The sequence below is a fragment of the Leptosomus discolor genome, chromosome 6, assembly GCF_034619465.1.
Source record: "Leptosomus discolor isolate bLepDis1 chromosome 6, bLepDis1.hap2, whole genome shotgun sequence".
Classification (NCBI taxonomy): domain Eukaryota; kingdom Metazoa; phylum Chordata; class Aves; order Leptosomiformes; family Leptosomidae; genus Leptosomus; species Leptosomus discolor.
Window position 1 is genome coordinate 50,361,858 of NC_141396.1, and position 71,239 is coordinate 50,433,096.

The 71,239-nt window shown below is 44.0% G+C and overlaps 2 protein-coding genes across 2 annotated transcripts; one reads left to right on the forward strand and one right to left on the reverse strand.

Moving 5' to 3' along the window:
- Positions 1-14,907: 14,907 nt before the first annotated feature.
- On the reverse strand, positions 14,908-30,361 carry MAP3K8 (mitogen-activated protein kinase kinase kinase 8). Its single transcript, XM_086466918.1, has 8 exons — positions 30,327-30,361; positions 29,058-29,418; positions 26,142-26,306; positions 24,375-24,636; positions 21,787-21,893; positions 17,579-17,731; positions 16,594-16,840; positions 14,908-15,085 (listed from the first exon to the last, which is right to left on the reverse strand). Exons 1-8 carry the CDS (start codon positions 30,359-30,361, stop codon positions 14,952-14,954), a joined length of 1,464 nt encoding a protein of 487 aa, XP_086323044.1. The 3' UTR covers positions 14,908-14,951.
- Positions 30,362-35,893: 5,532 nt separating this feature from the next.
- On the forward strand, positions 35,894-51,733 carry MTPAP (mitochondrial poly(A) polymerase). The gene is made up of 9 exons (XM_086466835.1): positions 35,894-36,050; positions 38,427-38,599; positions 39,143-39,376; positions 39,702-39,926; positions 45,304-45,515; positions 47,375-47,601; positions 48,805-48,897; positions 49,001-49,074; positions 50,844-51,733. Exons 1-9 carry the CDS (start codon positions 35,894-35,896, stop codon positions 51,180-51,182), a joined length of 1,734 nt encoding a protein of 577 aa, XP_086322961.1. The 3' UTR covers positions 51,183-51,733.
- The last annotated feature ends 19,506 nt before the right edge of the window (positions 51,734-71,239 follow it).

Consider the following 71,239-nt stretch of genomic DNA (forward strand, 5'->3'; position numbering starts at 1 on the left):
CCAGTGTCCTGGGAGCCTGCAGCAGAGAAGGGAGTTGCACCAGGGCTGCAGCCCCACCCCAGCTGCTGAGTCACCCTTTCAGTCACAGTTGGGTCATTTTTGAGAAGAGGAGTCTCTCGGTGTAGCTGAGAGCAGAGGAGATTCATTGCCAGAGAAGATTAATTGCCCCCTGCAAACACTGCTCAACCACTGCAAGGCTCAGTAGGCAGGATGCCCTGCAGCACCCTGGGGAAATGCATCGGTGAGCATCTGCCGTGCTGGGCAGACAACCTGGCATGTGCTGTTATTGCCAGGTTGGTAGCAGCATGGCTTTGGGTAAGGCTGGTGCTCACAGGTGACAGCCCTAATAGTTGCTCTGGTTTTCCCCAGGAGTAGAAACCCAAACCACATACCCCTTCTACCCTCCTTCACTATTCATAAGCCAGGTGTCTTTCAGAAAACATGCTGTTGGACTGTTTGAGAGAATTTTATGGGGTTTTCTGGTACTGTTTCTCAGTTTTCTTGATAATCCAAGTGTGTTAGCACCCAGCAAGCGTCTAACTGTGATGTGGTTAAGTGTTGGAAGTCCTGGAACATCACAGAAGCCTTTTAGAGCGCGTGTCTATGTTTCTAAGGTAGTGTTACGGAAAGAGGGTGAAACTACATTGTGTCCTTCCCAACACACTAAATAAATTGGTAGCAGCAGCCAAAAGGCAGGAGCAACCTGGGAGGGGAGCTGGAAGAGGCACAGCCCCGTGGCATGAGGGCGGGGTGCGGGAGAGAGCCATTGGTGGAGGGAGCATTGAGGAGACAGAGGGCAAAGCCCTTGGGCCACATCTGGTGTGGCTGCAAGGGCAGAGGGCTACCTAAAAAGGCAGGGGCTGGTGCACCAAAACTTCAACCACCAGCTGGGATGGATTCCTGCCAGAGCCAAGGATGCAGCTGGGCACTCCCTATCATTCTAGAGGGTTGTCTGAGGGAAGGTTGGAATTGCACCACCTGCTTCTACCAGTGCAAACCACTCACAAACCCCTTCTTACCCTGACAGGCCTCAGGCTGAGCTAGCAAGCGGTTTTCTGCCAAAACAAGGTGCTTGGGATCAAATGCTCCCCTGTCTGCAGCCAAGGCAAGGTCCTGATGGGGGGATTTCCCTGGGAATTCCTCCCTGAAGGACATGTACCTGGGAAAAAGGGAACAGGAAATTCCCACAGGCTCCTAAGCTGTGTTTTAGTGATTCGTAGTCAATGTCAACAACTTATATTTAATCTCTGCATATGGATGGACAGCCCCCAGCCAGACTGGGAGCAGATAACCTGTCCCTCACCCCGTGCCCTGGCAGAAGTAACTACAGTCGCATCAGCCTCCTCCCTTCAGGCTCCTCCGAAAGCTTCGACCGCTCTGGGAAGTTTTAACTTTTTTTTCTATGGGTAGTTCAAAGGAGTAAATGTAATTCTCTTTCTCCCGGCACCACCATTTTCGTGTGTGCTAGAGCTTCTGGTTTCCAGTTACCATCGAAAGCAGAAGCAAAAAGCAGCAAGAAAAGCTGTTCTCAGGGTATTTTAGGTTCAAGCAAAGTCAGGAGGTTTTGGAAAAAAAGCAGGGGCATTATGAGATAATTTAGTTTGTGCTTAGCTAAAGGAAAACCAAACTTTGACACCTGCCTATCCCTGTGAACCAGCCACATGCTTTCTCCTCCCTCTGAAATACCCACTTGGTATCAGCATCCACAGCTTAGTTCCAGTTTTGCCTAGCAGAAGATGTTTATGAGTAATAATGTTTTGCTATTCAGTCAGGATTCCTCTCTGAAGGTCTCAACTGCAAAATTTTAATTTTACCAAAGAAAGAGCTGAGAAACAACAGGTTTTCTGAACACGAGGCCTTACCTTATTTGCCCAAGCTTTCGCTCTGTTTCTGGGATAGAGCCCAACTATCTTGTTTCTTTAAGTAGGTAATATTTCTTTGCATTTTCCTTCAGCAAGTAGCCATATTTTGATATAGTTAATAATTGTCTCTTTTTTGTAGTCATTCTTTTGTACGGACTTGGTGTTAGCCACCCAGGGAGGCAGCAACAGAGCTGAGAATGGTGCTGGAGTCCTTTAACCCGAGGCGTGGCCCTGCTTTAGCAGTTCACACGCCTTTCCCAGCTGTCCTCCTGCTATGGACCAATGATGCGTGGGAAAGACTGGCTATGGCCACTGATTTCTTCAGTCACTCAGATATCTTCAGTCACTCAGAGAAGTGTTGGAATAAAAGCCAAGAGAAAGGCTCTGACTTTTGCTGTTGCTTTTAATCAGCACTGTGTACAATGCTACCGTGTAATGAAGACAGCCTGGACTCGGAAACCAAAGAAGAACGAAGAGGTCTCAGAAAAAAATATCTGGTCAGGATGGAGAGATGAGATCCAGAACTGTTTATCTATCTGTACACTTCTTACGAGGGAGGATGACAAGTTTCTCTACAGAGGAAACATATTTCCCAAGAGCAATGACACCAGGTGAAGATTTGAAACTGCAGAGACCATGAGAGCAGTGAAAGCCTGTGGGGGGTTTCTTTGTTAGACCAAATGACAGTGAGCAATTCATACTGGAACAGGTCAGCACAGCTACAGCCCACAATGGAAAATGCTTAAAGTGAAGAAGTTTTAGGTGATGTTCAGTGGAGTTTTGTGGCCACAGAAAAGGAGTGCAAAGTCCTGACTGCACACACAAAACAAAGAGAAGTTTTGTGCTATAAGGACAATTTGGGAATGTGAGACGTTAGGGAGATATTCACAGCATGAATGTACGTAGCTGAAGGACTAACCTTTGGGGGCTGGATATGGCCCAGCTGGTCCGAGTCAATACTGCAAGATTTTAAAAAAAAAAAAAAAAAAGAAATCTTTGAAACTTTGAAACTTAGATCTGGGCAGGGAACTGTTCTTGCAGCTTACAACTTATCATTGGAGCAACTTCCCATTCAGATCCAAGTTTCAACTGTTGAAAAACTTTGTTTGCTGTGCATAATCTTTCTAGACAGGAAGAGAAAAGTAAGATGGAGTAGGAGATTCAAGAAGTCTAGAGGGCAGGAGACTGCATCAAGGAGAAAGGAAGTAGTCATGCTGATAAGGATCGTTATTAAGGAAACATTACAGTAAATGAGAGAACTGTGCCTGTTTCCACTAAGAAGTATGGTGATGTCAGACAGAAAGAAAGAACAAAAAACCTCAGGAAATCGAGAGTATTGTACGTAAATGCAGCAGCCCAGGTGATAAAATGGAGGAGTATCTTGATGTTCCAGTGAAAGACATGAAATCAGCTAGTACAGAGATAACAGCAGCAGGAATGCCACCAGGGGTTGTAAGGTCGATAGCAAGCAGGAAAGAGAATAGTACCAGGGGAGGGGATGGAAACTTTCCTTGCTTTGGGAATGGGAAAGAAAACAATTTTGATCTGTGTGAAAATCAGTTTGTTGAACCTGTCATAAAGAAATGCTAGCAGATTGGTGTTAGGAATCTGTTACAAATTCCTTAAGCTCAAATGTGCATTGTGATAGCACTTTCCAGAGAGAGGGTAACTATGACAGTTCTGGAGGCCAGCAGGTTTCTTCCTTGTGGACTTGATGCACCATGGTGCAGGGCCAGTGTGTGATGTCCCTCCCCGCTGCAGAACCATGCCAAGCAATTGTGGCACACTTGTCCTCATCTTCCAGGTGTATGGATGGGCAGCTGTTGTATGCCCAAGAGGTCTCTATTTGGTTGTGTGACGTGCACACAGGTCACATAGGACAGAAAAACACAGAGCCCTTTGTGGCCAGAACAGCAGGGCATAGGCCATGGGCTGGCAGAGCAATTCCCTGTCCATGTGTGAGTGTTGATAAGCTACATTATCCGAACCTCCACCAAGCAGAAGATGCAGAAGCTGCTTGGAGAAACTCCCTCAAGAGAAAGAAGAGGGTGTGGAAAGGCTCCATCTCTAACAGGATGAGCTAGTAGTTGAGTAAAGGTTTCAAGTGTAAGCAGGATCCTACAGAGGCTGGAAAAAGGGACTGAGCAGCCGTGGTTATGCCTTTGACGTCTCAGAGTGCAAGGGGAAAGTGAGAGCTGTCATGAGGCAAGCCGAATCAGTCAAAGGACATCAAAACAGACAGCAAAGTATGGGTTAAATGAAGTGGAGAAAGAACTCACCTCAGGAACTCTTCTTCCTCTGTGCAAGGTCTGCTGCATGATGCAGCAGTGCCCGGGAGTGTTGCGAAAACCAGCACGATTGTACAGACATTTTCTCTGACGGTACTTTTACTACACCCTCCTAGTTTCTCCTTAGTTCTAGTTTTCCTCCAGTTTCTAGGGAAGTCTGGGCATAAAGAAAAAATAAATAGAGAGCCTTCAGACATGATCAAGAGCTGGCATCAGCTGATCAGGTGCTGGACTTCAGTTCCTATGTCCTTTTTAGGATCTCGCTCCAGATACCTTCCTCCTTTAAGCTCTCGGGAAATCCCCAAGATAGAAGGGCTGAAAATAAAACTAGCCTAGACTTACCAGAGTACAGGAAGGCACCTGAAAATGTAACAAAAAAAGAGCTTTTCTCTGTATTGACGTAAAGTCTGAAAGCGATTTTAAAATAAACTTTCCCTGCTGCCAGCTTATTCCTACACTGATCTCGTGCGTAAGGAAATATCAGCCTGAGACAGACTTTTCCAAGAAAGTTGTCAAGGGAGTGCGAAATGGAAGCAGCCCCCGCTGGGGGGGTCACCTTCCTTTCCTTGCCTTCATGTGGGCTTGCAGTGCCCAAGGAGGGTCCAAGGCTGGGGCAGGTGAGTCATGGGGAAGGTGGGCGGGGGAATACCAACACCTTGGTGCTCACGGGTGCTCTGGAGGTGACTTAGCCAGCAGCGAGCACGTGCAGCACCCTCCGGCTGTCAGGAGGGCACCAAAAACCATCAGGGCACCAAGCAGCAGCCTGGGAGGGAAGGGGGCAAAGCCTGGGGCTCATTGATCTGTGCAGAACAAGGATGGGAGTGGAGTCGGTCTGGGAATCTAAAGGCATGAAGACACTGGATGAGGCAGATGAAGGCATAGGCAGGGATGTAGCTCCTAGGGTGGCTACCACCATGCTGGGGCATGGATGGACTAGAGACAGTAGCCAGCTTCTGTGTGCTTCCCACTGCCACCAGCAGAGACGGGAGAGGACCCTGTGCTGTGGGTACCTCAGCCCAGGGGTGCGCTGAGTGCCTACACTGCTCAGCGGTCCTGCTGTACTCCTCCACTTCCAGCAGAAATCCACATAGCTGACGTCCATAAGGCCGGTTTTCACAGCTGGTATCACTCAGCCGTGGCATTCGGGTCTTCTCATATTTCTGAACTACTTCACCCACTGGTCTCAATCCCTCCTGCTTCAGGGAGTAGGGCAGAGGAGCTGGGGGATTTTCTGTGAGGAAAATTTTCTGTGAGGAGTCCTTTAGCTTGTGTTATGCAAAAAGTGAGACAAGATGATAACTACCCCTTTCAGCTTTAAGGTTTCTGAACCATTTCCTCTCTCCGTCTCACGCATCAGGTCTGTTCCTTGTGGCCCACACTAGAGCTTTCCTCTCTGCCCGAGCCAGACTGCAGCAAGGTCTGATCCCCAGGCATCTCCACCGACCCCGCAGGGACCCCACAAAACCTCGCTGTGGAAAGCACCTCAAAGGCCGGGGAACCACAGCAGAGGAAGGCACAAGACAGAGAGCATGCCGTTGCTGAAATGCCCAGCCCGAACCGGGGGGAGCCGCATTCCCTCCCACGGTCCCCACAGCTTTCCTCTCTGGGGGTGAGGCAGGCTGCAAGCGCTGCCTCGCGTGGTGCGTGCAGACATGCTGCTCTCTGGGCACGAGCTGTTCCTTCCCACGCCCTGTGAAAGGTGAGACAAGCTTCAGGCACAAATATATAAACATTATACCACGCTTGGCTCTTAACAGCAAGGAAATAAGCTGAGGGCTCCAGCGCACATGGCTGAGAAACCATTTACCGACTGGGACAAATGCAGGAAGATATTCTGTCCCTGGCAGCACGCCCTTACAGTCAGCAGCGTGATGCTGGGAGTCAACTACGCACCAGGAGTGAGTCCGTGGGAGTTGTGGACGTTGTGAATAATCCTGCAAGAACCATCCTGGGATGGAAAGCTATGTGAAGCTCATTGCTAGCAGCAACATAGCTCCTTAAATATATGTGACTGCCTGTTGTCCCAGCAGATGCGGGACAGTCGTGCTCGATGTAGGGTTCCTGAAATGCATGCCTGTGACTACACTACCAGCTGCTGAGGAAGAGGTGGAGATAATTATAAGGACCCTGCCATAAATGAGTAGCTCAGAGCTCAAGTGTCTGAGTGACAGGAGGCAGCTCAGCTGCTGGGGCTGCAGCTGGGGCAGGAGCAGGCTTGCTGAATGCAGGCAGCTTTCCTGTTTTGCTGGCTAGATAGGTCCATATAGACTGCATAGGATTTGGGCAGATGCAAGGCAAGGGACTTGTAAGCATCAGCCCAGCAAAGCCAGCAGGGTGGCACAAACCAGACTGTTCCTTTACTTACAGGAAAAGAGGCATTTAAACACTCAGCAAGGTGCAGAGAGAGAGCTGCTAGCTAGTGTCCTGCAAAACAGGCAGGTGTGTTCTAGATAAAGGCCTGGAAGAGATTTATTTCAAAGAAAAGAGAAACCTGTGTGCATTTTAATGATAAATGCACTAAGCAAAATAGTAGGGTCAGACTACATTCCCTGTCTCTCGTCAGCTTCTGCATCCATAGTGCCCTTCTGGTGCATGCATTGCCCTATGGCTTTGACTCACAAATTGGCAGTGGAACAGCTTTGGCTTTACTGTCTCGTGTCCTGAGAGGCGACGAGGTGGAGGCACTGACATTGCTGGGAAAGTGGAAGTAACCTTTAATCTTTCCACTCTGTATTACAGCAATATGCCTGTGCTCCCACAGGAGACACACTGGCTGCTGTGCTCAGCACCAGCTGCTGGGTAGCACAGGACCGGCTTCCACAGCGGTTGGCTTCCCAAAGTGCCAGACATCGGAGCCAGCCCAGCACTACAGGTCACCTCTGCTCTTCAGCACGTTTTGGTGACAATGCAGCTATGCCAATATCGTCCTCTACTAAAGGCTTGTACCCTCCCAGGTTTTCTGCCTGGCTTCCCTCCCAGTAAAACCTTCCCTCGCAGGGGCTGGCAGGAAAGAGCAGAGTCACCCTCGTATCACAGTGCTAGTGCTTAGGTGGGCTTTTCTGCTCAGAAAGACACTGAGGTCTTTGTAGTCCCCCTCCCAGTGACCTTAGAGGAGAGGGGACAGAAGATGATGCAGGGGGGAAGCATGGGGGGACATGCAGCACGTAAAAAGTTGCCTGGATGGGGGCAACAAGACTTCCTTCTGTAGTTTCTCCAAGGCCCAAGGAATAACCTGGGAAAGCTGCAGGGACAGGGAGTAAAAGACACTGTGTCATGAGGAACTGGAAATTATAAAAGCCATTCCCAAGACCTTGCGAGACTGGGAAGGGAGGTGAGGTAAGCAAGCAGAGGAAGAGGAAGGGTCCCATTGCTCTGGGACACCACAGGGAGGTGAAGGTGCAGAAAGATGCTGAAGGGAGACAAGTTTTGCCTTTTCGGGACTGCCTTTTCATGTGCCAGCCTCTGCTCTCCCTTCAAAACATGGGTCAGTAGGTAACAGAGTACAGGGTGGCTCATCCTTCTCATGCTGCCTGCTGCCCCTCAAGGTTCAGGTCCACATAGAGCAGAAGGTAACTACTCCAACCCCTGCTCCACGCAGGTCAGACTGCAAAGTCACACTGGGTTATTTGGGTTTAAGCTTTGAAAATATGACCCTGTATCTGTAAAAACACCAATTTACAAACTTAAGGCAACTGACTTTATAAATTAAACTTGAAATTGCTCATGCAACCACATGCACCCGGTTGGTTGCTCGTATTTTCAAAACTCCGGTCTGAAACTGTTAAGTGGCTGCGAGTGCGTGACTTCAGCTGAATAATCACAGCCTCACGGGACTTGGGAGAGAAGAACCCAGCAGAGAGTGTAACAAAGATGAGTCATCCTCAACAGGCCAATATGTAATAGCTGGACGTGTTTCCCTGGTGTCTAACCTCTGCCCCATTTCATAATCTTTCAGGGGCAGAGGTGATGTTGCCTGAGACAACATTTGCAAATACAACACTGACAGTGTCATACTGGAGAAGATGCTCTGTCTTCATGGCTTCTGGTACTGAATGCTCCTGTGAGACGCTTGACTGTGCTGTGATGACTTTTCACATAGCAGCACTATCCAGTTCAATAAAACCACTTCATAAATATAAATAAGACCTTTTCTGATTAAAAAGGCACAGTGAAGTACTGTAATCATCACTATTGCAAAATTTAGAATAATAGTATGTACTGGAATATAAAGGCTGGGAATGCAAAATGTTGAAGTCCAAGAAAAGGCAAATTCCAGCTTGCAACAGCTGCAGTTAGCTGAAGTTTGCAAGGAGCACCACTTTTCCTCACCTAAATCCAGAATTTTCCTCCTTTCCACAGGCAACTGAGGGATGAAAGGTCTCTATTGCTGACCAACTCCAGCAGGCCTTCCTACTGTGCTGATTTCAACCACCATGTGCCCTAACAAGTGGTCTGCAGGCATGCATAAAAGGGGGGTTTACCCAAGACCTGCTTATGGAGGGGTTTGCTGGGTGGTCCTTCCTGTCCCTGTCCTCTGGCATGCCAAAAAATGAGGCATGCAGGGACGCTTGCTGACGGGCATGGACACTAATTCTGGCTTCAGGTGTCTGAATGTGCAATGCTGCCCAAGCAGCCACCTGATAAATTAGCGCTGAAAGTCACCCCTCCTTCATCATGGCAGAAGGAATGCTTCTGGCCCCGTTTACAAATTTCATGGGGTGCAAGAGGAAATACCACGCCTGTCTTGAAGATATGCATGCTCAGAGACACACCTTGAGGCCTCCTCCTTCCAGGTCATTTCTGACTTCTTATCAAATCTGCACTTATTCACATGCACTTCAGGGAAGGCTAAGAGAAGATGCCACAGTTAATACTGGAGTCTTGCTGCGAGGCTGGAAAATAAAACCTAAGTGGGGTAGTAGTTACGTAAAAGAGTGCAGAAAGGGAGCCAGACCTTCCTGAACGTTTTTAACATTATTTGGGTCATTTCCCTTCCCTGAAATGTTGCTCTTTTGGCAAGATGAGTTATTGATGTGTTGCAGCCAAAGACGTTTTTGTATTTCTGGAAGAGCCAACTTAACTTCAACAGAAAATGTTTCAGTTTTCCCTGAAAATAACACAGTGTGTTGATGGAAGCAGCGTTTGGCATCTCTGCCTGAGACAGTGAAGCCTGGTTTTCTGTTCTTTCAAAACCCACATGGATGCAGCATACGTGTCCCTCTGCAGCACGTCTGCAGGGCGAGCTGGGAGCCAGTTAGATCAGACACCAGTACATGGGCTTTTTGGACCATTTTCCAAACATATCCCTTAGTGGGATCCTTTGCTGGCATCCTTGGTGCCCTGGTGTTGCCATCTCTGTATGCCAGAGAGTGCAGCCATGGTCCTTGCAGTGCCTGGCCCCAGTGCCCTGTTAGGGGCTAACTGATGGATGCTCCCAGGGGCCCAGGTCATCCCTGGGCCACCAGCACCTGGGGGATGGGAGCGTAGTGCCACTGGACTGCTGTCATCGCTGGGGCACGGCCATGCTCCTGGCCCTGCTTAGGGCAGCAGTTGAAACCCACCACCTCCAGGCACTGCAGCAGGAGCTCAGTGGGCAAAGGAGACGGGGGTCCCCAAACAGCTCTACTTGTGCCACTACTGACTGTCAACTCACCTCCAAGCAGCTGGTGACCCAGCGCGGAGGCAGACGCATAGTGCCAGCCTCCCCCAGCATCCCTCTGTGCCTGTGCCAGAGGGCCACCCGGCTGGCTGGCACTGCGGGATGTACTGTGCAGACAGTGACTTGCAGGGACCAGAGGGAGAGCGAACGCTGTGGGGTGGGAGGGAAGCTGGGTCGGGTGATGGGAACACCAAGTTTGGCTTGGAAACTACTATCGTGTGCACAAAAAGAAGGCTCAGTGGTTGGAGGGGATCTTTATACCACTGGTGGATAAAGGCTCCTGCAGCAGCGTCCGCAGCAGCAGTGTGATACAGGCACAGGCTCTGCTCAGGGTGAGCTCTGCTGTAAGCTTATGTGTATCAGGACTATACACAGCAGCACCTGTTCGTTTGCAGCTTAGACAGGCGAGAGAGGAGCTGACAAAGGGAAAAGATCTCCTCTGGGAATTCACACACTGGTTTTGAAGACTTCCTCTTTGGGCAAACCGTGTTTTTCTTTTCTTTTTGTTTGGGGGCGGGGGGCAGGGGGGGCGCAGAGGAAGAAGGAAAGTTGACCTTGGCTTGCTGTAAGTGAGAGTTACAGGAGAAGGCAACCCTTTCCACCGCCAGCAGCCTCGACAAGCCCCCAGGCTGCTAGCTGGCTCCGTGGCATTTCAACTCGGGAGGTTTGATGGACGCCTTCCTGCCACCCCCTCCTCTTGGGCTCTGCATAGACCTTGCCAAGTCCCTCCCTGCCTGTCTCTCGTTTCCATCTCTGACCCTTCTTTGGCTGTGTGCCGCTTCAGCATGTGACTTGCTGTCAGCACCAGGAGGGATTTTAAACTTTTCAAACATCACCACTTATTTGGCTTTTTCATATTGGCAAAGCTATGCTTAGTGTCATAGCCTGCAAGTGGGGCATTGTCCCTCTGTGCATGGACACTATGGTAGCCTTCTTCCTCTGAAACAGGCTCATAATGGAACAAGGTTCACACTTGAGATCAGATTTATGGGTGAGTGTGAAGCTGCTATTGCATGTAGTAGCTTTGATGAGGGTCAGTTATGCACAGATGTTTTCTCTTGCACACCTCACTCTGGAGCATCCCTGGCTCTCCTCCCTCTGACAGTCTCTCTCCAGACAAACCCACCTTCTCCTGAACATGCTCAGACTGAACTCGTGGCCGTGCCATGCCGCCACTCAGGTGGCACGTGGTCCTGCGTGGGACACAGGTGAGCAAAGGCTCGTGAATGTCGTGGCAGCTTGCCTCCTCCCCAGTGAGTCACTGTGCCCCAGTATCAGTCGGCAGGGCTGTTTCTGGTGGCCAGCCTGAAGCAGCATGAGTGCACCCATGGGACTGAGCCACTCCCAAGGTCCGGCTGGATTTTTTTGGGCGTTCCTGAGTTTGGCCAGAACACACCATTTATAAAGGACTTGTTTTCCCTTTGCCCAAGTGATTAGCTTTGGATGGTGATCGTTTTAGAAATGGACCTTACTGGGCCTTTCCTGTAAGGAAAAGAAAAAGATGCTTGGGCTCCAGATAGTGCTTTGGTGCTCATATACTGGGAATTTGCAAAGTCCTTCCTCCCTGGGCATGGGATGCAAAGCAAAGCGTAGGAAGCAAAGTCCTCGTCCCCAGTGTCTGAGCCTGCCTTGGAAGCAGCTAGTAGAGCCACAGGGGAAGCTGTTTCCAGCCATACAAACCTTCCCAGTTTTGGCCACACACAGCACTGTGCAACTCCCTATGCCCCAACCCTGCCCAGCCCACCAGTTTGTCTCCCCAGTGCTGCAGGGGTCACTTCTCCAGTGTCCCGCCGTTTAGCCAGAAAAGCAACACACCGTTTTCCCCATGGTGCCAACAAAGGGACTAGCGCTTGGCCAAGGGCCTCCCTCCCCATCCCCACCACCACCACACATGGGGAGGGCCTGGCAAACTGTTCTGCCCTTCTACTGCAGCTTCTCTCAAACTCCCATTTGGGTTAACAGGGAAGCTCATTTAACCTCCAGGCTAGAAAACTCTTATTTCTACTTCTTCCAATTGCTCCTCCCAGTCTCTTCCATCTACTGACATTTTTTTCAGGATTAGAGAAATGAGGGACTGAAATTAGAAGGAGTTAAGAAACCTGCACAAACCAGACAGCAAGTGAAACCCTCTCACTTGCAGGAGGCGTGGGAGACAGGAGAAGGGGCAGGGGGTGCAAAGAAGCAGCAGCTACAAGAAAATGGGGAAAAAAGACTGATTTATCTCTCTCCTCCCATGTCATTTAAAAGGCACGACATAAACCCGATCTTCCTTCATGAACAGAGCGGGGAGCTCAGCACATCTTTAAATGACCTCCAAACCCACTGTAGGCTGCTCACACCAGGAAGCCCTGTGGAGAGCACAGTGGTGGGCTTAGCGTCAGGGTCACAGGCTAATCTGAGGACAAGAAACCTGCTAAGCCCAGGAGGAGAAAAGGCACCTCTGGCTCCCTATTTTCCTTTGCAGTTAGCATGAGTCTCAGTATTCCTCCAAGGGAAAACGAAACTACACACCAGAAATCAACACAAAGAGAGGCAAACCGTTTGCAAAATCCCACAGCTCAGTGCACACCAGCCATCCCCCTGGGGCTTGTTCTGGCAGGGTTTTCCCACCTTCCCTTTTCATTCCCTCCCCCTCTCCTCCAGCCTTGATTGCTCCAAGTACACAGCTGCTCAGGCAACCAGATTAGAGAAGCAATCTCCCCCTCCCAGGTTATTTCTAGCCTAGTTCATTTCCCTGACCTTGTTCCCCAGGCAGTGGCACAAACAGGTGAACCTACACAATGCAGGGATCAACCACTGAGATACGCCTGAGGGCTATGTGCTTGGGATATGATATATTGCTCCAGAGAGAAGTCCCTGCTTAGCTGAACTATTGGTTCTCTCAGCCAAACCTTATCACCTATGTCTGAAAATACATAAATTGTAATTACTTTGGATAACCTGATCACTTATTACTTGCATAGTGTGAAGATATGTAACAGCCATATACTAGGAAAGAATATTAAATAGTGAGACTGTGGCCATACACAGATTTCTATGCTAAATCGTTTAACTGGGTGGGGGAGAGGAGGATGACATTAAAGAAAAAAATAAAAGAAGAAAAATCATTGTAACATTTTTCAAACAATGGTAAAAGCCCCCCAGCAGCCTGTAATTCTGACATGGATGTCATTATTGAAGTATCTAGGCACTTGATAAGCAATTGCATAATATCTACCCACTATTTGGTGGGGCTAAACACCTTAATTTTATAGAAGGGAAACTGGGAAAGAGATTTTAAACATACCTCCAGTTCCCTGAAAAGCTGCTTACTACTAATTCTGTGAATCTCATTAAAGATCAAAAGCCACCAGCAAAAGATCAGAAAATTGAACCCAGGTCTCTGAAGGCAAAGGTGAGCACCCAAAACATTAGGTCATGTTTTCTTTAATTCAGCTACACTGAAAGTCTGATCCCCAAACATCCTGATCACTACAGCCAGGATAAATATGAAAAGGGCTTCCCTACACAGCTCTCCTCAAAGCAGCTAGTCATCTAGAGACTTTGCACAAAGTACTGGAGCAGGTGGGTTATTCCCAGCAGGATTTTTTGCAGCAATTAACACCAGGACTGAAAACCTGCATGTTGTACACAACCGCTGTGCAACATCCACACAGTCCAGGAGCGCTGACATCTGAGAACAAGATTTTGTCAGAAACACTTATTGTCTGTTACCAGAGTCCAAAATCTATCAAATGGAAATGACCTTCACCCAACTCCCCAATAAATGGAACAATGTGTACAGTGTACCCGGGCCACGGTAGGGGAGGTTGGCCCAAATATGGTCACAGCCCCATGCTGTTGTCAAAGGTGAAAGAACAGTGACCACATCTCAAGGCACTGAGCTGGATTTATTAATTTGACCATATCAGTATCAAACTAGAAATCATCTGTTTAAGATCATGTGTTAGATAGGAGCAGCATTAAATAATAGACATATGAAAAAGAGACTGTGCTTCAGAAAGGATTCAGTGTACAACATACATAGTATGCCATTTTAACACAAATGCTTATAAAGAGTCATCCTAAGCATCAAAGAGTTTTATAAAAGTTTACGTTCTCATCCCATGGGATGTACAGAACTATGCAGTTTACATAGTTTTACTATCATCCAAAACATCATGTTTCAAATATATGAGGCACAGCAAGAACAATATAATTCCATTTCCATAGGAACATAGACACAGCTTGTCACTAATGACACGCTTTCCGAACCATAGCACTCACGGCAATTATACACATGTACAGTTTTAAAGTATTAAAAAGCAAGAGTCTGGAGCCTGCCCACTGTTACCAATAGGGAGTTACATTTGATCTACCCTTGAAAACTACCCAGGATATCCTTGCAGTAGCTGTAACACAGGAAGCAGGTGAAGTCACTGTCATGCTTTGTCAGGGCCAGCTTGCTGGGCTATTCCCAAAGCTAACAGATATAGCCAGTGAAGGATTCCCTCCACCCACAGAGAAGGAGGACAGCGCCCTGCTTAGCTCCGACAGCTCAGTGAAGATGCAAAGTTAAAACACATCTGTAACCAAGCGATGCTTTGGCTCCAGAGACAGCTGATAGAAAGTAGCTCAGCTTAAGGGAGGCCCTGATCTCCGTCAAGAATGAGCAGAGACTGGCCAAGACAGAACAAGACTGAACCAGTCTTTGGATGGTTAAATCAAGGACTTTTTGTTTTGTTTTGTTTTGGTTTTTTTTTTGGAAGGTTTTCTCCAAGGACGGCTCAGAGACCATATCTTACAGCCCACATGCTCAATTATTATTTTTCTTTCATGGCAGTATTTGCAAGCATATATTATAAGCTTTATAAAAGTGCAAGGCCCCGCACAGGAAGATATCCTGGATGAAGACATTCCCAGCAGTGTTCTTTTTGCCATCTTCTTGTTGGTCAACCAGCAGATGCACAAATATCATTGCTTGGGATAAGCTTATCAGAACCCTTAAGGGTTTAGCTTAATTATCTGTGCAATTAAAACTATTCACATTTGATAGCCTACAATGGCAATATTTTTATGTACAAATTTGAAAATCAAGTCTTAAAATCAAGGTTTAAGAGGTAGAGGTCCACTTCTGACCTGCCAACATAAAATGTTATGGAGTCAGTCATATTCTAAAGCTGGTGGCCCCCTCACAATATTGAAGTAACCAGCTAGAGCTCCAAGGTCTATGTAGAGTGATCTTTGCCTCTTTAGCAGGTCTGACTCTTCCATGCTCCCAGTACACAATAAGGAATCTAAAAAGGAAAGAGACAAAGCATGTCACAATAGCACAAATAGCTACCTTAGTTCAGTTTCATGGTTGTAGACATTACTGGAATAATTGGCCTAATATTTGCCTTTATTTATCTGTGGTTTAGCAAGCTTCATTTTTAAGGACAATATAACATAAACTTCACATAAAATAAAAGATACCAAATCAACCTACAATTCTAGGGCAAAGAAAGGTAAGCAGTTTGCTACTGAAAACAGCCAAGTGTGTTCAACTATTTTAAAAAACCCAAAACCTCCATCAGCTGGGACAGCTAGGCAGAGCTTCCTCCTCTGAGCCATAGTGCTAAAGGAGAGTTTGGTGCAAGAAAAAAAACTGCAAACTTTCTGCCAGCTGAGAATTCCCCTTCATGACAGGGGAATTTTCATCTAAACAGATGACAGCCTCTTTGTGTCACTGGGTGTGACAATACAGAAAAAATATGGGACCATCAGTCTCAGATATTTTTTTTTTTCTTTTAAAACAAGGTCTGAAGAAACTAGACCTGGTTTGCAACAGCAGAACTCCCCTGAAGACTTGTGTAATGAGTGTCCTGGCATCTCAAGCACCTAAACTAAAGTTCCAGCTTACTGGTCAAATACTTTTTCATCTTCAAAAGATTGATTCAGATGGCCTGAGTCAGTCAAAGGATTATACATCCACAAGGCAAAATCCAGAAGGAGCAATGCCATTCTAGATGCAAATGCTGTGATTGACTTAAATGTTGGGTGGATTTGTTGCAACATTATATTATAGCACGCAAAACTTTGCATAGATATCTTTTAAAATACTTATAACTACTTGTCTGGGGTCAGTTTCCAAATGCCTTTTGTCAAGACCCTCCTAATGTATTTTATAAGAAAAGCATTTTGAAGCCTGTTAGCAGGTTGCTGGCACTAAATCTCCCTTGGGCTTGACAGTATCTGAGGCCACACTGAGTTTCCTAACTGGTTTGTGTATTATCCTGCATAAAGCACTTATTAATGCACAAGGGGAACTGTGTTCTATCCTACAGTAATTTCTGTTTTTAAAACAAAGGGCTTGTACTGCTGACACTCAGCAACATTACAGTTATCGTTTTGTGTGTCTTTCTTTAAGGAGGCAAAAAGTGTTGGATTTGGTGGTGGTGGTGGTTGTTGGACTTTGTTGTTGTTGTTAACAAATCACTAGTATCAACAAAGCATCTCTAGTACTGTGGCAATTTGGGACAGCAATATACTTCACAGAGTGCCCTGAATGACTGCCAGGGCTGTTTTCATGAGCCAGCCGTTCTGGAGCTGCAGAATCCAGGCTAAGTCCTTCCCCTGTTGAAGTCAATGGGCATTTTACAGAACAGTTAATGAGCTCTGGGTCTGATTTCATCTGATTGGGATTTTTACTGGTCTCTTTCCAGAAGTTTTTGGGTTTCATTTGTTTCTGAACACTCACTGAAATCAAGTTCTGACACAAAGTAAAATCTACAAAGTGCAAGGTAAGTAAGCCTGATATGATTACCTGTAATGTTTTCTGGCAACTGCAGCTCCTTCCTTGCGAGTAGTCTTTTCCTTTCAAACAATGCCGAGTCCAGACTCTGGCACCGCGGCTGCTCTTCTGGGGGTGGGTGTAAGGCTTCGTGTTTCAGTAAGTCTGCTGCAGACAGCCTATGATTAGGATTCCTTTCTAGAGCTGCTTCTAGCAACTCTCTCATGGAAGTGCTGCAGTCTTCAGCAATGTCCTCTAAGGGGGGAGCTTGCTTGTGTATCTGTTGGAATAAAAAAAAAAGACAGACCATTGAAACAGTTACTCCAAAAACAATGCAAGAGGAAGTCACAGATAACCACATGAGTGGTCTGGGAATTCCCCACTTACAACTCATCACCTCCCTAAGCTGGGCTGATCAGTTAGAACAGAACATGCAACTGCACAAAATCAACCTTTTAAAAATCAGATTTTATGATAAATTTAAAAGCTCAAAGCAACTCCAAGCAACCCTAAAATCCAGTGCAATGCAAATTCATCAGATTTCTGTACCACACTGGAAGAAACAGAGAATAAAATTTGCCAGGCTCCAGTTTTCAGCTGCAGCTTCTCAGCAAAACAGACAAGTAGAACACAGATGGGTTTGTTTCAATCAAGTTTCACGCTGTTCTAACCCTGTCCTTGCAGTAAACCCAAGGCCTGTAAATTGTAACACAAACCACAGAGATGACTCCAGCTCAGCCTCTGTCTTCCCCTAAATGATCAAAATCCACTTCTTACCTCCCTCCCCCGAAGCAAAAAGGCTATCACCTCTTTGACAAATATTCTGATAATTTTTATATGACTGGAGCTTTCCCAACAAGAGTACAGGAAACACTTCAACTGAATTCCTACGTGAGCTACTCTAGGTGGTCCTGCTCTGGCAGGGGGGTTGGACTAGACAATCTTTCGAGGTCCCTTCCGACCCCTAACATTCTGCGATTCTGTGAAACTGAGCTACGGCTTTGCTAAGGACACTTACAATATAGAGGTAGGATGGATATGCAGAACGAGGATATCTGTTCACCCAGGGTGGGATGCCAGTTTGCATATGAATAATAGTAGCTCCCATGCTGTAGATGTCCGCTTTTGTTGTGTGGCCTCTGCAGAGGATAACTTCAGGGCTCATGTAAATCTATGAAGAATAGTCAACAAAAGATTAATCAATAGAGGAAAATAACAAGCAAAGATGAATCATGACATTTTGTGATCTAGGAAACCCCCCTCTGAAGGGTTGTATCCCACTAGTAGCTGCAGCGTGAAGACGAAGCACCAGCTGGGGAATAACATTACGACAATCACAGAGATTTTCTGGTCTGGCACCCGGACAAACTCGTATTCCAGGTTTGCCCTCCCCAGACAGGCCATAGCTCAAAAGCTATGCAACTTTGCTGAGCTGTGAGAGGCTGAGGTTCAAGCCATGGCTCTGCTTCATTCAGCTGGGTACCAGGAACCTCATCTCTCCACAGCAAAGGGAGGTGCCTGAATCACCAGTTTGGTTTTTGGGGTACTGCTAGGACTGCTCCATTCTGTTTAAACAAGATAGGCATGCACTAGGCTAAAGAGAGAGGGTGACACCCACTGCTAGCCACCCAGCTAGGGGTAGGAGTCCACTCCTCAAATCCCTGTTACATTGGATACTACATAACTCTTCTGGGCAGAATTGACAGATATACACCTCCCTGTCTCCCTTACTCTTCTCCTCTCTCCCCCTAATCCAATAACCTGCATGTTAGGGCATTATCCTAAGAAATGGGATGGTGAAGAACAAGCCAGGCCTAAGGTAATGCATAAACTAAAAGCCAGGTCTCTTAAGTCCTGCTGTGTGCCCTTTCCACCAGGTTACACCCAACGCAGCTATTAAGGCAAGCATCCCTCTTCCATCCTTTTTTTTTAAGCCAATAATTCTAATCTTGTCTAAACCAAAATACAGTTTCCATCCAAACATTTCACTGAATGTCAAGACCCTGAAGCTGGGAAGCTCCTACCAGCTCCAGACAGCTTGAGGTGCAGCTGGAGGAGAACCAGATGGGCAGGATGCAGGAGGCACACCCCGCATAGCTCTGCCACTGCCACTGGTCCAGGGAGCAGGTTTCAACACAAGGCGGGCACAGCCCACAACACATTAGGTTAGCAAGCCACCCTATTTGCTTCTGGTTTCTACTTTTCCCTCACCCAATTTCCCTCTAAAGGAGCCAAACAGAACTTTAATTAGTTCAAGTCATACTGCCACAAAGAATCACATTAAAAGCCATTAACTGACACAAGAGCAGGAAGTTAAGTCATCGCCACATGGTTTGACTACTTCTTGCCACAGATTGAGAACAGCTGTAGGGCTCATGTAAATTCCAAGGAATATTTCTTAGTAAATCACATACTGTATCTGCAAACAGAACTTCAGATTGGAAAAGTGTGCAAAGGTTCAGCAGGCATCTACGGCTGCTACTTACTCCTATCCATTGTTTTCCCCAGGGCTAAGAGAGAATAAGTGCCGCTGCACTTGTCACCTTTAAGTCTCATAAGGAGCAAAGAACAAAATTTCTACTTTTGTAAAAAGGAGTCATTAGCAAATACAGTGCAACTTGAGTGAAATCTATATAAACAAAAAAGCAGCTGCCTTCTTGAAGAAGAAAGGATGCTGGAACAAGAACCTGTCTGCAGTTATAGTCAAAGTGTGAAAACGGTCAAGATGCACCTTGATTGCACAGGGACAAAAAGCAAAAATGAGACGTGCACCAAAGCTGTGATTTCATTCTGATTTAGATTGGCCTAAGACTCTGTTGTCACCAAAGTAGGCAGCCCAAGCCCCAGATACCTTCCTGTTCTCACTCCTTCCTATTGCTGGGCTGGCACTTGTCTGCCAGCCAGACCAGAGACACAACTCAGCTAAAAACCAGTCCTTTCCTTCATGCTGCGATAGTTATAGTTTAGCATTCCTGCAAATAAATCACACCTACCACATTCAAGAAACCTTAGCAGACAACTTTTTCCTCCCCTTAAATGGCTGTAACTGAAGCTTACATATTTTAACAAAGTGACAGAAGTGTACTAGAGTGTAGCAAATGCCTAGAAACAGTTATTTCCTGCAGGGCAGTTTCATCACGACCATAGTATATTGTGCAGCATGCCTTGTACACACACTGTTCAGAAAACGCAGGTTTTCCATGCTACACCAACTAATAAAAGTTTAACTATCTTTTAATCATTCTGCCCAGAATTGCAACTGTTCATTTTCATAAACATGAAGAAGATTTGCTACATTCAGACTTCCTGTGCTATAGAAGTGAATAAAAATCCTAAACCCCCAGAGGAGAACATGCACAGGAGAAAGATAACTCCAACTGCCGCTTCCTTTGTGGACACGTGTTTCTGCCAATACCAGACATAAGAGAAACCAGCCAGCTCACAGGCATGATGCTGCGTAGCAGTGATAGAGCCCTAACACTCTATCTGCACAACTATGTGCAGAAACAACACCCCTGGACAACTACACCACCTCTTAAGGCTGCACAATAGAGGGTGCAAAACTCAGGAGGACTTTGGAGAGTCAATATCTTACTTTGAAAAAATCAGGAAAGCCACTGTGAGCAGAAACACCTATAGACTAGCATTCACAATGTTCCTGTGGGTCTTTGTACCGGTATTTCCCAGCATACTCTGCAACCTTACTTCTGGCCTGCAATGCTGCAGCAGAATGGCAGATGCAGGTTGCTGGTTCCAAGGACTGGCTACTTTCCTCCTGAGACTCAAACACCAACCACTGCCATGTTTGAGGGTTGTGGGGATCACCCACTTTCTGAGGACACAGGTACAGGTGCTCAACAGTGTGGAATAATTTTCTTCCTACTAAACGAAAAAACTAAGTGTTTTTCACAGTTATTCTTACCAACATGAACTGGGCCTGTCCTCCAACAAACAGCCAGGAGTAGATCATCACCAGTCATGTCCACAAACCTGGAAATTTCCTGTTTACACACATCTCCATCCTTGGGAAATACCTGATCAGGGCCTCCAACTCATTCCCACCACTTTTCTTATTCTCATTAACAGCACACAAAACAAACAAACAAAAAAAACCCAAACCAAACCAAAATAAAACCCCCACAAAGCATGTATATTAAATGCCAGAATGCATGTTGTTTCCAGTACAGGTACGCATTTTATGCTCTTAACTCCCCTGACTAGAAAGACAGTGAAAACAAATGTTGAAGTTTTTCCAAAATACTTTGAAAAAAACCAACCAAGCAAGCCTGACGTTCTGTGAAATCTTGGTTTATCATTCCCTTCCAAGGAGTAAAATGCTCTTTGTCAGTTATAAAAGTATCTCCTCTAAACACGTGCCTATGCCGTGGAAGACTATCAAAACGTTAAGCGCCAACATTTCAGCTGAAGCATTTCCTGTAAACAACATCCTCCAGCAACAGAGAGCATGCAAAGCCACATTCGCAGCAGCTGTCCAAGCTAACTGTTGCTGCTTGGTTGTTTGCTAAAGCTCCAGCCCTGGAAACACCTACGTATGAGTGTAGCCCAAGTGGCACGCATGTTCAGAGTCAAAGTCACCAAGAAAATTTAAAAGGCCCCCGCCTCCATCACTGTAATGCCTAGGCAAGTTTACCAGATAATCATCAACCGTGCTGTACGTAACACCTAAAGGACAAGTCTGTTACATGTAAGATGGGGACCAGAGCTTAGAAATGCTAAGGGATGAATCCCAGAGGTCTGTAATTTCTGTGGTTTCAAAGGAGGAGTCAAATTACTGTGTTGAGCAGGTCACCCCAGTCCATAGCTGGTATCTCAGAAGAAATCTTTGCTAGAGATAAGAACAAATTCCTGTCTGAAGTATCTCTGATGAGCAGCTGATGCACTGCAAACACACTCCTCAGAGTACTGTTCCTTTGTCTAACTTCAGTGAACTCCTATTTCTCTTTGACTTCAGATTTAATAATCGCTAACAAATGGGACTGCAGAGAAGGTGCAGTGGCTTTCAAAGTGTAATGCCTGATTCTCCATTCAGTAAGTTGAAAACAAAAATATAATTGAGATTAAATTCCTGTTTTTTGGTAACTTTTTGGTAAGTTATTATAAATCTCTTTTGCCCAAGCTTCTACCCTCAAGTTCCAAATTTGAGCCTAAGCAGCACAACCATGGGAGTAACACAAAGTAAGGGCTTTTGTCCCTCTAGAGTCTTACCTCTGTTCCTCTAAGGTCTTTGGGATAGTAAATGTCTTCAGTCATTTGAACGCTTAGGCCAAAATCCACCAAAACAGCCTTAGTTGACATAAAGACAATGTTGCTTGCTAAAAGAAAAACAAAAATTACAACATTTAAGTTTCTAGCAAGTTGTACATTTATTTTACAACACTCCTGTTTCATTTGGATGTTAGCCTGAGGGGAGAGAGGTGGAAGAGTAGCAGGCATCTCAGCACAGCAAGGCTTGCTCTGAAGATGTTCAATGGTCTCCAAGGCGCAGAGCATGCTGTGCAGGTCTGGCTATAAAAAATATAACTGTTGGTCACCAAGAGGTTTCTCTACACTAACGACTTAAATGAAGACAGAAGTAGAGAGGAACCAAGACCCCTCCACAGCAGCCACACCAGTCTTGTGCACAGGTCAGCGAGAGCAGCTCAGCATGACAACAGAGGACAGACTAGGGCTGCAAAAGTAATAGAAGATGGACAGGTCCAAACTCCCACTGAACTGCAGCAGTATCTAGGAGCTTAATTCACTTTCCTTCATAAAACACTACCTAAGGCACAACTTTGCACTCAGAAGCTTTCTTTGCAGTTGTATTTCTGATTAAACATTTATGAAGCTAGTGCTCTGTGAAAGCCTTGATAAATTCTTATTTGCTGTTTGAGAAAACGTGGACAAATGAAGTCTCCAAGTTACACAAAAGAAACACATTTTCTCCCAGAGGAAACTGGGTCATTTTCCATCTTGACAGTGCCCACCATGACCATCTAGTGGGAAGACGCAGGCTTGATTTCAGTGGTACTGATTCCCGAAGCAATATTTCACATAGCTGTCTCCTTACCAGTGCTACAAATCTACATAAATAAATTTGTAATTTTTGGGACGCCTTTGAAGATACAGACTTTAAACACCACGTAAAGCATGATGCAGAGGGCCACGCTGCCACAGCGCAGCAGGCTCTGCTGCCTGTGTGGGACTGTACCCAGCCCCAGCTGTGGCTGGCTTTGGACTGAATTTCCCCCACCAAATAGCCTTATGATTTAATCACTTTCCCACCAAAAGTTAAAATCAGTGGCAGCACTGAACTGCTCCTAAGAGCCAACAGAAAGTCCTCCTCCCCTTCCTGGCTCAGAGCAGTCTTTCTGTCAGCAAAATCCACATCTCCTGCCTCAGCAGGACCAACACTCAACCGCAGCCGATGGAGCAAGGAAGAAGTCAGAGACGTTCAGGAAACAGCCTTTTCTATCAATTCTGTGAGGGAAAACACACACCTCAGCTACCTCACGTGGAGGCTGCCTCGCCAGGCAGCGGGCACGGCTGCCACGCAGGGCCCAGGTTATCCAGGTCAGCCCCTCGAACAAAACAGCTCCCTGCAGGCAGGAGCATGGCAGGGGTTTGCACCCCGGCGCCTCCAGGCCTGGCGGCCATCAGCCCCAGGCAGCCTCTGCCTCAGCTCCTGCCCTGCATCCAGTAACGCAGAAAAAGGCTGGAAAAAGCAAAACACACCCACATCCACCAAATTCACAAAGGGCCGGTTCTCCTGTCCACTATGTAGATGTAGCAGGTTGGTTTTTGCCTGGTTGGGTTTTTAAACCTTTTAATTAATGTCATTGTTACTGCCAATTCCAATAAACCCATAGGAAAGACTCTTACTACAAGCAAGAAAGAACAACTAAGGCAAAAATTAAGCAGTTTAACAGTTGTCAGAATCTCAAATGCTTGCATCTAAAGCACTGACCCACATTAATTACAAAATAAAAAAAAGCAAAATCAGGATAAAAAATTAGCAATTCCTGATAATTGTCTTCTGTCAACTATTTATTGTAACACTTCAGTTCCAATACTTCTATGTTAAACCCTCAAGTTCATAAAAAATTAAATTGCAGAAGAGATACATCTTTACTAGAAGCGCTGTTACTAGAAAGGCAGAATTTATCTATCTGTGGGCGGGATGTGGTGCTGCGAGAAACACTGTTTAATATTAAATGTAATGCATTAAAATTAAATCTTAAAGCAATTTAATATTAATGTATTTAATTTAGGTTTAATATAAATACATTTGGATTATTTATACATGTTAATACCCAGAGCTTTTTAGGAGCAAATATATACTAAAATTTGCAGTAATTGTTGAAAATAAAACCCAGTACAAATTATGTATTTAGTTCCAAAGTGTCTCGAACTGAAGAACAGTCAGGCAAAAACATAAGACCTAAAAGAAGGTGCAAGTGGAAGGTGAGCATGGAAGCACTCAGGATAAATTCACATGGAAAGTGGGAAACTTTTGGCTTAACACAGACTAATATTAAATTTCACTCATTTTCTTCAGGTTTCTACTTCAAATTGAGTTGCTCAAGAAAGGCAAAGGAACAATGACTTTCAAATCATCCTCTCCACTGAAGTGAATTAATAAACAGTGTAAATAACGATTATCTTCAGAACCTGACCTTGCCATTTGTTGAACATTATGCACTCCGCCCTCCCAGAGGTGCAAGGCTACATGCCCCAGCTCAGCCCCAGGCTCTCCACTGAAGCCTCAGCCCAGCTTGGATCAGAAAGCACCCCAAGGAATCACACACACATACGTTTGATATCATGGTGGATAATCCTCTTGGAGTGGAGAAAGTCAAGTCCTTTCAGAATATGTTTTGTCACCCAAATGATTTCAAATTCTCTCATAGGACCACAACTCTCCAACTTTTCCATGACAGATCCTCCCTCTCCGGCTTCCATAAAGAGATGGATCGTCTCATCCCACAAAATAGCACCATATAATTCAGCAATGTTTTCGTGACGGAAACACGCCTGTATTTCAACATCCGATGGTTTGAACTGTTCCACTGGGACCTGGGACATTGAAACAAAACCACAGAAAAGCATCTTAAAAAACAAGTACTGACAATAGTTATCCCATAGATTAAAACAGAAGAAGAAAGCAAAGCCCTCCTATCCACTTGTTAAAATACAGAGCTTTATTTTGATCCTGTGACTTGTTCTTCCTTTCCAGTTGAGACACATCCTGTCAAAAGTTGAGAGAGTTTTTGGAATCACGCCCAAATAAAAAGTGCAATCTTCCAGAAAAAGAAATGTAGCAAGAGCTATTCCCGTCAAAATCCGGTAGTTACGCAAAAGCTCTATGCAAACTTCCTGGTGAAGGAGATAAAAATCCCACTGCTTTTTCCACTAGCTTTGTACCATCTCAGCTGCTCTATCAGAACTATACACCCATCTGACACGTGGATCAGTGCTTGCAGCGCCCAGCACAGTATATAGGCTAACCACACTCAGGACCATTATTGCCCTTGACTCAATCCTTATCAGCACTGTTTTATGGCTTACAAGAAATGAAACCTGCTTTAAAGTCAGCACCTAGCAGCACTGTATTTCTTTAAGAAGTACGGATAGCAGATTGCTAAGACAATAAAAAGCAGTGTTGGCTTACACCCAGAAAAGCTACTACCACTCTTTTTATTCTCCTTCCCTCAAGACTTGTGGCTGTGAACCAAGTAAGAGGCTAGTATTTTTATTGCAATGAGAAATACTGTTTGTATTTTCAGAAACATTAGAATGCTTTAATTCTGGAGTGGGTTATGCAGTTCCAGCAAACAAAATCTGTCCCCATGTGGATACACTGACTGCAAGGGAAGGACATACAACTGCCTCCCCAACTCTTTCACACACAGAAATAATACAGATACTTATTCACGAGATGGGGGATATAGAGCAATGTCCCAGATGAGCTTTTACTGGCCCTAAATATTTACTGCCCAATTCAGAATAGTATGTTGAAAGAAAACATTTGCTTTCATAAAAATAGGGGGGTGTTTAGCAGTTTTCTTGAGACATCTCACAACCTTAAGCTCAGTCAGTGCCCAAAACAGAATGAGAGTTGCACATGAGCTGAGCTCTCAGGACACTAATGGCACTAGAGTAAAAAAAACTTAAGTCTGAAGACCCCAGCTAAAGGACAAGATCCTAAAACCAGCTGCAGCAACAGGGTTTTGCTATCACCTTCAGCAGAGATATGATCTCAGACCGATATTTTACCACTGTGAGCACAGCAGAACAAGTAGAAATTCTTTTACTGCTGCACCGCAGAAGGCCTGCCCACGTGGCAGCTACACATACTTCCAGATACTTTCAAAATGCTGAAACTTCTGCAGTCTCAGAGTCAAAAAATTAAAACAAGATAACAATTAAAAATGTGCATTTTTCCTACTTTGTGTAGGCAAACAAAACCAAGATGATCATTGGCCTAACAGTGGAATTTGATGCAGATGTATATGAAAATATACTGTAAATACTAAGTCACACAATTTTTGCTCAGAGATAAAACTACTGAACTAACATACCAGTTTGCATGCCATTCGTTTCTTGGTTTCTCTATCTTGGGCTAAATACACCTTCCCAAAAGCTCCCCGAGGAATAAAATCAGAGCCAATGTTCCTGTAAGTCAGCTTCCACGGAAACAGGAGCACATCCGAGTCGATCTGATAGCGCCCATTCTTGGGTGTGATCTGTGGAGTTAAATTAAAAAAAAAAACCAACCAAACAAAAATATCACAATGAAGTTAGAATGACTTCAAGCCTAATTAATTTTATACATATAGTGCGAAAAAAAAAAAATCACTTGTATACGTGCACAAAGCATGCGATCTGTTCAGCAGTCTTTATTTAGAAACACCAAATGGGAACAGCATGTGAGGTGTGGCATTCCTTCATAGCCCAGGCATCCACGTTTCTCTCCAGTGACTAACTTACAAAGTGTAAGTTGCAATTAATTGTCTTGAAACAACAACAACAGCAGCTGGGTTAATGAAATTACCCACCTCTTGTTATTAGATTTACCTGCACATGTTTGTCCTTCCTGTAATCTGCTAACTTGTTATGCCACATACCTGTTACTCACAGGCTATCTTACACGAAGTGAGCAAGAGTTTCAGCATTTCCTAATACCACATGTACTGCCAGAGGAACACATTTCAATTTTCCATCTTGTATGAGAGTTTCTGCTGCTTAGTAAAAGGTCGAAGAAGTCTGACATGATTTTACCAGCCACCTTCTTCTAGTTTTATATTGTAACCCAAAAAAAAGAGAGGGAGTCATACTGTCTGCTTTAGGCGGTTAATGCTGAGAGCTTTGGTTCTCTATACTGTCAACAAGGTGAGGAGAGTTCCTCCAGGAAGCGATTCAGAGCATCTAAGTTGGTATCTTGCTCTAAATCTTCCTCCGAAACAGCTCCCTCCCTCTGCACATGACAAGAGAGACCAAACTCTAACTACAGCCATATGAGTACTGCTTGAGGTTTGATGTTATTTCTCCAGTCTCTTAATATTCCCTCAGCTGAAGAATTAGTAATGTTTCCTGTGAATATGTGTCTAACTGATTCAGGGATTGTCAGTATTGTCAGTATCTGCAATATCATTAACCTGCTCGCTGCTACTTTATCGAGATTCTTGAAGATATGTAAAATCAGATCAAGGATATTTATCATTTCATGTCTGTCACTCAGTTCTTCAGCTACCCCTTTTAAGGTAACAGCATATTAGGAAGATTATTTGGTTTAGAATTCTTTTTAAGATGTAATGCACATAATCTTTCTCTGCTTTAAGTACCTTCATGTTTTTCAATTAAGAAAGTATCTTCTTGACTGCTAAAACTGTCATTTGTGACTAGTATCTACATGAAATAAGTTAATTCTTCGAAGTTCTTAATTTTGGGGATGGTAGTAAGTTCTTAACTGTTGGGGGGAGGTGTCTTTTAATAAAAAGTATTTTGCTTAGGATATGCAGAATGAGCCTTCCCTCTACTTACCAGAACCAAGGTAAAGACTCTAGCAACCCATATATCTCACCTGCTCACTTCTGCATTTCAAGTGGTTGAGACCAGCTAATCCACATGGGTTACACCTATCTTGGAAAGTAACACAGACCTAGCGGAATGGATTCGCAGAGCAAAAAGTCCACCACACTATTCACGTTATCACGAGACTTTCAGGACTAGTAGTTCCTAGCCTGGTCCTGTGGAGCAAATGCGCAGTTGTGGCTGTAACACATCCTCCAGTTTAGTTTCAACTGGAAGAAATACAGCTTGTGCTCCAAGATCATTTGTGACGTGAGCCGTGGTGCAGTCAGTGGGGGTCACCAGGCAATCAGAAACACTAAGCCAAAATGCTGTAGATATTTACAATGCAGATGCACCTGCCAAAATGCTTGTGCAGGTAATGCCCTGCCTCCAATTATCAGTTGCTTAATGGGATCACATGCACCTAATAGTACTTGGTTCATACCAACTGTATGCATCTGTAGAAACAATATGCAAGCAAAACAACCACGAGTATGTAGAACAGTGTCTATTCTAAGTACAGGAACATTTAATATTAGTAGGTGTCATTTCAATGTTAAGAGTTGAAAAGCAACTCTTTTGCAATACTCCCTCCAAATCAGAATAAAGCAATATCCTGTGCTATTTCACACCTCAAGCAACTAATGTTCACATATAAAACATACTATACGCAAGATATTTAAGACAACAGATGTAGATCTTAGGAAAACAGCACAAACATATATGAATAAACTTCCACTTTATAACTGATTATTTCCAGAGCAACTGATTTTAAACAGAAGTCCAATGACACTAGTATCTGCAGATGCTTGTAGAACACAAATCATTTAGGAAAAAAATTAACATATCTCAAAACAACACATCTATACTTGAATTTAGCAGCATGTGATATTACATAATACTGTAATTCGGAAAGTGACAGTTGATACTACATGCTTTTTCTCCTTGCATTGCATTACTACTTTTTACATTTTATGCAGATGGAGTGAATTCAGTAACGATACCAAATAGAACCTAGACCTTTATTTGGGAGTTTTGCATAATGAACTCCTTTTATTGCATGAACACAAAGCACTGGAAAACCCTTACTGCCTCCCAAACCTGTAAGCCATCATGGCTGTGGCTTTTGCTTTTTTACTGCATGTCTCAAGTTTGTATTGAATGTTGGGAAAAGTTTTCTAATCTTCAGGGGTACCAAGATGTAACATTGAGTGAATCTTTCTGAACAGCAGACCTTCTCCATAGCTGCCTGAGACAGCAGGGGCTAGGCTTAATGACCTCGGAGATCCCCTCCAGTTCCAGGTTTGCACAGGGAAAAACAGCCTGACTGTTACTCCTGGGACTGGGTGTGATCTCTATTGAGATTCATTAAAAACTTCCAACTAAGGTCTATTAATTTTTAGGTAAAAACAAGAGACACATACCATATTCAAGAGGATTCCAGATTCTTGCTGTCTGCATCCTTTAAATTGTTTTGCAGTGTTAGACACCTGATTTGCAAAAGCAAGCAGGTCTTCCACAGTCCCATATTTGACGGAGGACATCAAAGAAACCTCCCTTTCACAAAACAGCAAAGATTCCGCACGTTCCTCATTTTGATTTGCCTCTTCACACATTGTAATTAAGCTGTCTCCATAGACTGCAAGGTCTCCACCTGGATAAAGGTTTTCCATGATGTCTATCACCTCAGACATATTTAAATTAGTTAGCAACAAGTCAATCTCCTCTTTGCTATCACTACCCGTGCTCATATACTCCATTACTGTCCACTTTGCAAAACCACTCCTGGAAAAAAAGAAACAAACAAATCTGAAAACACTTTTCACCTGTATTTGTTTTAGCAAAGAGTGAAAAGAAGCGATCAGGGTGATAGATCATCGTTATACAGTTAGGTTTAGAATTATTAATTTTTATTATGAAGAAAATTGTAATTAGTAGACTGGGTGAAGAGGAAATGACGAAAAAGTCTTTGCTAGTAAAATTTTATTTAGAAGTTATTAGTGAACCTCCCCTGTCATTCATGCTTGGAATTTACTTTGATAAAGCTTTTCCTTAGAAGAACTGTCTCAGTAAGGAAGCACAAACTAGTCATATTTTGCTGGATATGAAAAATTGAAAAACCACCCTCAATACAAATTAAGGAATTCATTATTTGGAAAGTAATGACAGAGAGATATAAGTGTACTCAACTAGTTTATCCCCAAGTTTTCATGAGCAATTTACATGACGTGTCCAGACAGGGGAGAAGGTCATGGATCAAGATCATTCTACTAGTAATAAGCATCTGTTAGTATCATCGCATAAAGCACAAGTAAGTCACCACCTGAGATACACAATCCTTCTTTTTCACAAATAACTGATCAGAACTAGACTTGAGCTGAAATTTTCACCAGTTTCAGAAGAAAGTCAGAAATAGAGTCATCACAAAAACAATAAGCTTCTGAAGCAGTTTCCAGCAGTTTGTTCTGCCCTTACTAGTCCTAACAACAACTTTTTAAGATAGATCATGACCATTTTGCTGAAGTGGACTTTCACTACAAGAAACTGCTTTCAACATCCCAAAAAGTTCCTTCCCATCCCAGGTTCCGACTTCAAGCCAGAGTTACTCTATTGAAGTTAAAAACATATGCATGGTCAGTCATTAAAATACTTACACAAATAGTTTTCAACACATAAATGTTTAGAGCACTTACCTTGTATTTATGCTGGTTACATCACACAAAATCATCAAAAATGCCTGAATATAATCCCTAAAGTCGTCATGTCTCTTGAACCCGTATTTACCACCAATGATAATTTCACAGCGTTCTGTAGCAGTCTATTAAAAAAGCAAAACAAATAAAGCTATGGCATACCAGCTCAAGCAGAAGGACAGGTTTATACTCATATGATCATTTGCTTCACAGGCTTCATGGAAAGGAAAAACTAGTAATCACAAGGCTGAGATAACAGGGGATTTTTCTGCAGAAAAAGATAACAGCTCAAAACAGAATCAAGCTACTGTATGATCATCCAGATTTCCAAGTAGTAGTGAAAAACAGTTTTTCCATGGTTAGGTCCTGAGTTTTATTCTCCCTGTCTCACGCTTGCGAATAGCAAAGATGAAAAGGATCTCCTTTTCCTCTAGCAGAACTTGGTACAGCATGCCGTTTAGAGACCTCTCATTTCCCTTTTTCACAATCCACTGTGACCATCTATTTTGGGCAAAAGATAACGACCAGACAAAAAGATACTTAAAAAAAAAAAAAAAAAAAAAAAAAAGAAAAGAAAAGAAAAGCAGCAAGCACAATCTATTTATCTCAAGGACAAGCAGCAGACTCGGTCCCCTGAGGCCACAAAGCAACACAGTTTACCCAGGTACAGTTTCTGGTTATGATCATTATCTTTCTTACCCTCCCCACAAGGACCTGGAAGCTTTGTGGCACATATTTCTCATGGGTTAGAGTATTTACGTCAGATCTAACACTGAAGAAAACCGAGTAAAATGACGCATCTGACTTGGCAAAGAAACTCAAGACCATGTGCTGGGAGTTCGAAAGGCACGACAGGACAGCTCAGCAGATGCAGCACAGGAAAAGGCAAGGGGAGTGTCTGCAGTGCAACGTGCTCCTTTTCGAACCCCGGGGGTGAGAGTGGCAGAACAGCACTGTGCCCCCCTGTCCCCCCAAGCTGGACACAGCAACTTTCACCAGCAATCTACACCGGTTCACGCAGCTTCAAGTCAACCTGACAGCACCCCTAGCATTAGGGCAGCCAGGTAGAAAACCTTGTGGTCACTAGCAGTACTCAGGCAGGGAACACTGGGGCTTTGTATCTGGGGTGCTGAGAGAGGTCAGGTTTTTCCAACCTACACAAGAAATAAAAGATGCTAGGGGTGTTTTCTAACCCCCAGCATCCCACCTTCCTGCTCTACGCTCACGCTAAAGCCTGAAAGTGTTTACTCTTTATTCTGAAGGAGATCTCTGTTTTTCCCCACAGCAGGACTTTTATTCATTGCTTTTTTTGGTGCTGAACTAGTGGGGGTGGAGAGAAAAGAAACAGTCCAGTCATAAAAGGAACTGAGAGACTGCGTGTATAAAGTCAGGTAAAGTTAGAAACTAGTCCTGAGGGACTTTCTGAAGAAAAACATGAGCCCCTAGATGCTCTAGCCTTTTGTGGATACAGACAAGTACATATCACCATCAAAGTAGTTCACTCTCTGATCACATTTTCATGCATAAGGCATCTGTACCGTTTAGACCAAATGCAGCTTTCCCTAAGTGCCAGCTCTGCTGTTCCTCAAAACCTTCCCACACTACAGCACAATACTAGTAGCATCCTTAACAGTTTCACTACTACCCAAAAAGCTCTGAATAACAAGAAAAAGTGACTATAACCTGTGTATTCTCAGTTCTGTGCTTTCAGTGCTTGAGAAAATCTGCAGAGCCTTCATTTTTCCCTATATCTAGCAAATTCTAAATATTTACGTGACAGCAGTGTCTAGACTATGTAAAGCTGTTTTTTTTTTTTTTTTTTTAAAAATTATGTGGCAATTTACATATTATTTGTCCACCACTGACAAAAAAGGTGTCCATCTGCCAACAGAGAATTCATTCTTCCTTTTTTTTCCCCAAAATCCTGTATTAGTATCTGTGGTGGGCACTCAAGTAATGTTCTAAATCATTCTATACAATCCAGGTATATGAAGAAGTTACATCACTAAGTATGCTTTACTTAGGTTCTCAGTTAAAAAATTGTTTTTACCTACAGTGGAAAAATAAAACTAAAAGTAAGCACTTAAGTCAGTTGCTAAAGCACAAGACTCTTTCTCCAGTTCTGCCACTATTTCAACATCATCACATGAGTAATTTGCAAGCCAAGAGTTTATTTTCTTTATCACAAGCAGCTTTTCCTTAAACCCCTTTTTCTGAGAAGTGTGCTGCTTGAGAGCATCCTTATATCCACCATATTAATATAAGAATAACTGGATACCAGACCTCTGAGCTCCTGTGGGGTTTATTGTGTCAAGGATCAACAAAGCAAAAAAACAACCCAAACAAAACATACAATAAAAATTAAGAAAAAAAAAAAAACAACCAAAACCACTAACAAAAAACTCCACAGACTATCTCAACACAATCATATACCCATAATAAAGACTTTTTGTCTGCTTTTAGGGAATAATTTTCTGATCTAAGTGGCCACTGTCTACCACTGATGAAAAAAAGTCCTTATTTGCTTTTAAGAAAAGTTATCGACAGACCTTGAAAAACACGATCCCTTTGGGGAAAAAAAAGAAAAAAGAAAAAAAAAAAAAAAGTCGTGCTGTTCGGCGACAAGAAATATCAACAATTTCAATTTTATCTCATTTCAGATTTTCACTTGGGAAAAGGAAAAAAAAAAAAACCAACCCCGAACCTCGCGGCGCCGAGAGGGCGCAGCGCCCGTCCCGCGCAGGGCGGTGTTCAGCGCCCCCCGCCCCGCAGCCCCGGGGGCAGCGCAGGTGCTGCAGATCCGAGCGCTCCAGCGCCAGCACGACGCCGTGCCGGCGGCTGGGAGCCCGCCTGGCTGCGACCCCCGGCGGCCCCTGCCCTGCCGCCAGCCAGCCCAGCCGCGGGCAGACGGCCCGGCCGCCCCCGCAGCGCAGCGCAGCGCAGCGCAGCCCCGGCCCGGCCCGGCCCGGCCCGGCTCCCCTCCTCAGCGCTGCCCCGCTCCAGCCCCCTCCCAGCCCCGCTTGCCCCGCCGCCCAGCCCCGCTTACCCGCGGGGCGCCGGGAGAGGCCGCCCGCCCGCCTGTCTGTCCGTCCGTCCGTCCGCAGCCCGCGCCGGGGCCGCTCGCCGGGCCCCGCGGGAAACTCCCGGGGGCGGGGAAGGGCGCAGGTAGCGCCGCCCGCCCCTGGCGGAGGGCGGGGGACCGGGGCGGCTGCGGCCGGGGTTTCTATTTCGGTTTCCTGGAAGTGAGCGCCGCCCGGCCCTGATCCCGGCGAGGGCTCTCGTCCTGCCTCAGCCTGTCCCCGGCGGTGGCACTGGCCGGTAAACCCCTTCCCACGGCCCGGCGTGTTCCCACGCACGTCCAGAGGGGAGCCCAGCAGCTTCCCACGCACGCTTAGTGTAAGCGTTGTCCGAGTAAAACCTCAGCTGAAACTCCGGGGGAACGCAGGACCCGATGTGAAGGGTTCGTTGGTGGCAGCAGGATGAAAGTACTTGAGCAGACAGTAGCGTGAGTTTGGTAATTGCTAAAATTGGCCTGGACTACATCTTGTTTCTCATCCAAAAGGCAGTAGTTCTCGCAGAACTGCGCTGCCCAAGAGCTTCTCTTCGGGGAATTGGTTGTCAAGGAGAGAAATGGCACCTCGTGATCACCAAAACCAGTTGCTGCAGCTCTGGGACCTGATGTGTTGAACCTGTCTCAAGGTCTCATGAGACACGAGCTGTATTTTCTGTTTATGATCTGCACTATTTGGTCACTGAAGTCAACGGCAAAACTTTAATTATAAAGTTTCAGGACAAACACCCACCTGAGGCTTCAGTGTTTATTACCAGTACATACAACTCATTTTCTGTTTATATTATCCAGATGCACTGACTCCTCCATTTAAAGGTTACACATTTGCTACCTCTCCTATGTTGTGCAAAATTGTCCAAAGTATGGCACAAATTACATTCTGAAACGCGCAGGGATTCAGACAGACTCACTACCCTATTTTGTTTTCCTTAGCATCACAACTTAGTATGTGGAACACTGCTAGCAAGGTTAACCTCTGTTCACACGTGGTTTCTTCTCCAAAATACAGATAGTACATACATTGGCAAAACTCCATAAAGAAATATGTGTCGTCTCTGTTAAGTACGATCTTGTTCAATTGCACTACTTGGTGCATTTGCTAAGAAGTGTCTGTGAAAAAATCCAAGTAGGTTGAAGATTATTAAAGGAAGAATAAACAGAGGAAGAAGGTAGGCCACGAGAAAGGTAAAAAGGAGAGAGGCCAGGCCTAGGGGAGGGCTGAATTGGCAGCACCTTGAAAGTGCGAGGTTAAGGCTGAGTAACACATCCTCAACAAGTAGCAGCTCTCACGCTAGGATACCTTAGGTATCCTCTTCCAGGAACTTGCTTGGATTATTAGCGTTCCTAAACCCACAATTAATTTTAATGAAACCATTTTCCTTTTTTAGACCAGCTTCAAAGGGAAAAAGAGGAGGAGTTTCTCTCTCTCCACATCAATGAATGCAGGAAGGACAAGTCATAGGATTCCAGAGCAAACTCGCCATGGAGAAATGGAGGAAACGCAAGTTTCTGCTCCATGGTATGTGTACATAGGATATAAAATGAAATGCAGTATTTTTAAAACAATCTACTCTTTGCCTTTGGGATCATCCTGGGATACAAAACCAAGATAATTAGGTCATGGCAATTACTTACAGACCTTGACTTACTGTGAGGCTGCTAAGGCTATAGCTCTGCAGTAAAGACCTGCTAACGCACGAAGTAGCCACACGGCCTCTAACATACACTACAAATGCTCTCACAAGTTTCACATCAATTACTGTTTTTAAATACTGAAGAATACAATGTCTTCTTCAGTCTGTACCTGGGGAACCACGCTGCAGGCCAGTGCCTACTTCCCGGGCGCCCGGCAGCTCCGTACCCTAGCCACTGCCTTTCTGATCCCACCGAATGCGTGTACTGCCTCCTCCACAGTAACGCCGCTTTCGCATCCCTGGCACGGGACCAGATAAACGTTTTATTTCCCCTTCCTAAATAGCCAGTCTGCCAAAATCTACATCCAGCCCCCATCGTTTTGGCCTCCAGGTTCACCTCCACACCAACCTCTCCCCTCCTGCCCTTGGCTGGGGGCGCTCATGTGAGGGGTGACCACTGGCCCTGGCAGCTGGGCACGCAGGAGGCCTTGGCCGCACTGGCAGGCAGCTGCCGGCACCCGCACGCCTTGGGCCTGGCCTGGGACGCTCAGTTTGTTCCCTCCGCCCGGAACAGGCAGCTGCCCGCACCCGCACGCCTTGGGCCTGGCCTGGGCTAGCCGGCTAAGTTTCCTTCCTCATGCCAGAGCGGGCAGCTGCCTGCTCTCGCACGCCTCGGCGGCAGCAACAGCCCTTCCCGGCGCGGGACAGGCCGCGCCGCTGACCCAGAGGCAGCCCAGGACGCCGGGCGCCGTCGGCGCCGTTCCGCGCCAGACGGAGGAAGCCTGAGCCCCGCCGGTTGCCGTCGAGCTCTGCGGACGGCGCCTGCGCAGAGGCTGGTGCTGCCGGGGCGGCGCTGCCCGGTCATGGCGCACCGCGCGGGCGGGCGGGCACTGTCACTGCTCCGGGGCCGCCTGCGCCTCCCGGGCCCGGCGGCGGCCGGCGGGCAGGCCCGCCTCGGCTCCTCCGGCGCGGCCGTGCAGAGGGCGCCGCAGGCGGCCGGCGCCGAGGAGGCGGGTGAAGGTAGGGGTGGCCGGGCCGCGCCGCGTTCCGCTCGGGGCCTGGGCGCCGTGTGGGGCCGGGGCGGCACGGCTGTCTCTCCCGGGGTGGGGGGGAGGTCAGGCGAGGGCGTGGGGAGTGGAGCTGCTGCCTGCCGTTTTCGCGGCGGGCGGTTAGGCTCCGGGAGAGGCGTCTGGGCATTACCGGCGTCTGGGCGTGAGGAGCCCCTCAGGGCCCGGGGAGCCCCGGCCGGGGGGATCTCGACTGCAGCGAGGTCGGCCTGTGCGCCAGGGTGCGGTCCAGGGGGCCACAGTCCGCTGTCATTGTCTAGGAGTTGGTTTATCAAATGTAGGTGTCAGCTGGAGGTAAATGAAGTGACCGGTTATCCTGAGAGACCCCCCTAAAAAGACATAGGAGATGTTTGATTGGTGCTGTGTCTTTAGTACAAGCCGAGCACTAGTGAGGAGTGTCCATTGCTGATGTGCTGTAACTCGGGTGTCCCATGAAACTTCTGGTTAATGCATCTGTGGGCCTGAGGCATGTGCTTCTGCTTATGTTTGTGTTTCAGAGCTTGGAAAACATTAGACAGCAACCTTTTTTTAAAGAGAGGAGAAGATCGGGCTGTATTATCACAGTTTCTCAAAACTAACAGTCTTTTTCTGTCCATATCCTTGTACTAACAAATATGCAGCAAATTGGATTAGGGAACAGTTAGTCATTCTTGTTGTGGTGTATGAATTTGGTTGTTAGTCTCACCTATTTTGCTACATGGCTATGTGAATGCTTGCTTTAGCATCAGCATGCAGAGGGCAGCGTTAGAATATGTGCGAGCACCATGTGGAGGATGGGGCTGTTGCTTCCAGCAGCAGTGCTGGTGTATACCTGTTTAAAATAACTGTGCAACTGTGGCACTAACTGGAAATGTATGGAACAGGGGAAGAAAGCAAAGTGGACTGCTTTTTATGCATTTAAAATGCTTACAACTACTGTTTGGGTGTGATGATCTACATCTGTGCTGCACTCAGACCACAGATGACAACAGAGCCAGGAGGAGATGCCGGAGCACATCTGCTGCTGCAGTAACTAAGCCTGTACAGGTTAGATTCTTTCATCAGGCAAGAATCACATAGCCGCTCTGGTCTAATGCAGAGGGCTGTGGGAGTGAGATGATGTGGGTTCATCTTGATTGTGTTACTCGTCCATGGGACTTTCTGCGTCTCAGTCACTTCGTGCTTCTCTGCCCCTACGGAAAACAGGATATTTATCGTCTTCATAAAGTGCTTCTTTGGTCTTCTGATGAAAAATGCTATGTAAAACTAAGCTATTGAAACAACTTTTTTGGTTATTATTTACAAGCCGGTGTGAGAGCTCAATACTTGTTAAAGAAAAGTTTTTTAAAAAATAATAACAAACATTACCAAGTGTCAGGAGATGATAGTTAAGATTTTCTTGAGGCCAGAATATCCCATGGGCTTCTCAAAATCAGAAACATAGTATAAAGAGCTCTCTGTTGAATCTTTCTGTAGCAGATAGTAGCCGTGGGGAAATAACTGCATGTTCTCCAGCTCCCCGATCTGAATTGCAAATAGCAGTGTTAACAGGCAGCAGCTTCACAGGCTCTGGTAATATGATGTGATCAATGGATTAGTTTGAGAGTTACACAGGGAAGTGATTATGATTTCAGATTTGGAACACGGTCCCTTTGCATTCAAGGAAAAAGTTTCTGTGTTGCTGGATGTTCCAGCATGTCTCATTTCCATGTTAATTCTGTAGGCTATCGGCAGCAATATAGATTGCCAGCAGTGCGGTGAGATATGACTGATTTGTGGGTTTATTGTAGTAGAGTAGACGAAAGTATAGTATTAAACGAAAATTTTGAGTAGGAGTTTACTGTAAAAGAAGGTGACGAGTTGTAAAAATAAGACAGCGTTGAATTGTTCCGAAGGTGAAAGTGCTGGTTTTGTGGTAGCTGAGAGAGATGATCTGTTCAGTGCAGCTTGCTAAAGGCCTGTCTCTGCCTCACAGCCGAGCCGGTATTTCCTGACTCATATGTAGAGTCTGGCTGCGCGTGCTGTGTTTTCTGATGGTGAACAGCAGATCAAAGAGCAAAGATTCCTTGTATCATCGAGCTTCATGTGGCATCAAGGGGAGTCTGTATTGTTTTCTTTCTACATTTCTTATTCCTTCTTCTTACAAATGTATGCGTTTATGAGAGAAATACGCTTATGTTTGTGTCTCATTCATTCTTTATTATTTTCTCTTTTGCTGTAACTGTTTTAGAGAGCCAGGACAAACCTCTGTTCAGTTGTTCAATCCAGAGGAAGAGGTGAAGTGTACTAAAAGCAGTTTTAAATCTTTCTGTTTATATAGAAAAGCCTTGATGCTTGTTTTTTCTTACAGATGCTGAAGTCAATACCAGGAAGAAGACATTCACTGAGGTCCAAACAGAACGATTGGATGAAGCAGAACGAACTGTTTTAATTAAATGCCCCCCAAAACTTAACGAAAAAAAATTTTTGCAGTATTTATCCAGTCATGGAAACATTAAGAGTCATTTCTTTTTTGAAAATCGTGTAAGTACTCAACGATGTAAACTAAAATCTAGACTTAGACAAAAAGAAATACTAGCGTTTGGTCAAGGCCTCATACATGCAAGTTAAGCAAATTATATATAAATTGGTATATTCAATTAGTTTTTATCTTTGTTAATGTTTACAAGTTGCTGAGCAACAGATTTTTATTCATAAGTCAGCTAAGCAACACCTCTGAGGGATAGCTAGCAACCTGCTCTGCACTGCATCTTTGAAACTTTTTCATAGCACTGTTCATTGTTTTTTATGTGTTTCTTGAGCATTACAGTTGTGAAGATAAATAGATTTTAGAACTTTTATGTTTGATGCTTACTGCCAAGAGTAGCGTATCTTAAATATTTCTGAGCTCTTGTGAAAAAGTGTGTAAAAAGTGTTTGTTGAGGTACAGAACCTAGCATTCAGCTTCAGGACTGTCATATTAAACTGTCTCTACTCACAGGAACATCTGAATGATATCAGTACAATCGGTTCAAGGCTTGAATGCATTTATCTAACCCTGTCTTATTTCTACTCTTAATGTTTTAGGGTATCCATGCTTTAATAGAATTTTCGGAAAAGAACAGTATAGCCTCATTGCAGGAGGCTGTTGGAATCCCAAGTGCTGCAGAGCATCATGTTGTCCCATTTAAATCTCGACTTTTTACTTTCACGCTGAAAAACCCAGTGAGTCAAGCTGCTGAACAGACACCAGTTCACCTGTCTCCTCAGTCTCACATTCCAGTGAAAGACCTTATTCAAAAGCTTTGTCATGCGGGCAGTGTAAGTAGAGGTTTCTGGATCTCTCTCAATTAAAAGTGAACCATGTCCATTTTGAATTTGCAAGTGGTCATGTGCAACTTATAAAGCAATTTAGTTCTATTAAAAAAAAAAAGGTAACCCTGTTAGAATTTTGTGCGAATGGTTCTCCTGCATAGAAACTAATAGATGAAATTAGTAATTTTCATTGTCAAACTATTTTTTTCTGTATGGAATAAAGCTGTTTGAGACTTAAAAAAATCTAGTTGCAATGATATTAAGTAGATGAAAATACGTGTTAATAGATAGAAGATGGGTCGTATTTTTACAGTGTTTATTTCTTAATTAGATAAGCAGTCAGATGTACATTCTACTGAATGAGTATCAGCTTACAGAAGAAAATATCAAGCTCCGATTTCTGGCCTGTTCTCTGGTTCGGGATTTCGCACGTGCGTATTTTCCAGACAGCACGGTAAAGCCATTTGGCTCTTCAGTCAACACCTTTGGCAAGTTGGGGTGCGATGTGGACATGTTCCTGGACTTCCATGATACACGAAAGCATGCTACAAAAATGGTAAGATTACACTGTGCATCTTCGGTCTGTTGCATTTCTTCAACAGAGCAGCTCATTTGCCGTTTCACACGCAGGAATCAGTTTATTTATGCTTAGGTTTTACATGAGTACATAGTGTAGACCCTGAACAAGTTTATCTGAGTGTTTGGATTTGAAGACTTTCAAAAGCTGGATGTGACATTGAAGAGATCTTCCTTCAATAGGGAGAAAATGATTTGGTGTTTGCTTAGACTCTGAACTGTTAGGGTGAATTTCACTGTGGAAAAACCCCCTTGTCCTCTGAAATTGATTCAGCAATGTCAGACCTTCCCATCCTACTGTTGTGTTTTCTTCTCTGGAGCTGCTGGGCTTCATCCGTGCTGTTTTAAAGCCTGGCTTTGATTTTTAGGGTTCTCCACGTTCTAAAGCATAATAATTTTGTGCATGTGTGTGCATGTGCATTTTGGGAGGGTTGTCAGGTTCTTTTCTTTAGTTTAAAGAGTTGAATTCATGCTACTGAAAAGTTACTGAACTATGTACTGGGGTGCCTGGGGTGCATATATACACACACAAATAAGAGTGTGTGGCGGTGTGAAAGTTTAAGACACGGGATAGTATTGGTGAACAGTTGCAGGTGGCACACACGTTAATGTTTGTGTGGTCTGTCCAGAGAAAATTATCATGTTAACAGCACCTGATCTTCATTGTTGAGGGAATTAGTTGGCTTACTCCTGAAAGGAACCTGAGGATAAGCTGGTATATATGAACTGTAGATGTCCCAGGAGCAAAACAGGAACTGAGCCAGACAATAATGCAGGTATTTCAGTTGTCAGACTTTCCGTAAGATAGTTCATAATTATTTTATTGCCTCATTGGTAATACAGCAGTAAGCACCAAGACAAGTGGTGGTTACTAAGCAAGTGTAGAGGCTTGAAATTAAAATATGCTCGCTTGAATTTGCTGGCCAAGGTACGGAATTTACATTGCTACCTTGAGAAGGTGGAGGGTTACAAGACTGCCAGTAAGCAATATTCAATCAACAGTATTGCCTTTTTTCAGTGCACTTATTAAATTTCATCTTAGCCATGTCTTTGTCCGTACTACTATTCAGAAATCTGTGTTAAGTAACCAAGTTCACCTGTTCAGCACTGGTATTGGAGCAGCTTCAAATCGTTATGTTTATTTAGGCTGTGTCTCAGTCCTTGTGCGTGTAGCATAAAGAATAGAAAAGGACTAGACAAGGCATTTTTTGAAAGATCTTATCTCTTGCCACTGTTTTTTGACTGTGGACAGTGTAAATATCCTTTTGGATTGGAGAACAAAATATGAGAGAGAGATGAGAACCAGGATAGGAAGAAGGGAGAGTTGGATCAGAAATGCCCTGTGGAGAAGTTGGAATTCTTCATGGATTCTGAATGGGTAATTAAGTAAGTGATTCTGGCTTTTTGAAACCTTTTCTTTTTATTTATATGGTGACAGATAGTTTGGGAAAAACTGGCTTGGTTTTCCTTAGGGAAAAAAAAAGACAATGGGCTTGAGCTTTTGAAGAATGAAAATTCACTCAATTTTTCTGTACAATTTGTATACGTTTGTCACTTCTAAAGAAATGTCCCTTTAAACATAAATAATTTTTAGTATTATTGCAGTGATCAAACACAGTGAAAGCAAATACATCAGCTGAGGAGTAGGATCATTGTGCATGTATGGGAAGTGTTAAAATCTAGGAACCCTTTACATCTAAATGGTAAAGTTGCCTCTTAGATTTTGAAGGAAAAATCTTTCAAGTAGAAAATGTCTAATTTCAAAGCATGTTTTGTAACTAGGTGTTTTCTTTAGCATTCATCTTTTGTATAAATAGAAGTTCTATTGTGAACTTTAGACTTATTCGATGACAGACAGAGTTACTAGCAGTTGTGATTATTTGTTGATGGTTGACAGACTTACTACTATGGGGATACTGCAACAAAAGCCAGCAGGGATGCTATCTGAGCGGACATCTTGGGGTTACATGATAGGTTAATAGGCTGCGTGGCACACTTACGTGCTGTGTAGTGCAGTGAGGCTTTTGTCTTGTGTGCAAGTGCAGTTTTTACATGCTAAAGATGATGATCTTGTTGGTTTTGTTGAATTTTTTGAGCGTTAAAACATGGGCACATCTGCTGCATCAATGTGAAAGTATGTACAAAAATAAGGTACATTAGAGCATAGCCCTGTAAAGAAGGGTAAAAATCATGAGTGCAACTCTTGTGTCTTGATTCAAGCATAGTCAAAATGGGAGACTAAGGTGCCAGCACCTAGAGAGCTTTGTGATTTGTAGATGTGTAAACCTTGGCTGGCCTCCAGCTCCCTACCCAGTTGCTGACTTACGCCTGTGTCCTCAGTAGGATGAGGGGAGAAAATAAGACAAAAAACCTCGTGGGTCGAGTTAAAGTCAGGGAGATCACGTAACGATTACCGTCACAGGCAAAGACTGAACTTGGGGGAGAGTAATTTAATTTATTGCCAGTTAATAACAGAGTAGGATAGTGAGAAATAAAAAAATCCAACCAACCAAACAAAAAAACCCAAACCAAAATCAATACCACCTTCCCACCACCCCCACTTCTTCCCAGGCTCAACTTCACTCCCAACGCTTCAACCTCCTGCTTCCAAGCAGCGCAGGAGGATGGGGAACAGGGGTTGCAGTCAGTTCATAATGCCTCAGTTCTGCTACTCCTTCCTCCTCATGCTGTTCCCCTGCTGCAGCGTGGGCTCCCTTGCACAGGCTGTAGCTCCAGCGTGGGTCCCTCCCATGGGCTACAGTCCTCCAGGAACAGACTGCTCTGCTGTGGGATCCCCACGGGTCCTGCCAGAAAACCTGCTGCTCTCCATGGCCTGCAGATCCTGCCAGGACCCTGCTCCTGGTTGGGCCTTCGACAGTCTGCCGCTTCCTTTAGGGCATATGCACCTGCTCTGGCATCAGGCCCTCCATGGGCTGCAGGGTGGCTGTCTGCTCCACTGTGGTCCTCCATGGGCTGCAGGAGGACAACCAGCATCACCGTGGTCTTCTAGGGAATCTCTGCTCTGGTTCCTGGAGCACCTCCTCCCCCTCCTTCTTCAATGCCCTTGGTGTCTGCAGAGTTGTTTCTCTCACATTTTTCTCACTCTTCCAGCTGCTGTGCAGCATTTTTTACCCTTTCTTAATAGGTTATCACAGAGGTGCCACCAGCATCACTGACGTGTTCAGCTTTGGCCAGTGGCTGGTCCATCTTGGACCGGCTGGAACTGTCCAATATGAGGAGCAGCTTGTGGTGTCTGCTCACAAAAGCCACCCCTGCAGCTTCCTCGCTACCAAAAACCTTGCCACATAAACCCAGTACAGTAGGAAAATAAGATGTTGGCTGTGTCTTCTGAGATAGGCAATAGACAATACTTCAGAGGAAGGCAAAAGTATCAGTTGGCAGTGTGGTTTATAGGGTAATGCTATCCTCCCTGGCAAATTGTGTTACTAGTATACATACGTTGAGTGTCTTAGAAGAAGTGAAGACAAGGGAAGATAGCTTTAGTTATCGTATGATACAGCAGCAGTGGAAGGGCTGTCTTCTGATTAGAAGGCTGCAGCCTTTCGGGAGGTACCAGCAATAGAGGAAGACCAGGCGTTTCAGCACCTGTTTACATTAAATAACATTTTTTGAGTCTTATGTCAAACTGATTACTAATTGTGAATTAAAAAAGCAGCAAAATCGGGAGCATTCTTTCCCAAGAGTGGATTATCAATACAGTGTTTGACCACAGATACGGCTTTTTTTAACATATGGGCAATTTGGGAGATTAGTGAATGACTTAAACCAGAGTTCTGTAATATTTTTAGAGTGACAGGTTTTGCATTAAAACATCTATGTTTCTTGCTTAGGGTACTGTATCAATTTACCCCAAAGTAGTAGCTTACTTTATCTACATTTGCTGTTTTGAGCAACATGGCAAGAATAGGGCAAGAACCACAGGGTTGGAGCAAGTGTATCAGTACTTCATCCACCCCAGCTGGCACCAAAGCTGTATATGAAGGTCCTCTCAATTACTAAGGGTGTCTGTTTTATTATTACAAAAAAGTCTTCATCTGTCTTTTGAGAGATACTGAGCTGCTGTCTGGGAAGGCACGTTGTGATTTTTGTCACAAACGTAAAGGTCTGAACACCAGCACTCCTGCACGTTGGCGGAGTCCCCGTCTTTTTTTTTTTTCCCCTGTTACCTACCTCTGTTGATAGTTACAGGCTCCTTTCACTTTGAGCCAGCCCTGCTGTAGCACGCAGCTACACAGCCACATGGGATTAGGGGCCTCTGTCCTGGTGTGTTCAAACACACGTGCTGGCTGGAGAACTGTTGGCCAGAGGAGAGCAGGAACAATCGCCTCAGTGATTGCCAGATCGATGGAAATTTGGCGCCTAAAATGAGTTTGTGGGAAAGGTTGCAAGGTCCGTAACTTCTGAATTGTTTCACCTGTCTGTGAGTGCATGTTTTCTTTGCCCTAACCTGGTGACAACAAAAGTAACCTCCTCTGTGTCTCAGAGGACTAGTTAGGTCACTGCAAAATGCTGTTTGTGTAGTATGCATTCGCCCATGACATGTTCCAAGGCAGAAGATAAGTCAGTGTCAAGTATTGGATTAAGAAGCAAAATTAGCTGAGCCTTAAATACAGAGAGACTGTAAAGAGAACAGAGATTTCATAGGTATGAAGTTATTTTATTGGGGTATAAACTACCAATAAGACAGTTAAAAATATGAAGACCTACAGGAAAATTCATGTCTGATGTCAAAATACCTCTGCATGCTTTTTTTATTTGTCAGAAAAACTGCATCTGATGTGACTTTTTTAAGTCCTACGTAGACTGACCTTCATTTTGAAGGATTGAGTAATTTACATGCTAAAATTTTTAATTTGTTTTTCCTTTACGCTGCTATTTGATGGGCTAATAACAAACACATTGTTCTTTGAGGATTTGAAATGGAATTTTTGGTGGTTTGAAATTAACAGTGGTTTGGTTGTGTTTTGCCTCTCTTGCTTGCTAATTTAATTATATGCTCCTCTTTCAGTCAGAGCATATATGCTCTTGGGAATTCTAGAATTACTAGTTTTAGGCAGTAGTGAGATGTAGTAGTATTATACCCTCATCTGAGCAAGTAACTTCACAGTAAGTTATCACTATTAACCTGGAAAAGTTGGATCACTGAAAAAGAATAAAGCAATATGTTTTTACCTTTTTCAAGTTCTCAGGGCTGCTTTGAATAATTCTTGTCTTTTAGTCGCTCATTGTACAAACTCCTTTGCAAATTGGTGTAGTCTTTCAGAAGTAAAGACTTCCATTCGTTTCTTAAATGTCTCTTTGGTTCCAGAACTAACAGTTTTAAAATTTTGTGTTAGGAAAAAGGTCCCTTCGAAATGGAGTATCAGATGAAAAGGTTACCATCCGAAAGATTAGCAACTCAGAAAATTCTTTCCGTGATTGGTGATTGCCTTGATAATTTTGGTCCTGGATGTGTGAGCGTTCAGAAGATACTCAATGCTCGCTGCCCACTGGTGAAATTTTCTCATCAGCCGACAGGATTCCAGTGTGATCTGTCAGTAAGCAACAGGTGAGACCTGGTTTTGAAAAGTTTAGGAAGAATACTAGTGTACTTATGTTCTGAAACCTGTCGTGAAAACTGTTTAGTCTACTCCTTTCTGTGTTCTTAACAAATGTGAATGTTGTCTCTGAAAGTAAAAGGGATATTTTTGCCTTCTAGAGCTCAGGTTTTAATGTGCTTAAGGTATCTTTCTCCAGCATAGGAAATACTTGCTAGTTGAAACTGAATACTTGAAAACCACTCTATACAATAAGATTGGCTTATTAGGAATTGAAAGTAGGCAGTGTTCGTTGGTCACTACTTCCCTTCATGTATATGGGTATATGCACAGCCTTCTTTTGATTGCTTTTCAGGTTAAGCAGCTCCATTGTGTTAATTTTCAGTGATTTGGCCTCTAGTTATTTTGATGTCTTTTTTATTTTCTTCTTAAGGGCCTGCATACACCTGTTTGCTGGCAAGATCTCTTGAATCACTGCCTCAGAAAATGGAGTCTAAAGTGTTGCTGTCATTTAGGACCTTTCTCAGCAGTGCCCAATAGAGGGAGCAGGCTTCTTAGAAATACCTCTCTTTGCATCTGTTTCTCCTTTTCCAGCTTGCTCTCATTTGCTTGATGGTATAGCATATAATTTGTTTGCTGTCACTTATTTTATTAAGAAATACCCACCTTAATCCAGTATACATCCGTAGCCCTGGCATAAGGGTTCGTAATTAAAGCTGATTTACTAACCCTTTTCATGGTTGTTAGGGAATAGTAAAGTATGAGTGATTATCTTTCAGAATACTTTTGATATGACTTTCAGTGCAGGTTTTGTGATTTGTCTACATCAGATATAATCAGATCCCAGCCTGAATTTTCTGAATTACTCAAAGTTCTGTGTCAGAATATGCAGGAGTTGTTAAGGCAGTACTGAGCAAAGGAGTATGGTAAAATTACTTTTGTATATGCAGCCACAGTGAAGGTCGGTATGCAGTTCTGCACAAACTTCCTTGTAATTGCTGACAGTTTGGCTGGTTGGGACTGTGTGTTGTCTTGTTATCATTTGGAGTAATAACGAGCCTCTGGGGCACAAGGAAGCACTTCACAGTTGAAATTTCAGAAGTCGAGAAATCAAGTCTTAACCCTTAAGAAAGGGTTACAAAACTTTGATATAGTAAACTTCTCCAAAATGCTGTGGTGGATTTTTAGAAGAACTCAGTTCAAGATTGGGAGAAAAAACTCCTGCAACTGTAGTTCAACAAGCACTGTAAACTAAAACTGAGCCCAAAGTAAGTTTTGCTCTCACACCATGCCTCTGTTTTTTCCTGCTTTTTCTTGCCCTCCCATTTTACACAACGTGAATGTTCATACAACCATGTGATGAAGCAGATCAAAAACTGAACCATCTGAAAACCTTGTCCTTACAGATTAGTGGTTTTTTTCAGCAGGACAAAACATGAGTCATTTGAGAATTACCAAATAGACTAGTTTTGCAGATTATTGCCTAATGTACCTCAAAGGCAATTGTGGCTAAATTGTGTTTTTCACCTCGATTCTGCCTAGTTTCTCTCCTGAGTACTTGATGGTAGTTTTTTCATTTCGTTTTGGTTTTCTCCCACTGTGTTGTGGAACAAGGAAACATGAAACATGCAAATGCAGTATTATTATTTACTCATAACTGTATCCTAACTATGGAAAACTATGGGTATTTCATTCTGGACAATTTCAGGCATTTGCTTCTATTGAAACGCATAAAATTTAAATATGTGTTGGTTGTTTGGATACACTCTTCCTTTATAACTGGTGCTCTAGGGCTGAACGATGAACACTGCATCTGGTACTTAACAATTCTCTCAGTATTTACGTGTCTTACTTTTCATTTCTTCTTCAGCATTGCTATAAAAAGTTCAGAACTCTTGTATATCTATGGCTGTCTTGACCCCCGTGTAAGAACGTTAGTGTTCACTGTACGATGTTGGGCCCGTGTTCATGGACTTACAAATAGTGTTCCTGGTACCTGGATTACAAACTTCTCTCTGACCATGATGGTCATGTTTTTTCTGCAAAGGAGATCACCACCTATCATTCCAACACTAGACCAACTTAAAGAGCTGGCAGGTAAGGACGGCTGTTTATGTGTTTATTGAAGTGACTTTCACATTTGTTTTCTCTGAAGTGATGAAAAAACCTGAGCAATTTCTTTGTGCTCTCAAATACTAGTGTCTATTATATGTGCCTTAAGTTTGAGGGAATATACAAGTTCTACGTGTTGGGGTTTTTTTGGTGAAAACAATGCATTTTTAAAGGAAAAAAATCCATTTTCAGTACAATAACAAATTCTGTTTAGAGGGGTTAGGCTTGTTCTATGCCTCAGATAATTAAAAGTCGTTTATTTGCTCAGTGCTCCTGTGCTGGCTGTTTGTTGTTTATTTTGTATTTTGTTTTTTTTAGAAGAATTGTAGGGTCTCAAGTGTCTCTGCAGTTGCTAAGGATTTTGTGCAGATTGATATGATGTGTATTGTTTTATAGATAACAAATGTTTAAACGAAAGGATATATTTTTTTCATCACAATTTGTAATATCCTTGAGACTGTTCAGACCATCTGCAAATAATTCTTGTATCTTCGCAAGCAAGCTGCTCTGGATGTTTCATCCATAGCCTTCAGGGTGTATCATCTTCAGTAAATCTTATGAATGCATGGAGGATGACACCCCAAGTTCTTGATTCTTCACTCATGCCTTCTGCTTATTGATGCTTCCTTGGAAGCTTTGAGTGGAGAAAGAGGTCTGTGATCAGTTGCTTTAAAATCAGTTTAAACATTTCTATCAGAATTCTATAGAATTTTCATACATAGAACACCTGTCCTGAAATTTTACAAGAATATTCCTGATTCTCTTAGGTTTTTCAGAAAAAAACAATGGACGCTTTAGGTCTGATTTTTTTGAAACCCTGATACAGGTATTAGCCTCAGAGATTTGTGCTGTTTAGTGTATAATAAAGCTCTGTATGAGAAGATAATCAGGGTTGTTACTTATAAGAAGTAACTTCAAAGATATTGTATACCTTATTCCTGTAGGCTTTTGAAAACATGCCATTTACTCATGCTTCTTTTTCTTTGCCTGTCTATAGACTTTTTTTCTTTTAAATCTTTGACTACTTAAATTGAATGTTAATCTGAAAGTTCACTTGTGAACTCCTAATCTGATTTACTGAATATGATAGCATTAGTTGAATTCAGTCATGTCTGTTGCATGAATTTTATTAAATACAATGGCATTTTAGTTTGTCATTTCAAAATATGCCTGCGATTTTTGTTTCAGATGAAAAAGATAAGCATGTAATTGGAGGATATGATTGCTCATTTGTTAGTGATTTAAGCAAGATTAAACGTACAAAAAATACAGAAACACTTGGTAGGTAAATCTTGACCAACTTTTGGTTTTTAATTTTTATGAGCATATTGAAAATAAACTTTTCCTTAATGCTACTGATGGCTATCGCTTTTCTCTCCCTCAGATGTATTGTTGGGTGCCTTTTTTGAATATTTTGGAAACTTTGATTTCAGAAAGAATTCTTTAAATCTTCGAAAGGTAAATGAATTTTAATTTTTCATTATCAATTGAATTTCTCTTTGCCATTTGTCAAATTACATATGCTAAGCAACAATTTCTGTCATTTTTAATTGTATATACAAAGTACATTTAAATTAGTTGTATCCATAAACTGAGTCCTTTCTGTGAAGGAAAAGAGTTTTCCTGTTGGAGCCTAATCACTTACAGCACCATTAAGAACATTTACAGTGTCATTACGTGGTATGTTGGAAAGCACAAACACTGATGCTAAGCCTGTGTGATTTTTCTTGACAACCCTGTGATAAAAGCAGCAGTTTTAAAAACTGGAAGCTATTTTGCTTCTGTGAGAGGAAAACTTTGAAGATGTCATGATGTATGTCATAGCAAAAGTCTGTGACAAACCCTGTATGCCAACAGGCTTTGCATTTAAAGTTGGGAGTCCAGACCCAAACAGTGTCTGCTTTAAAACTTAACAACTGAGTTCTGAAACTTGCTTCTGGCACTTGGGTTTCCTGCTGCATCAAGCAGTTTGCATCAACCTACAGTAAGCGTATTTACAACTCAGTAAGCGTGACAGATGACGTGGTCATTCTGAGCCTGCCAAGAGGTCTGCACTATCGCTTTGGTTACCTTTATACGTTTAAGTCAAGCTATTTATTGATGCATATGTGTGTGCATGCAAGTGTAATAGAAATATATATATAAATGTATCTAGACTCGCATCTGTTCCTGCTGGGCAGCTTACAGGATGGGGGGTTTCAGTGCCATGTTGCTGTGTGGGCACTCTTGTTTGTGTTCCATTTCCTACTTGGGCACTGTGGATTACTGGCAGAAGAGCTCCTTCTGCCATTGCAGGTTGATCCTAGAAACTGATTCATTAAGCTGGAGAACTTTTGTTTGCCATTAAGCCTTAAAACAGGCAAGCAAAACCACACACGTGTTGGAGCCTGAGGTAGTCAGGGGAAATGTCTCTGATGATGATGTTTTTCTGTTTAACTAGCCAGTCCTCTTGGCCCTGGGGCAAGAGTATGTAGCATGTACATGGACGCTTCCTGGACTAGCAGTAGCTGGTAGGTTGCCCCTAGAGCTTGCGATGGAGGGCTTGAAGAGGCTCTGTAATACAGAGCAGGTCAGCTAAGTAGCACTGATAAGCGCTGAGATGGAAGGGCATTTAAATAGCAAACTACATAGTTGTCAACAACTTACGTTGTACTATAGCAAGTGCTCAAAAGTGGACCATGACCTGAATAGCTCTGTACTTAAAAGACAGGCTGAACTGGGAGGAATTTCAGCCAAGGCAGTAATCTTGTTTTGTTATACTAGCTCTTAATGAGCACTGTGAGAGGAATGGTTTGAACAGTTTAAGTGCTTGTAGTAGTTTATCAAACTGGGCTATGCAGGTTAGTATGACATGCTCACGCTGCTCATACACAAATGGAGATAGGAGTAGGAGGTTGCAATGAATGAGGTCTGAGGTTTGTGGAAAAGCAAGTGGGAGAATGGCCAAAAAGACAGGCTAAGCTGCAGTTGTGTTTTCTTTGCCTTGAAGGAAATCTAAGCTGAACGTGGCAAGGAAAACCATCACTAAGAGAATTCGGAGAACAGGAGTCATACATTCAGGTTGACAAGAAAATTAACATGATTAATAATGACTTTTTTTTTTTTTTTTTGCAAAAGGTTCTCTACTAGGTCAAAATACTCTTAATGCTAATGTAATAACTCAAATGATTTGTTATTTGATCAGCCTATAATGCATATATGCAACTTTTTCTTTACACTGTCTGCAGGGAAAGGAAGTAAATAAACCTGAGCCGTCTCCTCTTCATATCTGGAATCCCTTTGAACAAGACCTTAATATCAGCAAGAATGTTAATCAGCCACAGCTGGAGAAATTTGTGGCTATGGCCAGAGAAAGTGCCTGGATTTTACAGAAGGAAGATAGAACTCAGCAAATGATCAATAAAGAGCCTTGGGGACTGGCAACCCTACTGATACCGTTTGGAAAAAGTAATCACAGCAAGCTGAAGAATAGGATGAAAGGAATGGGAAGTGAAACAATCAGAAGCCTCTTGGACTCTTTAAAGTTAAATAATACAAACAGTCTACAAAAAGCAGTGGGAAAGTGACTTTCAGCACAGAAACACAGTAGCTGATATTCTGTTTTAGGAATTGAATGTGACACACAGTCCGAAGAACATTACTTTTAATATTTCTATTGTGGTGAAATGGAGAGTCAAATGACCTCTGTTTTCCATCGTGATGGTTTTTGTACTGTTCTGCTTTCTTTCTGTACATTTTTCTCCTCCTTACTCTTCCCTTTCCATCTGTTTTATGAATGAAGAGCATTCAAATGCAAGTTTTACATATATATTTTGAAGTAGTCTTCAGGTGGGCACTTTAAAAAAAAAAGAGAAGAAAAATACTGACAGGAGCAGCATGGGAAGAAGCCTTTGGAAATTCTGTTGGCCGACATACAAATGATATGCAAAATAAAAGGTCGAGAAACAACCACCTTTCAGTGAAACCACAGTTTGAAAGATGATGAATGTTAGAACCATTGCTTCCATTCCAGTCATGTTCTGGAAGCCAGTAAAACCAAAGTGCATGTATCTGGTTTTGCAATTGTTTTCCATTCATGTAGATAGTGCCAAGACAAAATAAATAGAATGGAATTAGATAGTAGGGTTTGCAGTTTCATAAAGCATTGCTCTCCGAGGGTAGCACAGCTGTTTTGTGTTGGAAAAGTGGCTTTGCTCTTGTGTTTACCACCTGATCTCAAATTTCCTCAGTCAACTCTCTTTTGTTTTCTGTACCCATAGGACTGGTTCCCACCCACACTTGTATATACACTTATGTTTCTCATTTTGCTTTCAACTTCACTTTAAACCTGTATTTCAGGTTCAGGCAGGGGCTTTTACATGCCCTTCTTGCCTCATCATTTTCCTCAAAGTTGCCGCCTACTAGGCAGCACCAAACCCTTCCTCTCACTATCCCTTGCAGAGAGATCTGTCCCCTGCAGAGATCCATAGGGAATCGTATGTCATGCTGCAGTTCTGTTCCTGTTCTTGCCCTGTTTTTGAGATACTCAGCAGAAGGGTGAGTGGCCCCCTTCCAGATCCGTGGGGCCAGTGAGAGTCAATGTGTCCCATAGACTTAAAACGTTGAGTGCTCTGTCCATCTGCCACAAAAGAGTGTTTTCAGAGGAAGGGGGAGAGGGGAGGGAAGGAAGGAAGTAAGTCAGAAAGGGAAATGGAGAGCAGGCACATGTCAGATAGGTTTTCCAGGTGTGTTTGTGAGTATTCTGCCTGCCCAGTTTGAGAGCCACTTGTGCATTAAAAGTAAATGGCCGTGGTGGTAACAACTGTACAGACTGTTGTCATTCTTAGCAGGAGTGCTATACAAGAAATTACGGTAACTCGGAGATTATCATACAAGTGCAACATCGATGTTGATGATTACTGTTTCTTTTTCAGTATTTTTAGGTTCCTTCATGTTGCAGTGGTGTATCATTCTGTCTGTGTAGACTTTCTTTCTAGTGGTGTAGTCTGAACAGTTAAAAAGTGTTTTCTCTTTTCCCTGAGGTATTATTTGTTGGGAATACTGTGGGCAGTAGTGCATACCTCCAGAGTAATTGTAAAAGCCGAGCAAGGAAAAGTACTTTCCAGCAGTTGGCAGACTAAAGGGTTAGCCTTGAGTAGCAGGAAGACCTTCTTACACATCAATTCCACATTAGTTTATTTGGAATTTATAGTAATACTTATATGTGTCCGTTTCTGATTCATAAATGTTTTCTAGAGTAATGACTCACATAGTTACTATCTTGATCACAGGAATGCTCCTATTAGCTTCCTCAAGGATGAGCCTTCAATTTCAAACTTAGTTTTTTACCTAAGTCCTAGTGTGTGAATGTCTTTTTGGAGGCTGGTACGGAGTTTATTGTAACTTGCTATTGGTGCTAACCCAAAGCCTTTGATAGCAAGCTTGGCACTGATGCTGTAAAGAGTTATGCTACCTTAATCTTTACAGAACCTAGAGGTGTATTTTCTGCTGTTTCACCAGCAATACACGTTGAAGCTTTTTGAAGATTAGGGCAGTACCCGAGTACTTGTGAGTTTTCTTTTTTCCAGTTAAACAAAATGGGTAATGCTGCAGTGCAGTAATGAGAAAATGGGTTATCAGGGACAGAAACGTACAGCAGAACTGTGGCAGTGTGTACCTACCTGCATTGTATTCACAGTGGTTCACTCCGACATAGATAGGAAAGATTTTATAAGAATTTTGGGACATAGATGTGGGACACTTGTAGTCAGATACCAATAAACTTTATAATTTGGTTATACAGTTGAGCCATGCTGAAGCACATGCTCTATTGGTAAATGCATACAGGTGTTGAAGCTGCTTAGTGTTCTTTAAAAGGCAGGGCAGAACATGGTTACTGTGCATGCAGCGCCCTTCAGCATCTCTTTCCTATTTAGACTGCCTGTCCCTTTTGGGAATAGTTCTGAACCCTTGTCTTGGCTGCAGGCCGATTTCTGAAGAGAAAAGAAAGGAGCCAAAAGCAGCGTTGTAACAATGGAAATGCCCTGGTGCTTGTTTCAGATGCCTGCAAGTCCAGGGAGCTGGAGGCCAGCTGCTGAGCAAAGCCTAGAGACTTCGAGGAGCAGCTATCACTGATAACCCAAATAAGCCTGATGGGCAGCTTTCATAGAGGAGGCTGCTGGCTGGGGGTGGAGAGCTGACCGTCAGCTTCCCTCGAGCATGAGCTGTGTCTGGGAGAAGAGCTGCATGACATGGGAGGAACTGAAACCACCTGTGGGAAGAGAGCCAGAGAGGGAAGAGGAGGGTGAAGATTTAAGGGGGTGTATTTAGCAAATCAAGAGAAGTGGTGTGATTATAATTTCCTGAAGGCAGCAGCCTTATTGTATTGAAGATGGTTAGAAACAATCAATATAGTTCTGTCAGTAAAAACAGGGGTTGGATATTTGTCAAGAGAGGACTATGGTGATAGTCTGGATGTGAGAGCTCATTCATATGGTCCCAAAACATGTAAACAATGTCTCAGCGTGAGTGAGGCAGTAAGTTTTATTTAATTCTCACACTTGGTGCTGATATGTTGTAGGGTAGGATTGTTGGGGAGGTCTCATGCAAGGAACATCAGTCAATTAAACACATTTTTGCCCCCCTGCCCCTTCCCCTCGCTGGGAATACTTTTTAGTGCAGTCTCACGTTCCCTGGCTCTTAACTGGTTAGGGAAACTGAAAACATTGAAAAGTTCCTTGCCCTGAGAAAATGCTCTTTAGGACAATAACTTCAAATTAACATTTGCTGCCAGAGATACATTTATTTTTTTTTTTTCCTAGATATTTAATGCTCACGAGAGTCACAAGAATGGTTTCTGCTGCAACTGCCACTGCTCCATCATTCCTCTGTAGCTTTCTGGGAATCTACAGCCTTGGTCTATAGTTAGCTGCTGGGTGAGCATCTGTGTATGATGCTCGTGGCTAAGACGGTTGCAAAACTGAGACTCCTTGGCTGGTAGCAGATGCTCTATTCCCCTGCCTCAGTTTCAAAACTACAGTTCCTGCCTGGGATTCTGTCCCTTTAGACTTTGGATCACAGTATAATTCAGGTTCAGAGAGACCTCTGGACCTAGTCCAGCCTCCTCCTCAAGCAGGTCAGCTGTGAGATTAGACCAGGTTCCTCAGGACTTTATCTTGTCAGGCCTTGAAAATCTCCAAGGATGGAGACTGCACAACCTCTCTGGACAACCTCCAGTGCTTGACTGCCCTCGTCACCCTGATGGGCTGCTCTGTGATACACTGCCACATTCTTGTCACTCTTATTGGCTTTTTCTGATCCTGAATCAGACTGCCATCCATCACAAATGTTCAAGCTGCTCCTTCATGTATAGAGCTGGCCCAGTCTTCCCTTCTTCCCTGTCTTCCCCGAGGAGCTTCTATCCATCACAGTGCCCACCACACGCAAGCTCTCCCACCGTATCTGTAATTCCAACAGTGCTGTAGTAACAACAGCACGAGGAACTCTAGTTCCTCCTGCTTGTCCCCAGGCTGCCACACATTTGTCTCTGTATATTTGAAGTGGGTACCTGTTCATCCTTCTTTACTGTTCTTGAGATCCCTCTTGTTCCTATCGCCCTGCATCCTTTGGTCTCAACCTGTGTCCACTGCTGCCTCGCTTAACTGTGGGTTGTAATTGTCCTCCCTTATTGTTCCTAGCTGACAGCCTTGATGTAGCCACTGCTCTTAGCCAGCTTACAAAGCCCCCGTGATGTTCAAATCCTTCCTAAAATTAATTTCTAAAAGGATCTGCAGGAAAATAAGAGGTTGTGAGTACAAGACTGGCATGAGAGGAAAGCAGCAGAAAACACATTTCCGCCCCTTCAGGGGCACATAGTGGAAACATCTGAGCTAGGCTCAGCTGCGCTGGTGCATCTGCAGAGAAGCACGTAATGCCATGTAGAGACACTCATGCAGGTGTGGAACAGGTCTCTGCTGCCCAGCAGAGATTGTCAGCTTGGATTTGGTACATTGTTGATGCTCTGCTACTTCTGGGTCCAGAGCAGTTGGGCTCTCGGCTGCAACAGAGCTGTACTCCGTGCTCGCACTGGGTCTGTGGTCGTTGACGAAGCGTGTTCTTACAACAGCACGTCTTCATCCTTGCAAATTTATTTCTAAGTTCAGTTTCGTTTATACTCTCTGGGGGGTACGGGCTATGTTTTTACTTGACACAATTTTGCACCTTAGGAAAAAGGAAAGCTAAACAAAGAACCTTTACTTAAATAATTTTGCCCACAAACTAATTAAAGGTCCATGCCAAGTTCAACTGAAGCAAGTTTAGGATTTCCAGCCTGAGCTGCGTTGGAGATCTGAGGAATCAACAATTAGGAAGTTTTTCAACGTGAAATCATCCTCTTCACTGGAAGGCTCTCTCTTCCAAGTGCTTTGTCTCACTTAGTGCAAAATTACCACCAAGGTTCTCTTCTAGTACAAATTTCTAAATGTCATGGGTAATTTGGGGCCAGTTTGTTTAAACAAGGGTTGGGATTTATGCAAGGCTAACCTGTGCCTGGAGATAAAATCTTTTCCTCCATAAATCCTCTTAGTTGAAAGTCTTGATCCATGGCTTTTGCAGCCCTGTTTCTTGTACTTTCTTTAAGTAGAAGGTTGTTTTGCAGGACCTTTGTGCTTCATTTCCCCTTCCGTATTGTCTTTTCATCATCTCATCTGACCTATGAAAAATAATACTTCATTTGGTCCGTCGTATTTTGTGGCGCAATAGTGAATACAGCCGCGTTCAAGAAACAGGTAGTTTTTAAAACGTGGCTCTCACATTGCAATGTAACTTCGTTTGACTGCTTAATTTCTTGTGTAGATTGATCTCCATACTGCCTTTCCCATCACTCGTAGAGGGATCAATTATCTGGACTTGATGGGCCTCACCTGTACTGAGCATGTATTTTTAGGAAGTCTGTTCATTTAAGAGACTGTTTAACAGTCTGTAGTATGAGAAAGCAGAAGTTTCCTGCAAATTTTTTGACAGACACTTTACCTTTCAAAATGATTTCTGTTTTCCCTTGTTGTTATGGGGAAAACTATGTTCCATTTGTTTCACAGAAAGATTTCAGAGAAAGGTTTTTGTTCCCATGCTGAGCACTCTTGTGCGCACAGATTTGTAGTCAGTGTAAACAGTGCAGCCCTGTACAGGAATCTTGCATGGAACAACTCCCAGAATATGTCTTCTAGGTATTACCCTTGCAGCCCGGCGGGGGAGGTAAAAGCCTCACATTTGTGTTGCTGACCCAACGGGATGGAACAATTCCTGTAATTCTGTATTGCTTTTTCTCATGTTGGACACAGGAAAAACTTTGCTTTCCTGCAGAGTAAAGGTACATGTGTTAGAAGTTGGGTTGTCAGGTTGAAAAGCAGTATTATTTAAATTCTTTCTGAAAATTTACATCTTAAGCTTGGTTTTCTAAAGTCCTTCTCTAGGAGCTATTGCTAGAGATTTTCAGGATGAGAGAAAGAATTGTGAGAATCCATAAAGGCTCCATATTTTAAGTAATTAGATAAATGATAATTACTATTAGATTAATTATAAAAAAGAATTATATAGTGGAAATTAATAGCTGTAACAATCCAGCAATAACAAGGAACACTGCCTTGTCTCTTGGAACCAATTTTCCTCCCTTAATTTTCTGTAGTCCTCCCAGTGGTCAGCTACTTTTATAAAAAGATGGGATTTGGGCGAGCATACTGAATGGAAATTACGATATCCAATACGCGGGAGGGTGAGTATTTATCCACTGCAGTAAATAAAAAAGAAGCATTACTGACTCCAGCATGAAAAGAAATTCAGAGATTTTGTGACTCCAAACCCACAATATAGAGAGTTGTTCTGTGGATCTTTAGGTGACCCATACTACTTGTTTTGAAAATTCTTTGGACACCTGTCAAAAGAGAGTTTGCTATAATTGCTTGATAACTGAGCCTGTAAAGTAAGGTCTTATTTGAAATTACCATAATCTTTTGTTGAAGCACTAAAAACCTTAGCTATTACAGTTCTGCACTAAAATCCACGTTTAAGAGGGTTTGCGTTGCAGTTGGCTTAGGAATGTGCAGTATTATCATTTTCAGTTACCTGAAAAGTGCAAATGCTTACAGATAGCAGCAAACTTTCACACTTCTCCCACCAGGGCTGTATGATTTTAGTTCCCCTTTTTACTGTAGACAGTATTTTCAATCTTTGAAATGTTTTACAGCAACTATTTTGATATTTCCTCTAGAAGAAAAATAACAAAGTAAAAGATCTCCTCTGTATTTTTTCAGTACGTAGCTGTTCCATTGTGCTGTTGAAGTCTTTGATGAGATAAAAAATTAAATATTGGGCACTTTTCTTCTTCAGATGTGGGCAAGAGGTTTGTTGCATACTGAAATGAGGATGCAATGGTTTCGAACTGTTGGTCTCTGAACCTGTCAGTGTCCAGGGAACTATGTCTGAAGAGTTCATCAAAAAAAGCAAGAAAACAAAACCCTGAGAAAGCCAACCTGATTGTCAGCCAGCTTCAATTCACCCAACAGAGGTTTTTGACTTTGAGGATTTTCCAGACAAAACAAAGGTCAAACCAACGGCTGTTGAGTCATGGTTGGAGATGTAGCATTTCTTGCATTCCAACATCACTTTATGATTAATAATTTGTTTAAGTAAATGGTGGTCTGTGAAGAGTACATCTCTGTTGCTTACAAAACATAGTTTCTAATGAAGAGAGCAGAAATAATATTTTGGATGTCTGACAAACTCTGAAAGATATCTCTTAATGGGGAGAGAAGAAATTTTCTCTAGCAGGATATCTAAAGTTCCTGAACCCTGCTCTGGCAAAAAACTTGCCTTTTATCCTTATAAATTATAAAGGGGGAATATGGGTGTCTCAGTTTGTCTAGATTTAATTTTATCCCACATGTGTAGGGTTACAAGTATGTGGCAGTTAGGCATAAGTGATAGGATTTTATGCTCCAAATGCTAGTAAGAGAGAAGCTTCAGATCACATAGGTTAATGTAGACTTGATTCAAAGGCACCTAGTCCAAATCGCCTACACTTTTTAGACCCCACCCGCCATTGCAGAAGACTATAAATATTAACAACTGCCAGCTGCTTGCTCCCAGTAGGGATGCCTTCCCCTGGAGTTAATCTTCCTGATTCAGTGGGGACCTTTCGTTGCCAAGCCAACCCAGGGACTTGTGAAGCCTGAGAAAGCAACAAAGGGTTTGTCATCCCCATGCCCCATTCCCAGCAAGTTTTTTTCCTGCTGACTCCAATAACAGCAGGACACAATGCTGAAATTCTTCTCAGATACAGAAAGAGTGGACAATGATGTAGCATGGCCATTTCCGTTCCTCAGATTTGTGCAATTTATATTGTTGGGACAAACACACATTTTTATTTAGCATCTTTATTCTGTTTTTTTTAAAAGATGGATGAACCGATTTTTTTTTCCCCCCGGATTTTAGCGAGAGCTTTCAGAGTTGTGCTTCACTTGCTCCAATGTTTGTCCTGGCAAAGAGCAAAATTTAAAGCTGAGCCTTTTTCTGCTGGGTGTTTTTCTGTGATATTTTCAACACAAAATATGCAGTTGCTGTCATGAGAGCCATAGGTGCGGGATTCAACTGACACTTCCCAGCAGAAAACTCTCTGCCTTGCCAGGCCATTGAGGAGACGCAACAATGATTCATTTCGGTGATAACGCCGCAGGAACACAAGTCCAATTGTTTGCTATGTAGGTCAGAATTGGGTATGTTGGCATCTCTGTTTGCAGACTTTACAAAGAAGTCTGAGAATGGGAAGTATGACAGGAAAACCCCTATTCTGATACTGCTTAACTTGTTCCCCTGGCAGAGGTAGGCTATAAACAGTTTGCTGTCAAATACTTGCTGTCTAGCTGGCATAGCTGGACACTGTCTGTATAAGGGGAGGTTTAATTTTTCAGATTAAACAGCTCATTTACTCTTTGCCCAAGCTCTGTGGTTAAAGTTTGGGTCTGTGTCAAGGAGAAGGCGCTTAGAAATACTCAGGCATGCTGTTCCAGCATGAGTTCCTGACAGCAGTTTATGTTCATGTAGATATTTTATGTACGTAAGAGTCAGGGGAAACTGGCAGGTAACTTGGTTAGCTCAGGAGTTTTCTTGCAGCCCTGTGCCTTTTAACGTCTGTAATAGTGCTTCAGAAACTTGTTCACCTGTCAGTTTGGGTTTTGTCTGTTCAGTCAACACAGGCTTTGCAAATTGGCAGGAGATGAAGTTGTTGGGGACATAATTTTGTGTAACGTGTTACAACGTTTTATTGGACACCCCTTTGCACATTGTGACGACATGTCTTCTTATGGGAGTCTACCAGCTCTCCCCTGATGTCTCTTCCTTCCAGGAAGGCTGCTGGTTATTGAAGACGAAGAACCAATCTTTTGTCTCTTTCCCTATGTGAGTGCTCCAAGGGAGGGACCTGGAACTGCTTTTATTTGGCAGGTTTGGATGGTATCACACACTCATTGGAGCATGGCGTGTCTCTGCATGTGCCCATGCAAGCACCTCAGGCTCTGGTTTCCAGGTTTGTCCCTCTAGTCCTCTGTTACCATGATCTACATAGCACTACGGCTCTGTAGCTAGAAGCTGAGGCACATATTGTGCCTTCAGATTTCGGGGTGAATAACTCTTTCCCAAATGATGCATCTTCTTGAAGCTGACTGTCAGCTTCTTATACCAGGGGGAGAAATGTGCAATGCCTTAGAGCATCAATTGTATATATGTTATGGCAAATTTTACAGCCAAAATCGTACTTTTTTAGGTTCCACACTACACACATGCAAGGAAAAATTTGCTCACTTTGTCCCATATCTTGAGAGCTGAATAGATTTTTGAAGCAGTTGGAGGCAGTGTTCCAAGATCAGACCATGTACCCTTTTTTTTTTTTTCCTCTGGAAAGAAGGAAATAAATCCTGATGGCTGGACATGATGTTGTTTAATGATCATACTTTTTCTTGGCATGTTTATTAGCACAATGTGGATTTTTATGAGACTGTTCTCCTCTCGCTATCAGTCCTAACCATTTATAGCAATTATTTTCTCCGAGGTTCAGTTAATTATTTTATGACAATCTGTCTCATATAGGTAAGATACCAAGTCAAGTGATAATAAATTTGAAATAACCATATATGCAATCAAAGATTTTGAGTTGCAGCATAATTCAGAAGGGAAGTGCGTGGTAACTTTGATATTTTTATTTCAACCTCATCATGAGAATTTGATTTAATCTGTTTTGTTATTGCTGGTGAGGCTTGATTTAAAAAAAGATAGGGAAATTCTGTCTAACAGCCTAAAGATCAGATTTCTCTTCTAGTAGGGCTGAAGCTCTAGCCAGTGTTTGTGTAAGTATCTGTAGCCTAATGGCTTTTAACAGAAGTCACTAGCTGAGGATCTTGATTGTTCTTGCTTATGGATAAAGGCATAAAGAATAATAACGGAAGGGGATTTTGTTTCTGCTACTGCACTCTCACATGAAATGCATGCAAACAAAGAGCAGAGCACCACATTCTGACACAGAGAAGCACTGATATCTAAATGCAACTTGAACTTTCAAAGGGCTCCAGTGTCAAATCCCAAATCTTTTCGGCATCTTTGAAAAATCACTGAAAAATCAATTACACAGCAGTTTACACTGGGAAGAAGAAATGGAGCATGTCTTCTGGTGAAGCAACATGCTGTGATGAATGGCCAGTAGGTCTGGTGAGCCAGTTGTCCGTTCCAGTCTGGTCTTTGTTTCTGTAAATGAGCCAGTGTATATTTGGAAGAATGGGAAGTTGTCTGGAAACTTGATCCAACTGATCCAGTAAATAGCTCAGTTGATGACTAGACCCAGCTGACTATTTCAAATGTTCAAATAATGGTGATGTTTTTAATTAAGCAAGATATTATAACCTTGTTTAACACTGTTTGTTGCTGAAAGAAGTAGGAAAAAAGTATAGATCATGAGCTACACTTTAATCTTGCCATTTAAATATCTGTAACACCAGAATAAGGAGTGGCATGATAGGATGAAAAAAAATCTTTTTGTAAGACACTACCACATACACTTTGACTGACAGGCTTAAAGATTGTATTTAGATTTACATGGTGTAATAATTACTGTTATATTAGGCTATTTTTCTATTAATCTATTTAATGCACCAGTTTAAATAAAGCTACTTTTAAAAAGAGTTGGGTTTGGTCTGATTCCTATAAAAATTAAGAGAAACGAGGTCTCCCTTGATTTTTCTCCATTGGCACTAAGGATACAGCTGAGAAGGTGCTCAAAACCCCCCGAAGTTCAAGGCTGGACTTCTTGTTCATGAAAGTTTTCTTTCCTCCCTCACAGTTCTAAGGCATTTTATACACATCTATGTGAAACCTTCTTGTTGAGATATAACAGCCTATCCTACTGCTACTGTTTTCGGAAACAAGCTCCCGTTTATATGGAGCAAAATGTATTGAGATTTGCAAAACCACTGTTACAACTCAGGGGGAGCATAGTGCTTTCCTCCCTAGCAAGGGCAGATGTTGAATCAAGAGCAAGCTCAAGCCCACTAAACTGTTAGCATGGATTGGCTGTCACAATAGTCCTGTAAGTTGACCAAAAGCCTTTTTTTCAGTGTATTTACCTCACTGACAGAAGGCAAATTCCGTCTCATTTTTTTGGCATACATAATCAATGGAGGTAGAGTAGGGAAATTTACCCATAATCAGTAAAATAAAAATATTTGGATTAAATTCTGCTGTAGTCTAACCCCATGCAATTCTAGCAATACCGGGGAGTGACTGTGGTTACACCACTCGATCCCCTGGTGAAAATTGTCAACAGCAAAATACATATGTGCTCTGGTGGCTCAGCACAGGCTAAGACAAGAAAACATTGGAGACTGTTAGTTTTCCCTGTGCCTTTGGAAAGAAACTTGTGCAGTGCCTTGCTGAGTGAGTTCTGGCTGTGGCTGCTTGGAGGCAGCAGCTTTGCACACCCTTTCAGCTGAGACTGGCACCGACGGAGCTGCCCTCCCCTTGTTCCTGCTCCTGCATTGCCCTCTTGTGTGGGCACATGCCTTTGCACAGCCGTGCAGTGATCACCCCTAGAAGAGGGGCCACAAAAGTGACCCAGAGAAAGCCTGCAGTTCCCTGCTCCTCTGGCTGTTTAATGAGCACAGGAAGCTACAAGCTTGGTGTTTTTTCTTTGCTTTTATGAGCTCTTGCAGCCTGCCAGCAGTAAATATCAGACCAGTTTCTAATAACTTATGTTCTTTTATGTTTTAATCAGAAAAGGGCTGACGTGGGCTTTATTCCCAAGGCAACCACCCCCACCACTGCTGTACCATGCCTCATGCCCACACAGCATCCCGTGACGCAGAAAGCTTCTTGCAGGGCTGGGCTCAGCAATCTCCACTCCTCATTGGGAAATCCCCCTGCGTAAGCAAGTCCTTCCTGTGCAATAGCATGGACCTTGTGGCTTGCGCTTTTCTAGCTGTAGAAGAGTGGAAAGAGGGTGGAAAGCTCTGTCCTCATCCAGCGTGACTTCAGAGCTGGGAGCAAGTATGCTTCGATGCTCAAACAAGCTGTAGCTCTGGTTGGGGAATTGTAAAATGTCTTGTGCTCTATCAGGAAGTTTTAGTGTACGTGCCATGTCTCACAGACATGTTCTCACAATGCTCCCCTGCTACTCCTCCCTGGGGGACCCCCTGAGTAGCAACATTCCCCAAATCATCCCAAGTCCCTAGGGATGGGGGAGCTGGCTGCTCTGCTTTCTGTTGGCAGAGAAAATCACCCCCTACTTTCTGATAAGGGAGAGAGGAAACTGATCACTGTGAAGCTCCTGGGTTTTGCTCCAATTCTGAAATCCAAAGCACTCCATTTCTCACTGGAAAGGAGAGTGGGCCAAGGAAGTGTATACATCTGGTAACATGGAAAGGGCCTCATTCCCTCTTTTGCCTGTCTCCTTTGCAAAGGCCATGAGAGCGTTTCTGTGCTGCTCAGCCCTGCTAGGGATACAATGCAAAGCATCTTTTCTCTTGGTATAACACTGGAGGGAGGAGTCCCTTCCTACATGGACAGCATGAAAAGCATGCTAATTCTGTTTTCTTCCTTTTAAGGCATTTACACAGCTTGAAGAAATTTTGTTTGTATTTCAAAACCAGTGAGCAAAGGCAGGCGGATGGTTGTTGTCAGCACGTGAGTGACTCTGTATGGCACCAAGCCTGAGAGCCATATGCCTGAAAGCAGGCACGGCTGATGGACTCGGCTTGAGGACCAACTGGCTATGAGCACCTGGATTTTAAAACAAGTTGCAGCTATTTGACTTTCTCATTATCCACTTCAGTTCAAAACAGGAGAAATTTTTCCATCATGGAAAATGGTTGCTTAGTGAATGTGCCTGTGACAGAAGCCCCCTCTGCCTTTCAGAGAGGATCACTGAAGGGGTGTTTTGTGAGACTGCGGTGTGTAAATATGAAGCTTATTTGTAAGTGATTAGCTTCACACTGGATAAACACAGGCCATTTAGCCATCTCCCATCTGAAACACCAGTGCTTCACCAGCTGGAGCCCCACTCCCCTCCAGGCTGATGTCCTCAGGGTCCTCAGTGGTTCACTCCTTCTCCACACCAAGGTGCATGAGTGAGCGCCCACGCTAGTGTGTCGGCTGCCCCCACGGCCCCTTGCAATCCAGCGTCTGCTGCAGTGCCACTGCAAGACCCCACTGTCCCCTACATACCTGCCACTCATTTTACAGGAGCCCAGCAGGGAGGCAGGGGTAAGCTAAACGATCGGGTGCGGCTGTGGCTTCCTCTGCAGTCGGGGCCTCTGAGCCGCTCTGCAGAAGGTGCCTCCCTGGATTTCAGGTGCCCAGCAGCAGCCCACTGCCCTGCAACCCCCCGTGCTTCTCTGCCTTTTGCTTCACGCTTTTCATGGTGCTAAAAGCACACAGGTCAGGATCTGGGCTGTGTGCCGTCCCTCACGCCTCTGACCTGCTCACACCTTCCTCTGAACCTTGTGCTGGGAAAAGCCCTGGGTAGGTTCTTTATTGAGATAAGTAATTTCTGCTCTCTGTCTACTTTCTCTCCCATCTGCCAGCTTACTCAGTGCTGGACTGCTGCATCACTTACACCTTTCTGGTATTAAGTCCATGTCCTGGACAAATGTTGTCCCTCTTCTGTACGTTCAAAAGCTGGGAGACAGGCAGATCCTGACAATCAGAAGACAGCGAAACACCACCTCCTGTCTTGATCCTGTGTTTATCCCCAGCATCAATAGAAAAATCTTGTATCTGCATGGAGTTTAATCATAGCTGGTCCTTGATGATGGCAAAGGTAATGGGTTGGAAAGCTCTCTGTCCTATAGTGTGCAGGGATGCATGTGGACTTGCCTTGCAGTAGCCTGTGATACTCTGAGAACGACAGATTGGGTGGTCTGCTCCCAGGACTTGCAACTTGGTGGGCGGGAAAATGCTGTAGATCATAATTTTGGATGACTTCAGTGCAGCACAGAAGACTAAACTTCACACTGCTGTTCCTTGTCAAAAACATTTACTGCTTAGCTGACCCACAGCCGAGCCTCCTCATCACTGCCTAGTGAAGCTACACATGGCACCATGGGTGCAGGTTGTCCTGCTCTTGGGGTACACGGGAGTGCACCAGCTGAGGTGCCAGCAGCCGACGAAGCTGAGCACATCTCCCTGCTGGGGGGGTGTGCTCCCAGCCAAGCAATGACTGCGTTCATGGGCTTTACTGAAGGGTGTTCGGAAATGTTCCACCACAGTGCTTGGAAAACTTTGAAAAGCAAAGAAGGTGTCTGGCTCTGCCAGCAAAAACATCTCCTAAAAGGAGAAGATAAATTACTTTTTCTATGTGGTAGGCTAACTTTCCAGAAAGACAAATGCCACCAATAGTGGTGGGAGAGGTAACAGAGGCAGCTCATATAAGGAGGTGATTTCTTTCAGCATGAAATTATGCATCTGTTCTGCCTGCCACAGACCTCGCAGTGATGGTCCTCCCTCCCTTGGCTCAGCTTCTTTCTCTCAGTGTGAGGCTGCGAGCTGCTGTGCAAAAAATACATATTTTTAGCATGGAATAGCTGCTTCTGCAGAAGCACACGTCAAAGGCACCAAAGTACTCCTTTCAAGCTCCAAACCAACCTGCCTGGCCTTCTCTCCCGAGAGTGGAACATGAGGCCATTGATTAGAAAGGGCTTTGCTGAACTCCCAGGTGAGCTGGGAAACCATTCCCATCACTCCATAAATTTCTGTAAAGCTGAATTTGAAAAAGAGTCTTCCCAGGTTTGTTCATACTCTTCTAAGCATGAGCCAGAATATCATTTGTTCTGTGGTATTTTCATACAAAATTCTCATTATTCCAGGGTAATCCTTTCAAGCCCTGTTAGGTGCATGTAGTAGCTGCGTTGTTTAATCCCCGTGAAGATCTGTAGACTTTTCGATTTGGGCTGAGAGCTGATAAAGTCCGGTATATCAGATGCTTCTTACTAACAAAAAGCTCATCTGTCATTCACTAAAAATGTCCTTCTATCAACAATTGAATGAAGAGATAAAAATCAGAACAATTTGAAGCTGGTTAATACTGGAGTCACAAACTGATAAGGCTGGATAAGGTTGGCAGGGACCTCTGGAGATTATCCAGTCCAACCTCCTGCTCAAAGCAGGGTCAGCTAGAGCAGGTTGCTCAGGACTGTGTCCAGTTGATGTTGAACATCTCCCAGGATGGAGCCTTCACTACTTCTCTGGGCAACCCACTCCAGTGCTTGACTACCCTCACAGTAGAGCAGTTTTTTATTCTTGTATTTAAATAGACTTTATTGCATTTCAGCTTGTGCCCATTGCCATTTGTCCTGTCACTGGGCACCACTGAAAAGAGCTTGGTTCCATCTCCCTTGAAACACCCCATCAGGTATTTATACTTAATGGTGAGCTCCCTGAGCTTTCTCTTCTCCAGGCTGAACAGTCCCAGCTCTCTCAGCTTCCCCTGCTTTAAGAGATGCTTCAGTCCCTTAATCATCTTCATGGCCCTTCACTGGACTCTATCCAGTATGTCCACGTCTTTCTTGTACTGGGGAGCCCAGAACTGGAAACAGCACTCCACGTGTGGCCTCACCAATGCAGAGCAGAGCAGAAGGATCACTTCCTTTGACCTCCTGGCAATGCTTTGCCTAATTCAGCCCAGGGTTTGGCCTTCTTTGCCAAAGTACCCAAAACTTTTTATTTCCTTTCCTGAAGAAGGAGGAACATTTGCTTTCTTCCAGCCTTCAGGAATCTCTCCTGATTGCCATGACCTTTCAAAGATTATAGATAGTGGCCTCACAATGACATTGGCCAGCCCCTCAGCACTCGTGGGTGCATCCCATGAAGTCCCATGGGCCTGTGTATCCAATTTGTTTTAAATGTTGCCTAACCTGACCGCTTCTACTGAGGGTAAGTCTTTCTTGCTCTGAATTCCCCCCCGATCTCAGGGGAGTCTATAGCATCCTAGAGCAAGGATGCAATTTTCTGTTAATTCTCTGCACTGCTGACAGCATACTGGTTTTTTTTCCCCATTCAGTTCTACAGAATTCTCCAGAAAAAAATAACCTCAACAGCAATGTTTCAATGTAATTATAACCTCTATATATCTACCTTTCTTCTCTCCCTTTCCCTCCCACTCACCTCTAGCACCTTGTTTCTAAATCCTCCTCCTTCTTCAGTGCCTATGGGAGGAGACAGGCTTTGCAGCATGTCTGTGGACTTACATTTCCCACTCTGAGGGGCCCAAGCATTGCATGCTTAAACCCCTGTGGTGTAGACTTGAAAATTTCAGCTTCATTTTGCAGAGGACGTGGACTTGGGTGAAGGTTTTCCACTAACCTCATCCCAGCCCCAGTGCTGACATCATCAAATCCCCAGCAAGGGGTACCATTGCTGCATCTTCACAGTGGAAAGGTGAAAAGATTCTGTTTAAACATACAAATTTAACTTGCTACTCAGGGTGTGCTTTAGAATACTGCAGAATTTTCCTGAAAGATTAATGATGTTAAAAAGTGCTAATGGCAGGCGAGAGCAGCTTTTAGCTGTATGGCCATCAGAGATGGCACGCACAGGCTGCCGAGCTGCTCCCCAGCGCTGCTCCCTGCTGGGGCTGAGGACCCTTGCCATGGCTGCCCCATGCTTGGGATGGCATGGCACGGCACAGGAACACACCTGCCCCACTGTGGCAAGCCCTGCATCAGTTGATCATGCTCCCAACAAGCCTTGGGTGGGCTCAGGGAAGAGTTCCCAGCAGTTGCTGTCAAGTGTGCTGGTCCTCACGCTTCCATGGAGCAAGCGTACTCTGAAATGACAGGATTTTTCTAAAGTGCTCGTCTACCTTTTATGTTTGCCACCTCAAGCAGAAGAACACTCTCTGCATTAATACACCACTGCAGCTTTTTCAGAAGTACTGGCCTGGCCTTTGCCTGTCTGTCTGCAGAGCCCCTCAGCGGGCTGGTGGAAAGGATGAGCCCCCCTCCCTGTTTCACTCTGCTTGTGCTCACATCACCCCAGCAACCCGCCTTGGCCCCAGCCTGCTCCCCATCTTCCTGTCTGGTCTGGGTGCCAAAAGCTGCCTCTCTGCCCCACGCTGACGCTTTTTTCCTTCTCAGCTCTTTCAGTGAGACCGGATCCTTCCATAGTTTCAGATGTGGTGTGTAACGGTTGGATTTTGGACACTGCTAGCTGGAAAGATTTTCTGTCCAAGAAAACATTACCCACACACAGCTCCAGGACAAAAAAAAGGAGAAAGAAATTTAGCAACTTATACCCCAATCATGGGAGACCTGTTGACGGCGAGAATGGAGAGCTAGGCTTCATCTCCAGCTTGTTCCTACACACCCAGACCATGTTTGCAAGCCCAGAGCAGATTGCATTTGGCATAAACCAGATGTTTAAAGCCAAGTATACAGTCAACATGTTGGACTCACTGAATCCCCTAAACACGCAGAATTGCAGGTCTTTGATTTCAAGCCCATGTCCCTGCCAGTTTAAGGTGCCTCTTAAAAGATTTCAATTAAATTCCATGTTCTGGAGCATATAGTTTTAACTTGGAGAGAGAGAAGGTCCTACCTATAGGCTTGGCTAGAAGATGGGATGCATCCCATAAGGTGTTTTTTTTCTGCATGTAACAGAAAATGAATTACATGATGTCATTCTCTATTAATCCGCGTATGACCAAAGAGTGATTTCTACAGAACCCAGTGGGCTAATCACACTGCCAAGGCCTGCCCCGGTATGCAGACTGCCCAGCAGGGCACGAGAAACTGGTGTAGAGGACACTGGTGGGGCAGAAACCAAACGGACTATGCAAGTATCTGCTCCTGGAGGAGCCACAGGCAGGAAAGCCCCACCACAGTGAGCAGGCGGTGCTGCTTCCAGAGGAACGGTCCGGATCCACACACAGCCTCTGTTTTGCCTCTGACGTGACGAAGGAGAAGCACCGCAGCAATCGCTTGTGCTCTGAGGTTGATCGTATCTGACTTTCTGCAACCACACTCAATGGATAGAGACCGTTAGAGAAAATTCCGGTGCTCTTTGGCTCTCCCCGCTATTGGGACGCTGATGAGCAGTGACAATTGCACAACTGCTGTCCTCTTCTGTGGTGGGTATCAGAGATGTAGGGGCAGAGGTGTAATGGTATGTGCCGCCTCTTGCAGATTCTGGGAGCCTTTTGGCCCCAAACGTCCTCACTTTATTTTATTTATTTTTTTAATTAATTTATTTAATTATTTTACTAATTATCACAAACCATTCAGAAATGCAATAAAAACATAGAAGCCTGCAAGCAGTTGTGAAATCAAAGAATTGCATTGGAAGGTGCCTGGAAAAGCAGAATATTTGTATGGCTCCATAGACACATATATCAGTATTTTTATATGTATTTCTCCAAGGAGATGTGGCAGATTGGTTGTTTGCTTTGGGGAGGCGGAGGAAAGATCAGAGTGGACACCTTACCTGGCTTCACCCGGAGCCAGGTAATGCTGTGTTTGCTCCATGATGCACTCTCTCTTCAGACCTGTGTCACCCTCCAAATGCCACCAGAGCCAAACTGCCCCATGGTAACTCACATTCTCCCAGCTCTGCCTTCCCAGATCTTCTATCCATGCAATACCTTCGCTTACCTAGCTGTATAGCACAAATCATGATCACACCATAATCATACCCCATTCACCTGCAGCCCAGTGGGAAATTATCACAAACCATTCAGAAATGCAATAAAAACACAGAAGCCTGCGAACAGTTGCGAAATCAGTCTGCACGTGTTTGAACTGTTTGTGAAGAATGCTCTGGGCACGCCAGCGTGCCTGCACATGCACCTGCTGCCGGAGGGCTGGCTGGAGACCGGGTGCGTGCTGCTGCTAAGGTGAACAGAGGCATCCAAGCAGTGCCGTCAGCACTGTGGTATTGGGGCCAAGGTAACCCACCACAGGTGAAGTCAATGCTGGCAGCAGCAAAGCAGCTTCCCGACATCTTTGGGTTTTGTTTACAAACCCTTAGTCTCAGTCGGCAGCAGCCGCGCTGACATGGCCAGCGGGAAGGTGGTTGTATTCCAGGCTTCAAAAAAAAAGTTGCCATTTTCCTGTCTTCAAAGACACCAAGCTGTATAGGCACTGTGTTTGCAGGAGACGCTGTGTCTCTTTAGGGTGGGGAGAGAGCTTTTAGTGAAATAGCTTCTCATCTAGCGTCAGTGCCACATAAGACACTGAGCAGCAGAAGGACGGTGGGAAATCAAAGTGAAGGACAGCACATTTTGCTTTAAAACTTCAGTAGCTGGTTACAGAGAGAAAACATTTTTAATATAAGGTTCAGCACATCCAGATTTGGCAGTGGAAACTGCCCAGTTGAGTTTTAGCTGTTTTACATACTTAAGAACAGATGTGAAGCTGAAGTTCTGTTATCGCTGGGCATTTCTCAGCTGTTCTTTGCCATGAGATGTTTCATATGTTTTATACCCCAATGCACTTCCTCTCCCACTGCTATAGTCCTGAAATATTTAAATTAAAACTTTTTTTAGGATGTTGTAGAAGTGAAAAAAGAAAATGTATTGTTTGTCTCCCATCACTCTCTACTCTGTCTCCTATCTGTCTCTTACACACAAAGTTGTTGCCCCAAAGGCTGTTCTGGGCTCTCTCTTGGTCTTTGTCATGCATGAAGTGGAAGCTTGTTGCTGAACTTTATTCTTCTGGGAGAGACCGTGGTCATTCCTACTGTCCAGTGGTGCCCGTGCAACTACTTGTTTGAGCTGAAGCATAAACTATGTCAGTGCAATGATTTGGGTTAAGAAATAGCAAGCTGAAGGGGGAAAGCTGCATCTGTTTAATATACATTCAAGCAGAGCAAATAGTTTACTTTTCTTACCCGTTTTACACAAGTGAAGTAACTGTCTGCTGGCAAGTGAGGTGAGACAGCAGGCTAGCTGTGGCCAGCCTCTGTGCAGTTCCTGGGCATGGGCGCTCCATGCTGGAGGCCGCTGGGACCCCTGGGCAGGTCTTGGGATAGAGACTGGTTGTGTTGATGTGGTAGATTGTCCCTTTGCTCCAAATTTGTAATGAGCTGATGCCCCAGGAGACACTGGGACCCACACACC

What these genes read in the sequence shown, in the direction of transcription:
- MAP3K8 (XM_086466918.1), bottom strand. Translation starts at nt 30,361, where the DNA reads ATGATTTTGTGTGATGTAACCAGCATAAATACAAG. An exon ending in GTAACCAGCATAAATACAAG is followed by an intron (nt 29,419 to 30,326) that starts GTAAGTGCTCTA and finishes CTTTTTTTCCAG; the next exon opens with GAGTGGTTTTGCAAAGTGGA. An exon ending in AACGAATGGCATGCAAACTG is followed by an intron (nt 24,637 to 26,141) that starts GTATGTTAGTTC and finishes TCAATGTCCCAG; the next exon opens with GTCCCAGTGGAACAGTTCAA.
- MTPAP (XM_086466835.1), top strand. Translation starts at nt 35,894, where the DNA reads ATGGCGCACCGCGCGGGCGGGCGGGCACTGTCACTGCTCCGGGGCCGC. An exon ending in CGCCGAGGAGGCGGGTGAAG is followed by an intron (nt 36,051 to 38,426) that starts GTAGGGGTGGCC and finishes TTTTTCTTACAG; the next exon opens with ATGCTGAAGTCAATACCAGG. An exon ending in ATTCTTTAAATCTTCGAAAG is followed by an intron (nt 49,075 to 50,843) that starts GTAAATGAATTT and finishes CACTGTCTGCAG; the next exon opens with GGAAAGGAAGTAAATAAACC.